At 38.5% G+C, this 72,089-nt stretch overlaps 1 non-coding gene and 2 pseudogenes across 1 annotated transcript; all 3 read right to left on the bottom strand.

Moving 5' to 3' along the window:
* Positions 1-14,664: 14,664 nt before the first annotated feature.
* Positions 14,665-14,968, bottom strand: LOC109263243 (60S ribosomal protein L36a-like; annotated as a pseudogene).
* A 26,100-nt stretch (positions 14,969-41,068) lies between these two features.
* LOC109263277 (40S ribosomal protein S4, X isoform-like) lies at positions 41,069-41,851 on the bottom strand (annotated as a pseudogene).
* Positions 41,852-56,910: 15,059 nt separating this feature from the next.
* LOC128777960 (U6 spliceosomal RNA) lies at positions 56,911-57,017 on the bottom strand. The gene has a single exon (XR_008423248.1). It is a non-coding gene; the product is annotated as a U6 spliceosomal RNA (small nuclear RNA).
* Positions 57,018-72,089: the final 15,072 nt, after the last annotated feature.

The raw sequence follows: 72,089 nt of genomic DNA, 5'->3' as shown, positions 1-72,089 counted from the left end.
TGCTCAAGGGCATTCGTTCTAGCTTGGATTGGACAGTGAGTGCTAACAGTAGAGAGTAGGTTTTCTCTCTGCTAAGTGCACCTTGTTCCCTAACTCTTGGAACAACCTCATTAATCTATTTCCAGTTATTTAAGAGCTTTGAGTGTCCCTGAATACATGTTACTGGGCTCTTGTTCTCCTGTTTTTAAATGTGGTATTGTGCGTTTTGTTAGAATAACAAATAGGGGAAATATGTGCAGTGTATGGATAGGAAGTGGTTTCCTTAGCAACGATTACAATAAGAAAAATATATCAAAGGATGTGGGTTTTCCCCTACTTTCATTACCCCCAATCTAGTCCCTAGCTTATGCTTAATCTTTTCTTTTTTATTGTAAGATAAAACATAGCATCATGTACTCATGATGATCTATTATAATTTGGGGGTAAACCAAGATCTGACATATGCACATAGCAGAGTTGGGCCTTCACTGCTGTTTTGGGGTGCTATATTTAAAGCACATGTGTATACTTGGCTTGTTTCCTCTTTGGAGCTGTTCAGAAATCTGAAGGACCTATAAAAGCTGTTTTCTTTACCTTTCTTGGATTTCTATACCCTTATGCCTATCCCTTCCTAATGTCAATTTGAAACACAAATACCCCAAACCATAGAAACCATCATGTGTAAATATTGAGGCAAATCAGATATTTACTTGAAGTCATAAGGACTAAGAGAGTCTTATAAAGTAATATTTGGCCTCTGGGCTGGGCTACCCTTTTTTTTGTCTTTTTCAGATAAACCCTCTGCACTATGAGCATGCAGTTTCCTCAGTTTTAACTTTTTACTTTTCTGTGATGGAGAGGAGACTCATCTCAACTTGCAAGAATTAGTCTGCTAAGTCTCAATAAAGATACAAGAACATAACTTTCTGGCATGACTTGGCATTGCCTAAGCTTGGAGACTTCTTAATTAGTAAGGAACCAGAAGAGTTCTCAAGGACCTTTTTGTTGAAGTTTAATTCTGGAGATGAAGACTTGGGGATAGTCCCTTCTGTGTAGTTAGTTACTTCAGGGATGGGAGCACGGCAGAGCTAGAAGGCAATATTTCTGGTCTATTCTAGACAGTTGGTCCACAAATTAATATTGATCCTTTTCTTGATGCCTCCCTTCTGAACTATAGGAGAGACAGAAGTCTTGACATAATTTTAATGCCATTTCATCAACCATTATTTTCTATTCAGATGTCATTGCTAATGAACCATGCGTGACTTCCTTCCTTTTAGGAGAGCGAGCTTCCTGCCTCCTTCCCACGCTTCTGTGCAGGAGAAGGGAAGCACACTTGGCCTCAGCTGATCACATGTGTGTGTGTTGGTCCAGATTGCTGAGATGTATGATCTCCTTCCCCAGTTCTGTTCAGAGTGCTGTGTTTTTTAAATAACAGTGAAGCAACTTGTGGCCATAAAGCAGAAAAGGAGAAACAAGTTGGAATTTTTTTCCGAGTTTCTGATGTGGCAAACAAATAGGTCAAGTGAACTAGCAACTCGATCGCAGACTGAAACCATGTGATGAAAGGCCTCTTAGGCTTGGATCTCAGGCACACCCAGCTCTTGGTCCCTGGTGAGAGAGGGCTGGGATGATGGAGAATGGTATTACTTGGTAATGGCAGGCCATGGTTGGAAATGAGAAGACAAATCCCAAGACTGGCTTGAGGGTTCTGGCCAGTTCTTTTCAGCTGAAAGTTACCCCTACTTGACCATGGTTTGCTGGTGTCTCTGAGAGTCTGTAAATTCTATGGAGTTAGCACACACTAGCATTTCCAGTGAAGCCCAGTGGTCTTTAGCATCATATTATCGAGGCATTAAATTCCATGTATGGTAATGTGAACTGAACAAAAGCCCATCCCTGGAGTGTGAAAGAGCAAAATCAACAGGTTGTTTCTCCTTGAATTGTAACTGAAGTTTCTGCCTCTCTGCACTGTGCTTATTCCAGCTCTTAAAAATATCAACACATGAAATAAAAAGAAGGGACTCTATTGGCCACAGTTCTTCTTGGTTGTGTCTCCTACTTCAGTTCTCCTAGGCATTCCCATAGCCTAACAGGAGATGCAGTTGTACAGAAACTAACCAGCAAGGAGGCCTGGCGGGGGGTGGGGGGGGGGAGGGGGGGTTTGAAATAGCTGTGTGAATTTTAATAAGACTTTTAGAAAATAAGAAGTTTCTGCAGTCCACCTGTTCACGTTATAATTCTTCTCTGCTGTTCAACATGTTACTTTCTTTGTTCCCCAACCCTTGCATATAGTCTGAAGTGGAAATCCTTTCCATATTTACTCTGTCTGGGTTCTGTTGCATCTGAGATTGGCAGGTAGTTTGACTTTCATTTTGGGCTATGCCTCAAGGAAAAAAGTCCATGCCTTCTTTCTTTTTCTGTTTATATCTTTTTCCTTCCCCAAGGTATTCTTTTCCTCCTCCTCTGTCCCTCCTCCTTCTCTCTTCTTACATTCTCTAGGTCAGAGTTACCCTTCCCTAGTTATTTTCTCCTTTATCTCAGCTTCTGTCTACCTCACCATCTACTCTGTGGGGAAAATAAAATACTCTGTGAAACAGTAGATAGCTCAATTTCTGATATTCAAGAATCCCATTCCCTGCCCAAATGGACTCTAAAAGGATTCAAATAAAATGTTTCCAGATTAAAGGTGGAGTATAGTTTATCAACATAGACAAGAGAGAAATTTCCCAGACACTGCACCAATTAGTTCCTTTCTGTCTTCAGTATTTGCATGAAGAAGGAATGTTTTAGGGCCATATTTGGGAGGTGCAAGAACCTATAGTAGAGGGGCAAGGATAAGAGGGCCTTTTGTCCCCATCACTGCATTGAAAGGGCTCTTGTTAAGGTCATCTGTGACCTCTGTGTTGCCAAATTCAACAGTCACTTTGGTGTCCTTATCTTATCTGACCTCTCACTAATGTTGTCTCACTTGTCTCCTGCTTTTCTTCCCCCTCCTGGCCACAGCTGCTCAATCTTCCTGGATGAGCCTCCCTTCTCTACTTCAAATGCCAATGCCCCAGGGGCCAGCCCAGACCTTTTCTCTTCTCCATCCAAATTCTCTCCCTGAGGATCTCATATTTACATATCATTTATATTTGGAAGACTTCTAAGTATCAGTCACCAGTCTTAACCTATCTCCAAAGCTACAGACTTCTAACAAGAGATCTAGTCTGGCAGATACCTCCTGACATTTCTTTTTGATACCTCGAAAGAGATTACCTCCACATCTCCTCTTGAATAGGCATCTCAAATTGAACCATGACCAACCAAAACAGATCTCTTTATTCTTACCACCACTCTCCTCCCCAACATATTTTTCTCAGCCTTTCTAGTTCCATTAAGTGGTATCACCATCCATCCAGTTGTTCTGTCAAAAGTCACACTCCCGCTTCTAATCCATCACCATTGAGCTCTGCCTCCAAAATACACAAAAATCCACTCACTTTGCCCAACTCCATGGCTATCACCCTTGTCCATGCCACTCTCTTTCATTGTGTGAGTGACTGCAATCATTTCCGAAGAGGTTTCTCTGTTTCTACTCTTGTCCTTATTGTGCTACTTTCCATACAGTAGTCAGAATAATTTTCAAAAATGTAAATCAGATTGCATGATTCGTCTTCTTAATCACCCCTTGCACTGTCCTGTATGTTTGCTCCCCTGCCCCATAAAACACTCTTCTTTGCATTGTTTAGTAGTTTACTTGCACTTGTAGTCCTGACCTGCTGAAAAGTTTCGACTTCTTTATGCTGTTTTCTTTCTCATAGATAAAATGAGGACAAAAATATTTACGGATCTGAAAATCCTTTAAAGTATTTATTACTGTGCAGGTAAGAAAGCTTCCTAGGTAATCCCCTCCTTTTTTGAAGCTTGGAAGGTGGGATTTCAGGGACCAGTGGTATTATTACTTTCTTATCATTTGACCAGGGGTACTAGAGAGAGTTGGGGAAAACAGTGTGGACTTAGGGAGACAGATGCGGATTAGTGGGAGAATAAAATGGGAAAGTAAAACATGGCAGGAGGGCTTTAAAAGAGGGCACACTGAATAAATTTTTTCATTTATAATTCTGACTATAGTAACATTTTATAAATTGAGTTGCTGTAGAAAAAGGAGTAATAAAATGATATTAATTAGCATCATATTAAAAATTATACTATTTCTCCATGAATTTGTATAATCTTTCTGCAAAGGGCTAGAAGTGTCTTAAAAAGCTCTAATGATATTATGTTATTGGGCAACGTGTCTATAATAGACATTAATTATATGGTATTAAAAAAATCCACAGAGCTTTCTAAAGGTACAATATGCTAATAAGACACCAGAAACCTAATTGCTACTCTAAAAGTTGAGAATTGAAATTAGCTTAATGATAGGAAAAATTTTAATTGGAAAAAAATATTCACAAAACACTTTCTATGATGTAGTTTTTCACTGTAAGGAAAATTAAAAAAAAAATAAAACCAAAATAATTACTCAGACCTTGTTACACAGATAATGCTGTTACACTTCCTCTTTTTCTAAGATATCTCATTGTGTGGCTTTCTGAGCCTTTTATAAGTCAGCCACTAGAGAGCAAACTTCTTCTTTTTATCAGACTGTAGTTTTATCTAGAAAAAAAAAAATACACCACGTATATATTGGCACTCTTATAATACCACATTATCTCAGACTGTAAAATCTGATAATATAGCTTCTGGGTGCCTGAGGCAGTGGGTGTGGGGGATGAAAATAGGGAATTTTAAGGCCGTTTATATTAAAAACACACGAAAGAACAAGATAAGATATTGTAATGTTGAACCACCTTCCTGGAGTGAACATGAAACCTGCTAATGGAGCATCAAGTCTTATGTTTCATCCCGTGTAATAAAATACGATAGACATTGTTTGGTCTGACAGGAGTCTTGGGCCTTCTTATGAGGCGAGGGTCTCTAGAGAGCTCAAAGAAATGATACCCTTTCCAGGTGAAGTGTGGATAAATTACACTGTCAGCCACCTTTACTGCCTTCAGTTGCAGAGGCTTGAGCCAGGCACAAGGAAGCTGCCAGGTGAAGAACATTCTCACCCATTCGGCGAATCCCCACTATTGACGTCAGTTCCAAAGGTCAGTATAGTCCCCAGACATCAATATGCAGGCAGATAAAGGGTGGGATGCAAGGGACAGGGGGGAATTTACTGCACATAGAAACCCCATGTTACCAGGCCCCAGAAGATATTTCTCAGCTAGCTTTTGGGCCAAGACTGAAAGATACTTAAGTGAGCAAAACTGCTTTCTCTGTTGGTAAACTGTTAACAATTGGTCTTTTGCACACAATCTTAGGGACTCATGGCTGAATAAAGTCATTGGAATCAAATTTCACCTCTGTTGTTGGGCCTTGGGATGTTTGAGTATACATAGTCTAGAAGGTGAGCTTTTTGGGTATTTTAAAAAATATTTAAACAGCTATAGGTAGATTATAAAAGATACCCAAGAATGGGGATTTCAAAATCTTCCAAGAGAACATTTTCCTGGGTTTATTGGCTATTTCAGTTAGGAAATTTTTCTTATATTGAGTTGACCCATGTGATATAGGCAATATGTGAACAATTTGTTTGATAAAATGGCAATGTCCCGGGATTCAATCTAATACTTTATTCTACAGGGTCTTCTGTGGAGGGGCCTCACCTCAATGGCCATTTAATAATCAGTCAGCCGTCACTGTGTGCCCACTAAGTGCTCTGTACAGTACCAAGGTAATTCAACAAAGACACACAAGTTGAGTACCTGCTCTGTGCCATGAGCACTGTAGCAAACATTCCGAGCAACCAGATGAGTTCTGTCCTCGCAGACCTTGTGCTTTCATGAGAGAAGCTCACATGAATCACTCACTGCAAGGAGACTCGGGCAGTGTTATGTTCTCTAGAGTTGAAGAGCTGTGGGAAAAGAAAGAGGAGGGATTCCATCCTGACTAGGGGACTCCAGGAACATACTTCCATCAAAGAAGTGGTAACTGAAGTGGACTTGGAGCATGCGTAAGATTGTTCTTACAATTTCTGTCAGATGTCTGCAGCTGTAATTGTTATTATCACTGAGTGGTAAAGTCCCTGAGGGCAGTGGTCTATCTGTAACCACATGGAGCCTGAAAAGAGTGGAGGCTCCATTCCACCTTCCCAAGTCAGTGTGGTGTGGTGGGTGAGAACATTTACCCTGGGGCCAGACTGCCACTTAGTACTGTGTGAGCGTGAGCAATTTATGCAACTCTTCTATGCTTCAGTGTCCTCATCTGGAAAATGTGGGTACATAATAGCACCTATCTATCTATGTTCTCCTCTGGAATCAGACATGACCCAGCATTTCCCCAAGTCTGTGGGGGAGCCCAACAAAATTCTTTTCACTGACACACCAAGGAGCCCCTGAGGAAAAAACTGAGCACAATGAACTTAAGGAAGAGGGAGTCTGGCTGGCAGTTCTGGCTCCACTGAAGCCCCAGGGAATTCGGGGAGTCAAGGAAGAACATCTGTCCCATGGGATGTTTTCCTTTCACCCAGTTCTTTGCACTGATTCTTGCTTGCTCTCTCTCTCTCTTTCTGTGTGTGTGTGTGTGTGTGTGTGTGTGTGTGTGTGTGTGAAAGTTTAGCTTTATAAGCCAATAAATGATATTCTGAAAGAGCTATTTTTACTGAAATCTCTCTAAAACTCCAGGGCTCTGGTGGAATTTCTTTCATAGCCCTCAAGCAGATTGTACCACAGGGCAGAGGTAGGGTAGGTGGAGGCTTTTGTGGATTTCCAGTTCCAGAGGTCACAGGGGAGTAGTGTCAACTCCAGGGCCCCAGGGCTTCCAGCGGGTGGCAGAGATGCCTGGCAGATTCTCACCCAGATGAAGCAGCAGCCTTATCTAATACCACATGGGATTGCTCCTATTTGAGCACATCTGAGGCAGCCCCTGGGAATGCCAGAAATTCTGGGTGGCTGGGAGCTCTTTGTAGAAGAATCCCGCAATAGCAGGCAGGGTGAAATTCAGCAAACAAAACAAAACAAAACAAAACAAAACAAAACAACAGAAAAAAGGTTATGGCCCAGTGCTACCCAATTTGTATCTTTTAGGCTCCTCTGGTCTGGGGCATGTTAGTTACATGTGACTCCTGTTTGCAATTCATCAATTTCCTTAGTGACTGAAGGTCAGAAAAGTTTAAAAAGTTCTCCCCCTGCCTGAGAAAGTAATAGATCTTATTGTGGATAGTAGAAAAAAAAATACAAAATTAGGTTAAAATTACCATTAGGTTATCACGCAGCGATATATTTTTAATTAAAAAAATTTTTTTTAAAAAATTTATTGTTGAGAGACAGAGAGACAGAGCACGAGCAGAGGAAAGGCCCGGGGGGGGGGGGGGGGCGGGCAAAGAGAGAGGGAGACCCAGAATCTGAAGCCGGCTCTAGGCTCTGAGCTGTCAGCACAGAGCCTGAGGCGGGGGCCCAGCCCACTAACCAGGAGATCATGACCTGAGTTGAAGTCGGAAGCTCAACCCACTGAGCCACCCAGGCGCCCTGGGTATATTTTTAATTTGTAAAAACATAGGTTGATGTAGTTCCATTTAGCTTTTATATTAACAGAGGGCATGTATATTTGTAATTGGGTAAATTTATCTAAATAGCTATATATGGCTCTAAAATTTTTAGCAGTTTTAATCCTCCCCCTTCACTTATTGTATGTTGAATATTTTCCTACATTATTACATGCAAACATTCTACAAAATGAAATAGTACTCAGTGACTCAAAAAGAGAACAATCCTTTCTCCACTCAGCTTTATTTGCTTTGCCCTGTCTCAAGAGGAACCATTTTCTGTTATTATATAGCAGCTTCTTGTGATACGTATCTCCGTATTTATTTATTTTTTTGAAAAGGTTTATTTATTTTGAGAGGGGGAGCACAAGTGTGCAAGCAGGGGAGGCACAGAGCAAGAGGGAGAACGAGCATCCCAAGCAGGGTCCATGCTGTCGACAGAGCCATCGCAGGGGGCTTGATCTTATGAACGATGAGATCCTGTCCTGAGCCGAAATCGAGTCAGGCTTAACCCTCCGAGCCACTCAGGTACCCTGCTTATCTCCATATTTAAAACTAATATTATATTTACCTGGAAGGGGAGATACGATGATCTTGAAGGTTGTTTTCTCAGGGCGAGGCTTACCTGTTGCACTCCAAATGTGCTGACCCCTGCAATTTCCCGCGCAATCGGTGGCAGCGGGGCGCTGGTTCCCGCTTTCCCCTATCTTCTCAAGTTTGAGACCTGACTTGACCTCTTCGGGCCTCCATACTTGCTCTCTCTGCGTTTTGCCCCCAGGCTTAGTGGCAAGACAGCCTCCTTGTGTGGGGGGGTTCTCACAGGAAGATTTCACTAAGTGGTGAGAGCGAGTTATATTGAGAAGTTCAGTGTGAGTTCTTAAGCAACTCGAGTTTCTTTTTGCCTGACTTGTCAGCTGAAGAAGACCGTAAGTTTGAACTTTTTTTGCTGTTTTTGTATTTGCGCCTCCGCTTTTTTTCCATCCATATGAAATCGTGGGGAGTACTCAGAGCGAAGAAATGTGTCCAGGCTGGGAATGAGGGGGTGGGGGTGGGGGTGAAAATAAGTTAGAGCAGCAGGTGGATTTGAGGTCAAAGCTCAGGAAGGATGAGGTAGAATCCACACCAGTGGGGCAGATCATGAATTGGGAACCAGAGACCCAAGTTGGCCAGGTGACAGAGGTTGGTAGGAAGAAGTCTGAGACAAAATTAAAAAACAATTAAAAATAAAAAGTTCCTGGGGCACCTGGGTATCTCAGTCGGTTGGGCATCCTACTTTGGCTCAGGTTATGATCTCCACAGCATGTGAGTTCAAGCCCCTCCTTGGGTTCTGTGCTGTCAGCTCAGAGCCTGGAGCCTGCTTCGGATTCTCTCTCTCTCTCTCTCTCTCTCTCTCTCTCTCTCTCTCTCCCCTCCCCCGCTTATGCTCTGTCTTTGTCTCTCAAAAATAAATAAACATTAACAAAATTAAAAAAAAATTCCTAAGATTAATATCCTATTTTCTTCATTTACCAATTTTATACAGATAGTGAGGACTTTTGCTTTCTCTTACCCTCTCTTTCTTGAATCTTCCTGATGTAATTATATTTTAATTTTTAGTTAAACACATAGTGTTTTCATGATAATTATGAGAATATTGTTCACTACCGTTGTAAGTAATGTGCTATGATTATGTTTTCTTTCTTGTGTATTTTTTGTTTTTTTTTTTCTTGGAGTTAATAATTGTCATTTTCATTTGCTTAAGCTTCTTTGAAACACGGTAAGTCTTCCCACCTTCCAGGAGCTCTGTAAAATGGCTGTCTATGCAATTTTCCACATGGTCAAAACTGTCATGTCACTTACCAGTTCCATTTCATTCTGTAAAATTCTTTCTGTGCATCTCTGGCCTCCTACTCTGTTCTGGACTGGTTCTTCCTAGGCTAAGAGCTTCTAGATTTTTTTTTTTTTTTTTTTAATGATGGACTGTTATCAATTTTCAGCACATACTTTTATATTTGTATTGTTTGTTTATAAAGTATATGTTTTCTGTAATAAAGTAGTGTGTACATCATAAAATATGAGAAAAAATAGAAAATACAAGAAGCTAACATAAAAATAAATTTAATACCATCCTTTACATGCCCCCAACAATTGTCTCTCACTCACTGGGGTGTGAGACCTCTGCTCTAGGCTTACTCACAATGTCTTGGAACATTTTTTTGCCATCAGTCTTGGAAATCTTTTTGGCTGTTTCTTGTGCTGGATCTTGTTTCTTGGGTTCCATGTTTCATCCTTCTAAGATCTTTCTCTCATTTGGATGGAGAGCAGCTTGTTGTTGCTTCCTAAGAAAAAGTGCAAGGGAAGTAAATTTCCTGAGTTTTTCTTGTCTAAAAGTGTCTTTCTATAAGAGAATAGAAATACAAGTGACAGGCTGGGAAAAAAAATATTTTCAAAACACTTATCTGATAAAAGACTTTTGTCCAAAATATACAAAGAACTCTCAAAACTCAATAATAAGACAGCAAATAACTCCGTTAAAACATGGGCAGAAGATCTGAACAGATACCTCACCAAGGAAAATATATAGATGTCAAATAAGCAATAAGCATATGGAAAGCTGTTCAAATCATATGTCAACAGGGAATTGCAAATTAAAACAATAATGAGATACCACTACACGCCTATTGGAAAATGGCCAGAATCCAAAATACTGATAACACCACATGCTGTGGAGCAGTCCCTTATTCATTGCTGAAGGGAATGAAAAATGGTACAGCCACTTTGGAAAACAGTTTGGCAGTTTCTCACCAAGTGAAATGCAGTGTACAATCCAGCAATCACGACCGCTGGTATTTACTCAAATGAATTGAAGATTCGTGTCCACACAAAAACCTGCATACGAATATTTACAGCAGCTTTATTCGTACTTGCCAAAACTTGGAAGCAACAAAGATATACTTTCATAGGTGAATGGATAAACAAAGTGTAGAACATCCATACAATGAAATATTATTTAGCAATTAAAACAAGAGCTATCAAGTCATGCAAAGGCATGGAGGAAGCTTGGATGTATAGTGCTGAGTGAAAAGAGCTAGTCTGAAAAGGCTGCGCACTGCATGATTCCAATGATATGACATTCTAGAAAGGCAGAATTTTAGAGATATTTTACTAAAACATCAGTGGCTGACAGGTTTAGGAGGGAGGGACAAAGTGATGAGTAAGTGGAGCACAGGGGATTTTTAGGGCAGTGAAACAACTCTATATGATACTGGAGTGGTGGATACATAACATTATACATTTGTCAAAACCCATAGAAGTGTACAACACAAAGAGTGAACCTTAATTAATGGAAACTATAGGCTTTACTTAAAGTTTCCGTATTCATGCATCAGTTACAACAGATGTACCACATGTACCATAAAATGTTAGTAATAGAGGAAACTGTGTGGTTGGAATCTGGTAGGGAAAAGTGGGGGAAAGGAACATGTGGGAACTCTGTAATTTCTGTTCATTTTTTCCTGTAAAACTAAAGTTTCTCTAAAAAGTAAAGTCCTTTCAGGGTGCCTGGGTGGCTCAGTTGGTGAAGTGTCCAACTCTTGATTTTGGCTCAGGTCATGATCTCATGGTTTGTGGGTCCCAGCCCCACATTGGACTCTGCACTGACAGTGCGGAGCCTGCTTGGGATTCTCTGTCTTCTGTCTCCCGCTCTCTCTGCCCCTCACCTGCTCTCTCTCACTCTATCAAAAATAAACATTAAAAAAAAAGTAATTCTGCTCATTAAAAAAGTCTTTACCCTCAGTGTTGGCAAGTTTGATTAGAGAATTCTAGACTAAAAATAATTGCATTCAGAATTTTTTTGAGACATTGCTCCCCTGCCTTCTAAATTCGGCATCGCTGTTGGAAATCTCCTATCATTTTATGTTATGATCCATAGTGTAATCCGTTCTTCCCCTCATCCCATCCCCCAGAGCTTTTCAAGATCTTCTCTATTGTTAGGGTTTTGAAATTTCATAATGATGCAGGTCTTTTTAAATTTCATTGGCTTGTTAATCTGCAGATTCACGTCCGGTAGTTTTAAGAGCTTATAATTTCTTTGGCAATTTTCCTTCTATTGTTTTCTCTCTTTTCTCCTGTTAATCTGGATTTCTGGAATAATTGTCTGTCTAGTTCTCTAAACCTCTGTTTTTGTTGTTGTTGTTGAGCTCCCTGTTCTCTCCTAGAACTTATTTTCCAACCCTCCAGTTGGATTTGTCATTTTTGCGATAATTTTCTCTTCACTGAAGCTATTAATTATAGTATCTTTGAAATTTTCTTCTGTTTCCTGCATTGTCTCATTTTGGTTCTTGTGTTGGAGGCTTTCCTCAAATGGCTGATAATCATTGTCCATTTATAGCTAAGAATAGGACACTAAAAAGCTGATTGGAAGATCTGCGTGCATGTGCAGGCCTAATTGACTGGTAGATGGTGCTGTGGGCTCCGAGCTTTTTAACTGACCTCCCGGTGACAATAGACAATAGTATGTATTGTCTTTTCAGGTTCATTTCCTCCAGAGAAGGACACTACCATCTTCTGCCTGGGGGTATGAGACTGTCTGCATATGTTTTTAGTTGGCAGTGGAGAAGGCTGGAGTTCCAGCATCCGGACTGCGGATTTTTCCTTGATTCCTCTGTTTTCAGCTTAGTACTGCATCTTTACCCTCCTCTCTGCATGGTTCTTCCTGCTTGGAGACTTTCTGAAGTTCTGCAGATACTGTAGGGTAAAGATGCTCACATTTTCTCCTCTTTGGCCAGTGGGAGCCTCTTCAGGTATACTCCTGAGTCTTTTGGAGAGTCCAGTAGATTTTGATAACATTGTTACTATCTGTCATGACCAGGTGTTCTAGGGTCAACTTCTGTCTTCCTTGTCCCAGAGTTGGAATCAAACATTTCTTTAGGGATCCCTAGTTCCTTTCGTCCAAAATGGTATTTGGAGACAAATTCTTGGTACTAGCATACTCACTGACACTGAAATAATCATTGTGGTGGGACTTTTCAATTGGCAGAGCTTGGAAATACTTATTTTTTTAGGATAAAATTAGGAACTCGTAATGGTATTTCCAATTCAAAATGAGGATGAGGCTTTTACTAAATATATCTAATCTTACATCTGTACTTTCTTTTTTAAAAATACTTATTTATTTTGAGAGAGATCAAGAAAGCATGCACAGGGGAGGGGCAGAGTGAGAGGGAGAGAGAGAATTCCAAGTAGGCTGTGTACTGTCAATGTGGGGCCTGACCCAGGGCTCAAACCCACGAACCCTGAGATCATGACCTGAGCAGAAACCAAGAGCCGGATGCTCAACGAACTGAGCCATCCAGGCACCCCTATACTTTCTTCCTTATACACTGAGAATCATGGCTCTCACTGTCATTGGAATGATAGAATATCATCTCATTGCGCACTTGTTTTCCCCCGTGGTACACACAGAACAATGTCAGAATATTAATATCAGCATTACCACCAACAAAATGATTACTGAATTCAGTTCTTTTGTTTTTAGAATATATTCCACTATGTATGAATAGTCACATTATTGTGCCTTAAAATCACTTGAATTGGTTTCTTTTTGTATGGTTTTGCCACCAACCAAATACACATTTAGGTTCATTTTTTTTAACTTCGAAAAGTGTTTTCTTGAAACCTAATTTTGTTTTTTAATTTGTAAGATATTTACGTGGTCCCAAAGTCAAATCTACAAAACCAGACATACTCAAAGAACTTTAGTCTTCATTCCTTTTCCCTCAACCCCAATCCCATTCTCTTTTATAGGGAACCATTGTTTTCATATTTTTGCCTTTCATTTAAAAACAATAGCCATATATACATATATACATATATATTGTGTGTGTGTGGGGAGGGGAGGCTTTGCAGTCCATTTCACTGGTTCTTCTTGTGCTTTCCTTTGATGACTGCTGTGCAGTTTCTTCTTGCCACCTTTCTCTTCCCTTCTGCCCTTTACCTCATGGTTTGCCTCCTTACCCTCACCTCTCTCTAGCTCTTCATTCTTTCCTTAAATACTTTCAGTCTAATGGCTTCAAGTACTACCTGTTTATAGTGATTGGAGTGGGGCTGTCTCTCTAGACTTCTGGCTTTAACTTCCTGCTGTATCTGCATATGTTTTCATTTGTAGATTTCTCAAGTTCCACACTTCCCAAAGTGCACTTACCATCTCACCTCACCCTTTTGTAGCCTCTCATCTTTTTCTATGGCTCTTCTATTAAGAGCACCTTCAACCATCCAAATGCCCAAGGTATGAACTGTTGATTTTGGCACCTCCATTATTCTCAATTCTCATATTCAGTTGATTTCCAGGGCCTACAGAGTCCCCTTCCAAGTGGTTTCTTTCAAATTCCTCTTCTCACCATTACCACCTCGCTTATGCTCTCATTATCTCTTTTCTCAACCTCATAGAAGTTTTTCAGTTGCTCTTCCTGCATCTAGACACTCTATGTTGCTTTGGTCCTCCATCAATATCAGAGTAAGTTTTCTGAAACTTAGGACATACCATTTTTCCAATTTAAGTCCTTTGATTGCTTCCTGTTGCCTAACTTTCAGTGATTTCTTTTCTGTAATCTGGTTCAAGTCAACCTTTTCACGTTCTCTTTCACATCTCTCCACATGTGCTTTGCTCCATAAGCCACTCTGAGGGCTATGCTTTTAGCCTGAACACATGGCTCACTTGAAAAATTTATTTGTTCTTGTTGTTCCTTCCTTTCTTGAAACATTCTTACTGTCTATGCGTGATGCTAAAACTGTTTATTCTTTAAGGCACAGCTTAAATGTCATCTTCCTGGAAAAGTTAATTGTTCCCAGTTCAGAGTACACTGGACCCTTCTTCCTAAATGAATACAGCATTTACCACTTTGTTTTATATTGAGTTGAATAAAGAGCAGTTTCCCCATGCTAGAATTTAAGTTCCTTGAGGTCAAAGGGCTATTGATTATTTATTTCTTTGCCTTCCACCTTGTACAGTGCCTATTCTTAGTTATTATTTGTTGAATAAATGTATGCCTAATAAGTATTTCTTTTTAACATAACCTTAAGATTTGGTTGTCTTCGTAATATTACAAAATATGAAACTTAGAACTTGATTACTTGGCCTTCTTATCTCCTTCCAGTTCAAAATACTTGTATCTCTTCATAGCCAACATTCTCTTAGAGCTGCAGTTGGGCTCAACACATTGAAGCCTCACCACCACCTTCTCTGTAAGTTTTAGCCTTTTCCTGGAAAATCAGCTTAGTCTACCCACCATAGCTTCTTTGCTTCCTGTCATAATGCCACCTTCCCTCGTCATAAAGAGAATCTTTGCTTCTCTTGTACCGAGTCACTTTGTGGGGTTGGGGCTTGACACACTTCTTGCAGAAAGTCTGGCGGGTTTTAGAAATGTTCTCCATGATTGTGAGAATGCTATCGGCATTGAAAGAAAAACTCAATAAATACTTCTTGAGTTGAATTGGATGTGAATCATTTTATGATGGGTGATCCAAATAGGTGCCACAAAGGGACTATCCATTTAGTGATTGTTGCTTGTTTTATGGAATTTATTCTTGTGATAGTCATTTTATATTTTTTAGCCATCCTTAATTCTTTCCTTCCCCTTTTTCCAACATCCCTGTTGCTAAGTCTCTATCCACTGTATTTTTACAGTCATCCCTCTCTTCCTTCCCATTCCATTGACACTACAGCATCCAAGCCCTTACCATTCTAGGCTTGATAGTTTTTTTTTTTCCTCTAGACCTCTGTGCCATTAACCCATTTTACCTCCAATAAGTAGATAGATACTCTTCTTATGCTTATTTGACTCTATTATTTCCCCATTCAAAAAAAAATCATTGGTAGTGTCTTGATGTATAAAAGGAGAAATCCACATTTCTAAACCTATTCAATGACCCCCTACTACCACATTAGTCTTATTACCAACCCTCTGACTCATCAGTGCAAACTTGTGGTTTTAATTACATCATCCTGCAAACACAGTTTTCATGTTTCCATCTCTCTGTCTTTGTGTAAGTAATTTTCTCTCCTTGAAATGCCCTTCTCTTCTTGGTGCATCTAAGACTGGTATGGTTCCTTGCAGAAGCAGAACAGGATGGACCTATTACCCAATATTCAGTTCCCATCCAAAATTTGATTTGGATGTCAAGCCTGATGATGTTATACATGTACCAAGAGGGGATGAAGGGTTTGTTACTCACACATAGGACTTTCTATGGAGAGCAAGGCAGGCTCCCAAAGTGGTCTGAAATGACTTGAAAGAGTAGGAAAAGGAGACTATGATTAGGGAGTGGGACTGGGATGAGAGCTCCCACATGGGCTGGGGCTCATGTGGTTTGAACTTACTATCAGCACCAAAGAAGGGGGCAATCAGATTTTGTATCAGCCTGCAGAAGGGGTATAGGAGTGATGAGGCTTGAAAGCCGTCGGTAGTCAAACATCAAAGATGGAGTCAGACTCTTTATTACAAAGACCCAATCCAAATCCCACTGAGCTCCCTAATCCTTTGATATCACTCTTCTTATGAATTCCCAGAATTCAGGATCTGCTGCCTCATTCTGTTCTTTAACTTTCCCTGTATTGAACCCATGGAAATAAATTTAATGATTATAGAGTCATACCTACAAGGAATGAATGAAGGTTTTATAGGTCCTGGAGTTTATACAGTTTTTGATGGTGCCCATTTTATGAAAAAGACTACAAAATAGGTACGAGACCTTAGAAGGATTTGTGCTTGTTAGCAGCCCTGAAGCTTCAGCTTCATTAGCTTCGTGGTAAATCTGCCTCTGAATTCCTCTAAAACATTAAAAAATGGATTTAAAAAATTTTTACATGCAGTAAAGTTTACTTTTATTGGTTACAGTTCTTTAAGTGTGTACATATGCATAGATTCTTGTAACCACCATAATAGATAGGGTATTCAGACCCTCCCCGAGCCATGCTTTTATATTTTGTTTCTTCCCTAGACTCTAATGCCTTGCATTTGGTAAGAGTTTGTTGTTGATGATGATAGTGAGAAAATGACACTTTATTTTTCAACAGGAATAGATTCCTAGTGATGAACAGAGCCATTAAACATATTTTCTAATAAGGACTACGTAGGAAAACTTCCATTCAACTAAGTCAGAATTTGAAATTTTAAAAAATGATCACGTTTTGGTTTGAGACCCTCAGGGATGAAATTTATGAGATTCAACTACTTTCTATCCCTTTCTGACATTTGACTTAATTGGCACAGCATTATGCTTTGAAATGTAGATGTTTAATAAATACTTGGTGATTTAAATTAGTGGACTAGCTGAATCAGAAATTACTAAGGCAAGCAGCATTCTTTTTAAAACTACGTGTGAAAACATATTTATTTATTTATTTTCATGTGTATTTATTTTTGAGAGAGAGCGACAGAGTGCAAGTGGGGGAGGGGCAGAGAGAGAGAGGGAGACAGAATCTGAAAGCAGGCTCCAGGCTCTGAGCTGTGAGCACAGAGCCTGATACGGGGCTTGAACCCACAAACTGCGAGATCATAACCTGAGCCCAAGTCAGATGCTCAACTGACTGAGCCACCCAGGTGCCCCATATTTATTTGTTTATGGACACATTTGTTTTTCCTGTTCTTTTATTTTATTTATTATTAATTAATTAATTAATTTTTAAAATGTTTATTTTTGAAAGAGAGACAGAGCATGAGAAGAGAAGGGCAGAGAGGGAGAAACAGAATCTGAAGCAGGCTCCAGACTCTGAGCTGTCAGCACAGAGCCCAACTCAGGGCTCAAAGTCATGAATCTCGAGATCATGACCTGAGTCAAAGTAGGGCACTTAACCAACTGAGCCACCTAGGCGCCCCTTTCCTGTTCTTTTAGAGTTCTAGAAACAAGATCAGTAATCACAGTACTACCAAATAAGATCCTTGAAGGAGGGCTGATTTCTCAAATCTAGAGGAAGCTATGTCTTTTCGAATGAAGCAAACTGAGAGTGGAGAAGGAAAAGTCTTTTGCTGAGACAGCAACTGAAACATGTAATAACTACTTTGTAGTCTAAATGCCCCAGTATCCGAAATGATTCTGTATAGTACAAATCCAATTTTGCCCAAGCTCATCTGCAAGTGATGAATACTTAATTTACTGTTTTGACAGAATTGCTACTACTGGACCCTAAATTTTCACTTAATCTGAAATCGAAAATGCCTTTCCAACAGGGAAGGGAGGAAGTGGAATGCTCTTCTCACTTCCTTAATGACTGATGATGCATTGTTTTCAAATACCACTGTGTACCTGACCTTCGGCAGGAAATAATTGTGGCTCGGTTTGTTCATTGCAGAGCAAAGAAGGGTCATACAACTGGGTGTTTCAGATAAAAGTCCAATTAATCTCAAAATAGTTCTTCACTGAGTAAAGAGAAGCGGCTACGAAGGCACAGGCTTTAGCTCCTGAGCACATCTTCTGTCCCTGTGATTAATTGTATTAACCAAACAGTGTTAATTCAGCCTGAGAGGAAGGTCAGCAGTTCCGTTCCCTTCTGTCTTTCCGCTACTCCCTCAATGTCTACCCATCAGAGTCTTGTCAACAACCAGGTGGTTTGCTTGTTTAGTGAGACTACAAACAGAAGTGCTGGTGAGAATTTCAAGAAAAAGCAGTCCTAGGTGCAGCCAGCAGCCAGCCAGTATAGAGTTCTCTAGAGAACTGAGGACATTTTTATCCCTGTCTCTAGGCCTGGGGATTTGAAACAGTGTGATCATTCCCAGAAGCAGAGCACAGGTTTACAAAATGCCATCCTTCATAATAGTGCCATATTATGTTTTTTAAAGCTGGCTAACAATTGCTTTATTCACCTATCTGTGAAAGATTTATCTACAGAAACCAGACTTTTGGCTGTGGATTATTTCCCATTGTGTCTAAAAATGATAAGACTAGTTATTTCTTGTGTTCAACCCTTGTGGGGAATTAGGTGGCCATCCCTTTACCTCTTTGGTTTCACTCTCCTTAATTCCTGGGCATTTACAGTCATCCAAATTGTGTTTGATTAGCATAAGCGAGATTTCCCACAAGAGTTTCCTAATACATTTCTTCTGCAATGAAGTCCCGGATGGATACAGTAAGCCCCTTTTGTTCATCCGGTATGTCATTCAAACGGATACCAAAAAGAGATGCATAAGATCATTGGCACTTGGTGATTACAAAGGAATGAGTGGGGTTGCAGGATGCAGTTCAGAAACCAGTGCAGTAATGGTAAAGAGAAAGGCAGGTAGAGGCAACGGAGCCCTTGCTACAGCTATCCTTAAGATCCATGCTGTCAGCCTACTGTTTGAGGGCAAAAACTGATAACAAGGGAGTTGTGATATTTTTTAAAGCACCAAGTCTCTGTAAGATTTGATCAAATAAAGGAAGACTTTATTGCAGCATTAAAGAGAATCTCTTGGATATCTAACGACAGGAACTGCAGGGTGAAGGCAATTCTCTTTCAAGAGCTACATGGCCCTTTCCCCGATGGTGTCTTTGCATTTTGTGATTTTTTTTTTTTTCTTTTTGGCTGAGAGCTGCACATTTTTCTGGAACTTTATCTGTGTTATCTGTGGAATCTTTTGAGACCTCTGTTGCACTTGAGACTAACAACTCAGGAACTCTAGGAATTATAGTCTCTGCTTGAAGTTTTTCAGACTACACTAGCATGAATTTGGACCACAAGCCATGTGAGCACTGACTTATGGCTATGAACACTCACGGTAGATTGTTTAACCATCCAGTCAGCACTAAGATCAAGAGAGACATGGTCCTCGCTGCCACCTTCCGTAGAACAGGGTCTATGTGTTGCTCATCTGTACACTGAAGGTGTAGTCTTCTGGGCTTCTAGCACTATGTGAGGGGGTCTTCATTTAGACTGTCCACTTTAGATGGGTCCCCAGCCTTGTGCAGCCCTCAAGGCAGAAGCTCAAATGCAAGGATTGGCAGAAACTTTCAGGGTGAAAGCCAGCTTTGGTATTCACTTAACCAAACAGGGTCCCTGCTCTGATTGCATTTTTGGGATCTATAGAAAACTTTATTTTATGCCAGCTCATTGATGCGGTTTAAAGCATTAAGAAATTTAGCTGATACTTTAGTTGTCTTGGTCGGGGAGTTGTTTGATAGATCAAGAATTAATCTCACAGTGTCTCCACTTCCCTATGGATATCTCTCAGTGTTCTTTTTTCTATTTGATCAGCTTATTCGGTTTATTCAAAGTTTTTAGTCTTCCAGAATTCCAATGTCCTGTGATTTGGACAGCTAAGGCTTCTTTTGTTCTGACATTACTTCAGTTTCTTCTCTTATTGTTATTTGGCCTGTCACTCCAATTCCCAAATGAAAACTAAGAGAAGATCTAATTTTCAAGTTGAACCATTGAGGTTCCTTGGTCATAGGAACCTCTTGACCCTCATTGGGTCAGAATGTATGCTGGGTTCAGTTAGGTGTGGTCAGGGTGTGTGTACTGGGGTGCGGGAGTGGTAGGGCCATGTGTTATAAAACATGGCCATTGTTTCTTAATAAGGCTGTGGGCACATGGTTTCCCATTGAAGATGCTGTGGGAAGAAACTATAAAACATTTCTAGTACAAAAACCTATAAGAACAATACTCCCTCCTTCTCTGCCTTAAAAACAAAAGATGGGCTATCAGACAGAGATGGTTTCTATCAAGTTCTTCTTTAAAGTGAGACGGGTGACGATTGTGAGGTGACAACATGATAGTCAAAGTGGAATCCTGCATGAGGACTTGTATCAGTGCCATTGCCCTTAAAATGAACTCTGTGTTAATGACTTTTGAAAGACCATGAAATTATTGCAGATACACATGAGAATCAAAATAGATTCACCAAAAACAGCGAGGAACCGTATTAGCAACTTTTATTAAGAAGTCTTTTTTAAGTATTACCGAAGTCCAAGAGCTCTTTTAAGATGCACATTTGTATTTCTACATTAGTACAATAATTGGATAAAATAAGGTATGGCACTGACCCCACCTCTCCCTTCAGCTACTGCCACTTTACAGCTAAACTTGTTGAAGCAGTACCTTCACTTTTCTACCTCTTGTTTTCTCCTTAGTCCACTCTAATCTGTAGCCCAATCCTTCATTGCACAGAAACTTCATGGGAAAAGAATCTAGTCCGTTTCATTCACTACTATCTCTCCAGCAGTAAGGACAGTGCCTAACCCACACTAGGTTCTCAGGAGGTATTTGTTAAAGAAATGAATGACTGCAATGGAATATTAGCCACTCATTAAAATGATGATATTTATGAAGAGTTTTTAATGATTTTAGGAGAACACTTTGACAAAAGCCTTAACAGGCAAAAGGATAGAAAATTATATATTTAATATAATCTCAGCTATTAAAATGCATGGAAAAAAAAGACTGGAAGGAAATATGTTAAAACGTTAACAGTGGTTCTCTGGAGTGGGATTATAGATGATGGTTACTTTCTTTTTGTCTGTATTTTACTGTTCTATCAATGTTGAATAATAGGTAGTTTTTATAATTAAACAAAAACTAAATCCAAGCAACAACATAAAGGATAGGTTGTAGTATTTTAATGTACCTTAATTTCAGGATCAAATAGCTACTTTTATTATTGATAGAAGCTAATGGACCGAGTGAGATTGCATTTGATAAGTATGGGTTAATTGTTCAGATGATAAGCATTTTTTGTTACCCTCTCATTTTAATTGTTTCAGCCTCATCCTTCCAACAGCAGACATTTATCGAGTGGTAACTATGTGTGGCACATGCATTATCTCATTTAACCATCACACAAACCCTCTGAGGGAGATATTATTATTCCCAATCTTCGATGAGAAAACTGAGGCATAGGATGTATATATGGAACTTGCCCAGGATTGTACTGCTAGTAAATGGTCCAGACCAAGTGCAGTTCTTAATCAGTGCTCTTGGAACCATGGCTTTTATCAATTAGAACTCTCCAGAGTAGTTTATCCCATGTTCAGAAGCACGATACAAACTATACCCAGAAACCTGCTGTTGCAGAAATTTTCGGAGGCTGCTGCACATTTTCACTGTAGTTAGCAGAAGTGAAAAAGGAGTTCATGGTTGGCTTGGATCAGGCTGGGTATGGGGCTAAAATGAGAAGTACCTAGTGAAAATAATTTGGAGAGTCGTCATTGCTGAGAAATGTATGAAAACAAAGTATGTTCCAGCTCAAAAGTGTACTGAAAAAGTTTGCATTGCACACCAATAAATGGTAACCACATGGGCTGAACTGAGCCAGGATACCACATGTGGGTTACTGGGCTGTCCAGATATGTGGGAGGACAGGTAGCATCACAGCAGTAGCCATGGCCCTTCGCTTCAACAGCCTCTGGGCATACCATCAGAAAAGAATAGAACTTTTTTCCCTCCAATTGATAAAGTTACATGCACATGGTAAAAAAAAAAGGTACAAAAGAGAATGCAATAAAATAAAACATCATTCCCTACCCACAACTCTCATTTCCTCTTCCCAGAGGCAACCATTGTTACCAATTTCTTGAGTGTTCTTCCAGAAATATTTATGCACAAAAGTAAATATTTCGTATTTGTGTATGTGCTGTTTGAAACACACAAATGGTATCAAATTACACCCACCTCCCTTTTCTCTCCTTAATACATCTTGGCAGAGCTACCAAAAATAGTTATGCACAAGGCACTTGGCTGAGGGGAGAGGGGAGGCTAAAATTCAATAAACTGGGTTCAATGGCAGGAGGCCGGGTCTGCCTGGAGAGGGGGTGCTTTTCTTGATTTGCACAAAGGTGCCATCTTGGGCTCCATATCAGCACATACAGGTTTATTTGATTCCTTTTCACCATTGCAGAGCATTTTGTTGTAGTGGATGAACAGTACTTTATCTAGTTTCTTTTTGGTGGATATTTGGGTTCTTTCTGATCTTTTGCTCTTAGAAAAAAAATGCTGTTACAAATTTCCTTATCTAAACATTTTCATACACCTGTGTGAGCACATTGAAGAAGTTTGGATATGCCACTTTTGAGATTCTGAAACATTCGATTTCAAACGAGAAACAAAATATATTGATTAAAAAAATCCTCAATTCTAGAAGTATTTCTTCTTTAATTTTTGTAAACAATATTTTAAGTTTTCATTCATTATCAGCCTTGATAATTGACTTCCAGCTGCCACAGGGAATGCTTGCTTTCTTCTCTAATCATCCACAGCAGGTTCCTTTCCTCTCTTAAGCTATCCTCACCACTCCCAGAATTATCCTTGTCAGCAGGGTCCAGGACTGGAGTAGTGCTCTTCATTGGTCTCGGGGAGGTTCTCTTTCACTGAAGTTTAGAAGAATCAAAATTCCTCCCCTGATTTCCACAGGAGGGTATACTTGATTCTCACGTCTCTGAGGACTTCAGCTTTCCTGCTATTAATATCAACAAATCTGACTTTTTAAAGTACAGACAGTATAAGGCTGAGGTGAAGGGATTTATGAGACAGAATTTTTATTCTTAGAGGCAGTGTTAAGTAGTAAACAGGGAAGGGTCTTTAGAGCCAACAGAATAGGAACTAGAAGCCTAGATCTGTCATGCTTGATAATGGAAGTATATAAAGCAATTTGCACAGAGCCAATAATCAGTAACTAAAATTAATATTGATGATGATAATGGGGATGAAGGGGATGACTACAGCGAGGTAGTATGTGTACATGAATAAGGAAACAAATATGCCCTGGGGACTGTGCTGGGTGTTCTGTAGAAATTAAATGTTGGTCACCCTGTAGAGCAAGCATCATACCTCCATTTTAAAGACATGGCCAAAGAGGTGAAAAGGATCCAAGGATCTGCAGCTGCTAAGGAGTAGGGCTAGTATATAAGCTACACTCTTCCACATTCAAACTAGTGTTCCTTTCTTAGGTATGTATAATAAAAAAGATTTTAGCCATATTTTAATGGTATTCTGAGCAGTGAGTTATATAGGTTCATTCTTTCTGCTTTCTGAAGACCATTTCTTTTCAACCAATCTGCATATAGTATTTGAATGTTAGGAGTAGCTTTGAATTTCAGTAAAAATACAAAGATGGTTTGTTAGGATGACAGGTTTACTCACAAGGTTTAGTTATCTGAAGAAGTGCTTGTGAAGAAACCTTTGATCTGCAATTCCAAAAAATGTATTGTCGTGATGAAGTGCTTTGCTGATCTTCAATGTAGCCTTGAATATTTTACTGTCTTTTATTTATTTTTCTCAGTATGTACTTCAGCCCTAAAGAAACTTTTCTATTTTCTTTATCCTCTGTAGTCATCTTTCCACCTATGAAACATCGGGTCCTTAATTCCTTTCTCCATTGCTAAGCTGGAATCTAGACAGCTTATTTCTCTTATCTCTTTCTAACTCCATGGTGGTAGATTTTCCTGTTTCTTATCTCCTTTTTGAGAAACAGGACTTGTAGGCTACTTTTAGGGTAGGAGGGAAGAAGATAAAGCAGTCTTGGAAATGCAGCCGTTAAGGTTTGCCTCTTGGGAAAGCTGCATTACAGGCAGCTGCATACTTAACAGTGGCCTTTCCTCCGACCTGGATCATTGGTTATCCTGTCCTTGTAATGTCTGAGGGAATCACTTGGGCAATGCTGCTATTCAAAACATGTTCTTATTTACTCTTTCTGAACAGTATCCTCTGCTCACATGGATCTACCCCATGTTGATTGGGCTAAAGAATGAACATTTAATCTTTCCGTGCTTACTATTGTGAAAGTTTAACTTTCAGTGCAATTTGATGCCATTTAAGCTCTGTGTGAAAGTCATTTACATCCATCCAAGGAACATTTACAGAGTTCCTACTAAATGTGCATGATTGGGTGAGGTGGGTCTGGTGGATACAGCAATGGTATTAGCCTATTTTGGGCAGGGCTGCCAGATAAAATAGAGGGTGCTCAGTTAAATTTGAATTTCAGATATAAAACAATATTTTTAAAAACAAATAATTTTTAAGTATAAGTATGTCCCATGCAAAATTTGGGATATACTTATATTAAAAAAATATTTGCTATTGTTAAAACAGAGATAACAGGCCTCAAATGGAGTCATTGGTGCTAAGCCCACATCACCAAACTGAGACTTAATACCTAACCTAATTTCAGTTTCAGCCTCTCCCAGAAATGTAATCTTAACCAGTCAATCTGGAATTACGTGATCAGCACTAGTGAGGTAATTCATCTAATGGCCCCTTGCTATCCCTTAAAGAAAGGTAACCTTGCCTGAAACAATCCAGTCTTTGCTTGTTCTGTCCCCTCTGCCTATAAAAATATTTCATTTTGTACAGCACTTAGAGCTCCTTTTTCTCTGCTAGATGGGATACTGCCCAATTCATGAGTCATTGAATAAAACCAATAAGATCTTTAAAATTTATTCTGCTGAATTTTGTTTTATAACACTGTTTATCTGAAATTTAAATTTAACTGATATCCTGTATTTTAACTCGTTAAACCTAACCTTAGTTGTGGGAGACTAACCTATAAATACTGACACGACAGTGGGGTAAATGCTATGGTAGAGGCTCTAAATATTTCAGCTGTTACCTCTGTGGTGTTCTCAGAGAAGAAAGTCTGGCAGGGAATAAAGGGGCAGCCGGACAAAAGGGTATGTCTCCAGTCTGATGGGTCAAAGAGCTAGGGTTGTCACGTCCTGTGTTTGAGAGATAGGGAAAATCCAACAATTTTGTGAAGACATTGTACAATACAATATGTAGACGAATTAGAATCCTTTCTGTTCCAGCTCCCCCTCCCAGTGACAGTCCTTAAGAAAACCATTGGTGTTGACATTTTAGGTGCCTACTGGGTCGTGTTTTATTTAGCAGTTTAGCTTCCCTGTCCTTCTGCCTGTAGCTATCAAAAGGATGGTGAACAAGTACTTATTTGTTCAATAAGTACAGTGCTAAAAATACTGTATTCTGGTAATCTAGGTAAGATGGGGAAAGGGCATGGGACGTATTGTACAAAACAGATTCCTGCTCATGATCAGTCTGGTTGTGTGTGTGTGTGTGTGTGTGTGTGTGTGTGAGTGTGTGAACAGGGAGTGTGGGGTAGAAGTGGGGGTTGAGGCTGGGAGAACCACGAACAAAATACTAAAGAGCCAGTTATTTCAAGCAATGTTGAAAAGAATCAAAGTACATTATAAGCAAAGACCTGGAATTTTTTGGGCAGGATTTAGCCTTGATACTTAAGTATTAAGGCAGTGAAGTAGGTTTCATCCAGCAAAGTTTCTTGGAGAAGATAAGTTTGAGTTTGGTCTTAGAGGTCTGGAATTTGAGTGGGTGTAAAGGAGGAAAAAGGCACAGCTCACAGGAAGAATAACATATTCAACCAGCACATTTTAATATACTCTGTACAGGTGTGTGTGTGTGTGTGTGTGTGTGTGTGTGTGTGTGTGTGTTGGGAGGATCAATGGAGCTGGTTGCATGAAGGTGGGAGTGTGAGGAGGTCCAAGATGACTCCCAGACATGGAAGTAGAAAGGTTATTTGTTAACTGACTAGGTTTCAGACTCAAGGAGAAAACTAAAGGAATTCATTTTACCAAACAGGAAAACTGATAAATGGAGATTTCTGGGGCATGTTGGTAAAAGTAGGGCAAAGCTGTGGTTTGAGATAATATCTTGGATAATTCAAGAGCTGTCCCACTTTTAATTGAATTACTCAGGAATTCAGAAAATTGCTTCGCAGAAGTTGTGTTCTTACAATCATATTCTGCCAGAGGCTTCCAGCAGGTGGTATATTAGCAAAAATATTTACATAGAAGAAGATAAAGACTCATTTTATTTTCTTCCTAATCCATGTTATACCTTAACTGCTTTATGGAAAAATCCTTTTTGCTTGGCCATCTTTCTTGCATGGAAACACAGATGATGACCATTGGAAAATTTAACTGCAGTCTTCTGCCACAGCAGGAAAATACGTTATTTGTTAGGCCGGGTGTTTTATTAAAGATTTCTGCAGAGGCTGAATATCTTTATCTAAAATTCACAGAAAAGCCTCAGGCCAAGATCCTAAAAAATGAGCATTATTTACTTGGAATCTTCTTAGTTCACTGTCTCTTGCCCCTTTTCTTTCTCTCTCTTTTCTTGTCTTGCTAATTGTTTTAGTGCGGTTCTGTATAGTTACAATAATTCCTACCAATCTACTTTTAACCATCCTTAATTCAATACAGAAAGAGAAATTGATTTTTTTCCTCTTTATGAAAATCAGGAAGGGGAGGAGATTTACCTCTGAATATTCTTTTTCCTGAATTAAGAGGGAACAATAGTCCAGAGTTCTCAGGAGTAGATAATGTGGAAAATCCAGACTCAAAGGAATGTTTCAATGGAGGTGCTTTTTCTGCACATTTATTTCCCTTCGTGTAGGTTATCTTTATTGTGAAACCACAGTCCTTGAAAAGATCTCCAGAGGATGTCTAGGAATGGCTTGCTGCCTCAGGCAGGCACAGACCATAAGTGTGGTGTGAAGGTGGATTCTGGGCCTGAACAACCATTACAAGAAGGTCTTTATATTTCATAAATTTAAAAAGTTGTGTTAGAGATGGCCTGCTAACTTTTATAGTCAACATTTATAGCCAGTTACTAAATCACCCTTAAAAGCTCATCACAGATCCATTTTTTAGAGATGTCTCTTATCCAACAGGGTGCTTGTTTTAACCACATTCCCCTTTCACACTTAAAACACATGAAAACATACATCTACTTTTCCAAAGGTTTGCATCTCTGTTAAATTGCACACACCATATAGCATTTTTTTGGTAGCCTTAGTGTTTAATACTAAACTTGTGTTTACATAGGCAAAGTGCATGTGAAATTGTAACCACTGCCTGTTAATTCAAGCTTAAAAGCACTTTATTTCACAAATGCAAATAACTAAGTAGAAATAGTTTTGGGGGGGGTGTATTACCCAAGTAACTTCTTTAAATCTTCTTTTTTCATAAGGGAATATATTTGACCCTTGAAAAACACAGGTGTTAGGGATATGACCCCCAACACAGTTGAAAATCTGTGTAAGTTTTGATGCCCCCCAAACTTACCAATAACACAGTCAACTAACACATAGTTTGTATGTTATATGTATTATATGTATGTGTGTATTATTTTTATAATAAAGTAAGCTAAAGAATAGAAAATGTCATCGAGGAAATCATAAGGAAAGGGAAAATACATTTACAACGCTGTACTGTACTTATAAAAAAAATCTGCATGTAAGTGCAGCCACACAGTTCAGACTCATGCTGTTCAGGGTCACCCGTAGTTCCCTGTGTCCAGTGTGATGATAGAAAAAAATGATGAAGTTGGCCTCCAATATCTTTAGCTTCTTCTCTTCTTGAGAGTCTCTTCTTTTTTGTTGTTTGTTTGTTTATTATTTATTTTAATTCACATCCAAGTTAATTAGCATATAGTGTAATAATGATTTCAGGAGTAGAATCCAGTGATTCATCCCCTACATAAAACACCCAGTGCTCATCCCAACAGGTGTCTTCCTTAATGCCCCTTGCCCATTTAGCCCTTCCCCCTCACCCCTCCAGCAACCCTCAGTTTGTTCTCTATATTTAAGTCTCTTATGTTTTGTCTCCCTCCCTGTTTTTGTATTATTTTTGCTTCTCTTCCCTTATGTTCATCTGTTTTGTATCTTACATTCCACATATAAGTGAAGTCATATGATATTTTTCTTTCTCTGACTGACTAATTTAGCTTAGCATAATACATTGTAGTTCCATCCATGTTGCGAATGGCAAGATTTTATTCTCTTTGATCACCTAGTAATACTCCATTGCATATATATACCACTTCTTTATCCATTCATCTGAGACTCTTCTGCTTTCAAGTGTCCAGTGTCCCAGGGTCTTCTGTATTTCACTTTTCAAATTAGTGCCTGGAAAGCATCCTGACAGCAATTACTTACTTTGTAGTGTGAATCAGGTGAAAATCAATGAACTGCTTTAAGGGGCTATTGCCATTTCAAGCCTTTCTGATTGGAGAATGTTTGGGTATTTCTGGTGCCTCTGAGCAAGTGAGGGAAATGCTCTGGGAGCTGAGGAGGGGGGGTCCTTGTAACCCCATCCCACAAGTAGCCTTGCTTTCTCTTTTCTTTTCCTCTACCCTAGGTAAGGGAAGGAGAACTATTATGCAGTCCTATTTACTAGCTCTAAGAATCTCCAAGCTCTTTCTTGTTCTGTAACAACAATCTGTGTGTGCATATGTGTAATAGATGACAGGCGCACTTCACATATGTTAATGCGGCTGATCACAATGATGATCCATGGGGGAATAATTATTATCACGCTGTGTACAGACGAGGAAACTGAGACATGAAAAGGTTAAGTAACTTGTCTGAGAGCTACCCAGTGGGTAGAGCTACCAAGTAGGTGGAGCCAGGTTCAATCTGTACACTTTGCATAGCTGCCCACTAGTAGCTAACTAGTCGGATGCCTTTAGTTTTTGCTCACAGGTGTTATTTTTATTATGTTGCATGGTTTATACTGTTTGTTAAAATGTTTTTTTTTTTTTTTTTTTTTTTTTTTACCCAAACTAAATATCATCTTTTGGTGAGTAGCTGGTCTTGGTGTCATTGATTGAATTTTTCTCATACAGAAGCCCACGTTTTATTAACAGAAACATGTGACATATTTAATTTTAGCTTCTCAGAAAAGGCATTTAGTATCCCACTAATGCTTAGTTTGTGGCCCATAATGACCTCTTCTGTCAAATCTATACTTGGTACCTATGGTTTTACTTTATATTTCCAAACCTTGTGTAGTAGACTTTGTGGACATTATGGTAATGGAATTTTGTGTGTGTGTATGTGTGAAAGACACCAAAGGAGTAGTCGTTTGTCCTTTTACCGAAACAAAGATTCGAATTTCAAAGATTGTAAGGCTGGTGCCTGTCCTGGCTTAGTATCATATCCCAGTGGTGCTTTATTTTTCTCTGAAATGGTATTAGCAAATTTGGGAATTTGAGACGTTCTCAGCAATCATTTCTCACTAAGGTCAGAAGACATTGTACAGAAATCACAGGTTTTAGGTGTATCCTGTTTTTGATGGACTATTTTTCTAGTGGTTTCTTTACAGTTGCTTTTTTGTTATTGTTTTATTCTAAGTAAACTTTTATGGGAGTAAAACATTAAAAAATTTTTTTACAATGTTTTTTGAAGTTTATTTATTTATTTTGAGAGAGAAGGTGGGGGAGGGGCAGAAAGAGAGGGAGAGAGAATCCCAAGCAGGCTCCATGCCGTCAGCACCAAGCCATTGCAGGCCTCCACCCCATGAATTGTGAGATCAGGACCTGAGTGGAAATCAAGAGTCGGATGCTCAACTGACTGAGCCACCCAGGCACCCCACCAACATTTCACATTCTCAGTCTTTTTTGTTTTAACCATTCTGGTAGTACATAGTGATATCATATATGGTTTTAACCTGTGCTTATGATGACTGTCATAAAATTAAGCATTTCTTCTTTTTATGACAGTTGCTTTTAATTAGAATTTCGTGACTTTTAAGCAGCTCCACTCAACTTTGTCTCACCTGAAGGACTAAGGTGCATACTTTTAGTTGCAGCTTTCATTGTGATGATATGCTATGGTGCCTGGGTGCATACTAAGCCACTATAAATATGTTTTGGGTCTGACCTTTGACCAGTTAGGTGCTAAAGCATATCTCGATAGGAAATTGCTAAGAATATCATGTAGAGTGGAATTGAATTTCTTGAGGAAATTACCTCTAATTCTGCCTCTTTTATCTGTACACCTCGTAGATCAACGTGCTGGCTCTTGATGTGGCCCCAGGTGTCTGTGTGTTAATCCCATTGAGTGATATGTATAACTTTCTCCCCAAAAGGAGCTACTCTAATAACATATTTTCTAGGGAACTTTGAACTCATTCTAAAATGACACATTGGAACCACTTTGGACTTTGGGAACTACATGTTCATACCTGCAGAGTTGCCTTTTCTTAAAAAGTGTATTTGTGATACTTTATATTTAGCATATCTCTTCTTAAAAATATTGGTTTTAATGTATTTTTATTACTTGCAAGTTTAGACTTCTCTTCAAGTTTTGTTTTTAGATTTTTTTTATCACACAGTCATGTTTCAACCCCCAGGAGAAAACAACAAATTGAAAAACTCAATATCCTCCTACCAGGTAGCTTTTTGGACGTCTGGGATTTGAAAGGGTGCTTCACTTTGATTAGAAGTGTGTTCTTGTATTCTCTATTAACCAAGCATTAGATAATTATTAGGAACATATTCTAGGGGTGAGTGAGCTTTCCAGGGGTGGCTGATTCATTTTGGGATCCCTGCTGAGATGGTCATTAAGAAATGCCAGCCAGTGAGGAACTGCGTGTCTGCTCTGTTTGGCATTGAATCAAGACCATTTTATTTCTCTTGAATCAAAAAACGCAACACACACACACACACACACACACACACACACACACACACACATCAAAACAGTGATAATGAAGAGATGTGTCTGCCTGCAAAGTAGTCTAGGCTTGAATAAATTGCTGCTCAGGAAACACCAGTCCCAAGAAGCCGTCTCCATCCACCTTCTAATTCTCTTGATCCATCTTGGTTCCAAAGTAGACGACAAGTTTGCTGTTGGAGTTTTTTTGATCTCTTGTCATTAACTTACACCTGTGGTTAATTTTGATTGTCCTGCTGGTTGGGGTACTTATGCTCCTCCGTGTTGTCACATGCTTGTCAGAGGTATGCAAAAACACGGCAGTTAGTGATGTTTTTCACTGTGTATTCAGAGATCTAAGACTTCTTGGGTAAATAATTCTCAAGCAACAGTCACCTTTTGTGAGATGAATAAATATGGCAATTTAGATGTTTATGAGCTACTGTAAATCTTTTCTGCATTGTGCTTTGGAAAAAATGTTTTCCTTCCCATAGCTCGTAAATACTTGGAAATAATTGATTTTAGATGATTAAACATAGCTTGTCCAACTTACTTATTGGGAGAGTGTCATCTCAAATTACATTTTTTGATTACAAAGAAATGAAACAAAATTTACATTTTGAAGTAATTTGTCATTAGCCAAGACAATAATCTGCTTGGATTTCTTTTTTTTTCTTTCTTTCTCTATAGACCACATTGGAAGTTTCCACTTAGAAATTTATACATTGTTCACTCTCATAGGAGTGAATCAGTAGGCAGAAGGTAAGAAGACAAGTTAGCTTTCCTTGACAGTGTCTCTCAGTTACTACAGGGAGGGAGGTGGTGGGGAGAGGAGAAGCTGGCTAAATCATTGCATCTTTTTAAAAAAGCGTTTACTTATTTATTTTGAGAGAGAGTATGGGTGCACGTGCTGTCAGTGTCAGCATAGAGCCTGACTTGGGGCTCGATTTTATGAACTGCAAGATCATGATCTGAGCCAAAATCAAGAGTCAGATGCTTAACCGACTGAGCCACCCAGGTGCCCCAATCATGGCAGCTTGATAGTGGATCTTAAATTCGACATGATACATAACATAACATGATACATAACTTGACATGATACATAAAATATAATTTGTGTATCCCACTGTCAGAGATTCTGACTCCGTAGGTCTGAGGAGGGCCTTAGAAATCTCTATTTTTTAGCAAGCACCCTGCTAACTCTAATGTGCATGATCCAAATCCACACGACGTGAAATACTGATCTACGGGCTCTTATTAGAACATGATGTAAGGTTCCTGACACAGGTGAGAAGATGAGCCATTATGAACTATATTTTTATAATTGAGAGAGAGAAAAAAAACTGCCTCTTTAGATACAAAGTCCTAAACTGGGTGTGTTAGGCTGGGTTCCCTAACAGCAGAGCCTGTGACTGGCATTTAGGTGTGTGTAAGTTACTGGAGTGGTCTCAGGAACAAGAGAGTAAGGGACATAGGATAGGGCTAGGCAAGGAGCTAAGCAGGGCTGTGGTCTCAGTTAGAGACCTGCTTTTAACCTGATTTCATGAAGAGCTGCATGCATGAATTGTCCTGCCTTGAGGAAAGGAGGCCTGCCTTTTGTATCTCACGTCAGTCAGTCGCCGGTTACAAGCTGCCCCAGGATGGATGAGTGATATAATCTCCTGGATAAGTCCTGTTCTGCAGAGGGCCATTCTCCTGGGAGGAAACCTCTGGGGCTGATTAGTCACCCACACTTATGGCAACTGGGGATGCCAGGTAAAAGGGATCCAAGAGGGCACCATCAGCATCCATTATGTTAAGAGTCACAATGTGGCTCCTATTCTTGGTCACCCTGGCCACTCTGGCTGTCGTATGTTACTTTATAAGCTTTCTGCTCTTAAAGATGCTTTTTTATAATTGTAAGGGGAAACATAGGTGGCAAACATACTTGGCTTTTTGTTTTTTAATATTTTCCTTCCTGTGCTTAAGGAAGGATTGTCATCCTGCAGCAAAGTGTAGAAAATATGGCAACCTCCTTTGTCAATTTTGTTTCCTATTCTCAATAAGAGAAACAATGACTCCAAATATTGAATTATAGATCCTCCGGCTGTAGTGAAATCTTAATGTGTTTTACTCAAAACTTCATTTGCAGATGATTCTGTCTCATGCTTCTTGTAATGATATTGCTTGTGGGGGATGTTCCCTTGTTTAGGACTTTCACCAAGAAATATGATGTTCTGGAAATTATTGAACTGGTTGTCATTGGTTACTTGGCTTTATTAAATAAAACAGCCTCTTCTAAACTATGTTCTGCACAGCACTAGTACCTTTTGTACTGTGTTCTATAGAAAATAAGTTCTATGGTCAAATAATTTTAGAAGTGCTCTATGTACTGTGTTCCCCTCTAGGAGATGCACAAAGCATTTTGGCCAATTGAAGGCTTTAAATATCCAGTGGGAAGGAAAACTGCTTACCTGTGTTTAACCTATTGTTTCTCAAACCTGTTTGCTCATGGAGGAGCCATTGTCATGGCTGCCTCCTTCTTTTTCATTTTTTCAGAATACATGTTACCATCTTACAGAACGAATCCTCCATAGAACACAGTTTGGGGAACGCCGAAATAAAATATTCCTTGTCGTGTATTATCAGTGTGTTGGTAAGCAGCAAAGAACTGGTTGCACTCCTACGTTTTGTAAAACCAGCTGCAACACCTGATCTGCATGCAAGGCGAGTGCAAAGCAGATTTGGGGGTCAGAGTAGTCTCTGGAGAAACAGGACAGGTTATTTGTTTTCCATACTGAAGGGGCCATAAAAACAGTAACACATTTAATGAAGCCTCACCATGGATATATTACTCTCCATAAAACATTTTATTTAGCCTAACCTACAATTACTTAATGGACAGCGAGTTTCACAAACAGCTAGTCCCCAGCCTCAAATGTTTATTAAGCGTCTCTTCTTTTGGACCGGCTTTGCCAGGGAGAGTCATGCAAGATTAAAAAGATAGAATATTAAAAATTCAGCCAGACACACCAAGACTGCCCTGATGATAACAACCATGGTGTAATGTTTCTGAATTCATACGGGTTCCCATGTTCTCAGTAAAAAATACCCTGCCATTTCCCAACGCTCTTTCATTAAAAAATTATTTGGATTGTCATGCGTATGTGGCATTTCCTTTTTGCATAAGACGGGCCCTCTGTGAGTTGTATTTTCCTAAGGAATTTTGAAGTGTAAAAGACAGAAGTGAATGAATATTTATTTCCAGGAAAAAAGTGTGAATCCTTACATTTTGTATAACACTTTGCAGTTTACAGAGAACTTCCCTCCTCACTCAACTATCACTTTCATTCTTACAAAAATCCTATAAGAATGGCAGTATTACAGGCACCACAGAAGTGGCCAAGATCTCTTGGAAGGCTGGCCAGAGCAGCCTTACAGAATTCAGCTTTAGTTGACATTCATGTTGACCATTGTCCTAAGCAATAGCCCCTCCTGGGTTTGTTTTCTTGCAACATAAGGAATTCTAGAAGGAAACCATGCAAGACTTTTTCTCATTTGCTCTGATTTCCTTCATGCTTAATTATGCTTAACCAGCTTATCATCTAGACTCAGCCACAAACTTACCATTTCCTATCCATTGCTTAGTGATAGTCACATCTTGGATCATGAGAGGTGGTGAGATTCTGGAGTACATGTGTGAGTTATGTGGTGTAGAATGTATAAGTTGGTGGAGGATGAAGTAGTCAGAGGTCATATTTAGACAGAGTCCTGTATTCTCTGATGAGGAATGTGGATTTTCTCTAGTTGGGAGCTGGAAGAGTCTAGGATCTTGGATGCCTTGGGCAGGGTAGAAGAGAATCTGATAACACAGATACCAGTGAGGAGGCTGATACATGGATAAAGTACACATGATGAGGGTCTGAGAAATGGATATGGCTGAGGCAATGGAGAATATTCCTAAGGTAGAATTGACTGGTCTGGATGGTAAGGGAGATACAGGAACTAAGGGTATATGTGAGATATCTAGTATGAGTGGACTTTAATGCTATTATCAGAGAAAAGAATGTGGGGGAGAGAACTGGGTTGGTAGGGTAGGGGTGGGGAAGAGTATAAAAGATAGAAGTCATTTTAAGACTTGGTAAGTTTGAAATGAAATATTTAGAAAGGAGTTTGAAATATCAGTCCAAATTATAGAGAAAGGAAACAAAACCTGAGATTTAGATCTAGAATTCAACAATGGATAAAGCCCTATGCATAAAGCAGAGCATCCAGAAAGAGCGTGGTGCTAGTCAGCCCACACAACTCAGGTATGTTAGAAATGTCATATGTTTTTATCATTCATAAGTCAACTTCACTTCATACTGAGCACCTCTTCCTTTAGTCTCGGGGAAATCTTAATTTCATTTATTTGAGTTTCCCTTCCTCTGCCAAGGCATTAGGATGCAGAGTGATTATCTGGTCCTTGGTTGTCTCTCCAGGTAGGTTCCTGCCACGACTGCCATCCTCCCTACCAGATCCCTTTTTCTCTGCTATGGCTATGCCTTGTGATGTTGCCTGGAGTTTTGTCTGTCTAGCCTAAACTCTACCTAGGCCTTCCACTTGGAGTTTTGATGTCAACATTATGGGGGCATAGGGAAGCATGGCTGCTCTGGGACCCTTTGGTATCTCTCTTCCTTCATTCTTTTACCCTAGGGATATCTTCCTAGGGCAGAGAGGAAAGGGAGGATGAATCCCCCTCCTTATTGCTTCTCACACTCTCTCCCATCTTCTCCCCAAATCACTGAGTTCCATTAAAGGCTTAAACAGGTTTTTTTTTGTTTGTTTGTTTTGTTTTGTTTTGGGGGAGGGGGGGAGGTGGGGTGGGAAAGCCAGAAGGACTTGCTGGCTATTTCTGTTTTTGGCCCTGATGCATACCTTCTGGAAGTCATGGCATATCGAGACTGCTACCAGTCTGAAATGGAGGAAAGCAACAAACAAATACAGAGAGGAAAAACATTTAATCTGAAAATACCATCTAGCCATAGTGTTAAAGTACAAGGAAAAAACAAGCAGGCCTGTGGGCTCCAGAGTGATAAGCCAAGACAGAACAGAAAGATGGCATGCAGGGAATACGCCAGAAAGCTTCTAGAGGATGCAACAAAACACCACTCTCAGTATGCCAAGACAAGGTACTACCCCAGCTGTGATGAGAACTAGATATTCCAGAGGAGGGCAAGTAGGTTCAGAGCCCAGGGTTTTAAAGTATGTTTATGGCCCAGCCTGTGGTTGGGAAGAAGCATCAATCAAGTTGGGTTCAAATGAAGCTGCCTTCATCTTGTGTGTAATTATGTGATGCCACATACAGTGTTCTCATCCCTTTCTCTGTTTCTCTGATGGTTTCCTTCCCTGGACTACAAGTTCTTTGGGGACAGGGCAATGCACTTTACATTCTTATATCCCCAGCCCTTAGCAAAAATGTCTGTCACATTGTGGATTCCTTATTTAGATTTAATGAATGACTAAGAGCCAAAGTTTTCTAAGAGGGTCAGTGTTTTATATGTCCAGCAATAGGGCTGAAATAATCCAGGGTTTCAGATGAATTTCCTTCTAATGTTGTGTTTGACAAAAGCAGGAGATCTGGGTTCTGTGCTGTAGGTCTAGTAAATTGGTTTCCTTATTTCCAGTGAGAAGGATGGTTAACACTATTGGCAGTTGTTTGTTTAGGTTCAGTGGAGTAAAAGATAGGGGTTAGACATGGCTATTTTTACCCCCTCATTTGTACGCTAATGTAGACATTGAGGTCATAATGTATTTAAGAAAAATGTTCCATTATGGATGCAATTCAGAAACAAGTCAATTCATCACAGATCTATATACTCTATGCACACAGTACTGAGAGAAATTGGCATACAAAGAGAAGAGGGACAAATACACAGGTCTTGTTTTTGTAAAAATCTTCCATGTAGTAGAGAGGATAGGCAGGAAAGAAATAGCTATAATTCAAGAAGAAATTTTTAAAAAAGCAAGTGTTGACAAAATAAAGAAATGGAAAAGATAGTGTTTACATTCAAATAAAATCATAGATTATGTAGCATTTCCCAATGCTTAGGTATCCCAAATAAGAGTTATTTCAGTGAATCTTGCAAAGTAGAAAGACAATTTTTGTAGTATACTTACCTTTACAAAAAAAAAATCTTCATAGCACAAACCAATACAATTTAAGGGAAGGGTCTAGATTACACCAGTGGCTTATTTCTCAGCAAAGAAGAAAGGTGTAAGGAGGGCAGAGAAGATTATTGAAGAGCCAAGACTCACTGTTTCCGTTTATGGAGAAGTGTATGATTTTTGCCAAGGAATTACATACAGCAGACTGACTCCTTTTTTAGCTTCTAAATCAAAGTTGGAGAGGTACATGGTTTGGAACCATTTCAGTGGTGTTTGAAGTTGCTCAGGGACCCTTAGGTGAAAGGTGGTGTGTAAATCCAAATAAATATTCTTGTTGTTTCATTATTGTTGTGAAGAGTTATGTTGTCAGGAATACAGGCTGTTGGGATCAGATTGGGAGCAAGGAGGGGCTCTGTAGTCAACTAAAGATTGTATTTCACAGCTGTAAGCACCCAAAAGAGCTTCTGGCAGAGGATCGTCAACTGTAAATTTACAGCCTGCATAGGCATTCAAGCTTTGTTTTAAAAAAATCCCCTGAAAATGTGTTATTTTAAATGTCTGGCTTCTATTAGACTCTTATTTATATATTTTTAGCATGTAGCGGGGGTGGGGAAGGGGCTGAAAAAGAAGGAGAGGAGGCTATCAAAAACACTTTGAAGGACCTCTAAATTTTTCTTTATTTTTTACCCCCTAACAAGTTAGCTCCTTTTCACGTTTCTTATTTAACTAGCCATTTGAGTTGAAACACTAGTGAAGTCATATTTATTGAGTTCCAGCATATTTATTGAGCTAGGGCTGGTGCTTTGGGACTAAGGTTGATCTTTGCTTTTCTGGAATCTCTCTCTAGCTGGAGGAAAAGGATAAACCTATGAAAAACAATAGGGGGCTTTCCTTAGGAGAGGATATATCATTGAATAATGGGATGTGTGGTTTGGGTATATGGGCTGGAGAGGGCAGGTTAAGGGCTCAAATGAGGTCTCTGAGAGGTCCTGCTGTTAGAGAAATGGAAATAATCCTCCAGGGGAAAATTCCCCTTATCCATTGTAACAGAACCATCAGAGGAAGGGAGGAGGCACAGAAATGCTGCTTTGTCTCCCAGGAGGTGATGGGAGCTTCCTCCTTGGTACCCAAGCCTCAAGAGCATGCCTTGACTTTGACTCCTCAAGGTGACGATGTGTCCAGGGGCCAAGATGAAGGATCTGGCCATGGAGAAAAGCAGACACTAAAGCTGGGAGCTCATTTCACCTGGGTCCCTTGTTCTTCCTAAGCTGTGGAACTCAAACCTGGAGCTGGCAGCCGTGGACTCGCCCACTGGTCACGGCCCCTTTCTTAGACTTAGTGGAGATGTCTGAGGTGTGGCAGCACATGAGTGGTGTCCTGGGAGTTTCTGGGAGGTGTGGGAAGTTGCTTAGCATGATATTCTCTCTGATCGGTGTCTGGGAAGACTGCCCGTGGCAAGAGCACTCCAAGCTGGTCAGGTGAAACTCTGTGCCAAAGTCAGAGGCCTGAGCCGGCACATTTGTACCTCATTCTGGAAGATTTGCTTTTCCAAGTCACCAGCCCACAAGGGCAACAGGGCTACACAAATAGAAAGATACTGAACTTGCTGGTGTTACTCCATCTGCTCACACAGCCCATTGGGTGACTGCAAAATGCCCCAAGGGGATTTTGAGAGTCCTCAGGAAGTACTCACATGTGCCTCCTAAGATCAGTCAGCAGTCACTCAGTTTACACATTTCAGACTCCTGCCCTGCTCTAATTAGTCTCTGAAGGCATGTCCATGTCTTCTAGCACACCTCAGTCTCCCTCTGGACACTGCTCCGATGTCCTGGAGCGCTCAAGGTGTCCAGTGGGGGAAGGGTCTGTGCCCAGGGGATTTCCCCCCTTTCAGGACACATTTCTGTTAGAGGGATTTCAAGACAGAGCATTCTTTGGGCTGAGTGCTCCTACATAGTTCTTAGTGAATTAGTTCTTGTGTTTTTTGCTTATTACAATTGGCCCTTGTACAATGTGGGGGTTAAGGGCACTGGTTCCCGCACCTCCCCTTCAGGGCAGTTGAATATCTGTGTTTAACTCTTGATTCCCCTAAAACTTAGTTACTAATAGCCTGCTATTGACCAAAAGCTTCACTGATAGCCTTGTCAATTAACACGTTTTTGTATGTTATATATATTATATACTGTGTTCTTACAGCAGAGTAAGTTATAGAGAAGAAAATGTTATTGAGAAAATCATAAGGAAGAGAAAATACATTTATAGTACTGTATTTATTGACAAACATCCACGTATTAGTGCACTTGTGTGGTTCAAACCTGTGTTGTTCAAACAGTCAACTGTACTTCCCTTTTCCGTAGCCCTCAGGCAGGGGTTCAGTGGGGATTTGGGGCAAAAATAGTTCTAAAGGGCAGCCTGTGTGCTATGCACGAGGAAGGCTCTCCTTGCCTTCTGAGCTCAGACTAAGGCTCTGCCGTTGGGTCCAGTTGACTCTGTCTGGCTCTGTCTTCGTTGGGATACCCTACTCAGGAGGCTCCTCACCCCCTCATCCACCTAGTTCACAAGTCTGTCCCTTTGAGAAGAATAGCTGGGAACACACTTATCTTTCTAAGAGAGAGAGAGAACCAAGGCTACCTTTATTTTTGAAAATTATTTAAAAATTAATTCAATTAAAGTTATATGTGCATTAAGGCTTAAAATGAAAAATTATAGTCATCTACTCATATCCCATTCAATCCCAAATCCTAATCCCAGATGTGACCACTGTCAAATCTAGCTAAATATTTTTATGTCACACAATTTGTGTATGTGTGTATATATATATATATATGTATATATATATATATAAAATTTCATTTATTTTATATATTTATTTTATTTTTTAGAGAAGTATAATTGACACATAACATTATGTTAATTTCCGATGTACAACATACTGATTTGATATTTGTATATATTATGAAATGATCACCACAATAAGTCTAGTTACCACCTGTCACCATACTAAGTAACAAAATTTTTTTTCTTGTAATGAGAACTTTTAAGATTTACTCTTTTGGTAACTTTCAAGTATGCACTACAATATTATTGACTATAGTCATCATGCTGTATATTACATCCCCATGACTATTTATTTTATAATTAGAAGTTTGTACCTCTTTTTTTTAAAAAAATGTTTTAATGTTTATTTTATTTTTGAGACAGAGAGAGAGACAGAGTGTGAGCAGGGGAGGGGCAGAGAGAGAGGGAGACACAGAATCCAAAGCAGGCTCCAGGCTCTGAGCTATCAGCACAGAGCCTGACACAGGGCTCGAACCCACAAACTGTGAGATCATGGCCTGAGCCAAAGTCGGACGCTTAACCGACTGAGCCACACAGGCACCCCTGTACCTCTTTTTTTTAGAAGTTTGTACCTCTTGACCCCTTTCACCCATTTTGCTTACCTGTTACTTCCCCTCCCTTCTAGCAACCACTGTTCTGTTCTCTGTATCTATGTGCTTTGTTTTGTTTTGTTTTTCTTATTTGTTCATTTGTTTGTTTTTAGATTCTGCATATAAGTGAAATCATATTGTCTTTCTCTTCTGATTTACTTCACTTAGCATAATTCCTTCAGGGTCCACGCATGTTGTTAAAATGGCAAGATTTAATTCTTTATGGCTGAGTAGTATTCTATTTGTGTGTGTGTGTGTATTATATCTTTATCCATTCATCCATCAATGGACACTTAGGTTGTTGGGCACAATATCTTGGCTGATGTAAATAATACTGCAGTGCTGTTATCCTTGCTAACACTTGCTATTTGTCTTTTTGGTAATAGCCATTCTAACAGGTGTGAGGCTATATCTCATTGTGGTTTTGATTTGCATTTCCCTGATGATTACTGATATTGAGCATCTTTTCTTTTTTTTTGGTGCTGTATTTTTTTTTTTTATTATTTTTTATTAAGTATAAAGACTTCCAATCACATCACCTAGAGATCATTTTACCCACTGCTCTGTTTAGCCACCAGTCTGTTGTTTCTTTCTTCATCAGAGGTGAGGCAGATATCTTTTCCGTGGAGAAGAGAAATTCATGGTTTATTGCCTTTGCCAATAACAAAAAGCTGGGTGACAAAGCTGTTGCCATTGACGTCTTTCACATGAACTACATCAAGAGAACCAGAGTATCCCTCTCTGTTGGTGATCACACCAATTCTTCCCAGGTTAGCACCTCCAGTCACTATACACAGATTATCGGTATCAAACTTGATGAAATCAGTACTCTTTCTAGTCTCCAGATCAGTCTGAATGGTGTTATTCACCTTGATGAGGGGATCAGGATAATGGATGGAACGAACATCATGATGGATCACCAGATGAGGGATTCCTTTTGTCCCCACAAAGATCTTTCTTACTTTGCACAACTTATACTAGGCCTCCCCAGGTGTGATCTGATAAACAACAGAGACCCTTGGTATTATAGATCAGATGGAAATTCTTCCCAGTTATGTCAATGCTGATGCCATCCATAAAAACAGCAGGGTATGTTATATCAGTTCGAACCTGGACATCAATCTTAATAAAATACTGCATACAGGTCTTCTTTACTTCATCTCTGTTAGGGTACACTTAAGTCTGTTTCTTAGGAAAATGATGGGAGAGAGACATTCTTTCAGCTTATGGGGACCAGTAGTTGGATAAAGGACAAACACATTGGTCGATTTATCCAGTATCCAATGCTTTGGAGCTGCTACATGCTTCAGATGCTTTTTGGGACTATGAGCCATGGCTGTACTAGGCATGAAAAGAGACTCTTGGGCATCTTTTCATGTATCTGTTGGCCACTGTATGTCTTCTTTTGAAAAATGTCTATTCATATCCCCTACTCATTTTTTAATGAAAATTGTTATTTTGCCGTTGAGTTGTATGAGTTCTTTACATAATTTGAATATTAATCCCTTATTGGATTTGCAAATATTTTTTCCCATTTGGTATGTTGCCTTTTTATTTTGTTGATGGTTTCCTTTGCTGTGCAGAAGCTTTTTAGTTTGATGTAGTCCCATTTGTTCGTTTTTGCTTTTGGAGTCAGATCCAAAAAATCATTGCCAAGACCATTGACCATGTTTTCCTTTAGGAGTTTTTTGGTTTCAGATTTTACTTTAAAGTTTTTAATTCACTTTGAATTAATGTTTGTGTGTAATCTCAGTATTTTAGTTTCATTCTTTTCAATGAAAAGTTTTCAGTTTTTCCAACACCATTTATTAAAAAGACTATCTTTTTCCCCATTGTATATTCTTCCCTCCTTTGTCATAGATTAATTGACCATTCATATTTATTTCTGGGCTCTCTATTCTATTGCATTGATCTATGTGCCCGTTTTCATGCCAGTACCATACTGTTTTGATTTCTATAGCTTTGTAGTATAGTTTGAAATCAGGAAGCATGGAATTATTGAATCACTATGTTGTATATCCAAACTAATTTAACACTGTGTTAACTAACTGGAATTAAAATAAAAACTTAAAAGTTCCCCCCCAAAATTCAGGGAGCATGATGCCTCCTGCTGTGTATTTCTTTCTCAAGGTTGCTTTGACTATTCAGGATCTTATGTGGTTCCATAGAGATTTCAGGATCGTTTGTTCTATTTCTGTGAAAAATGCCATTGGAATTTTGATAGAGATTGCATTGAATCTGTAGGTTGCTTTTGGTAGTACAAATATTTAAACAATATTAATCCTTCTGATCCATGAGCACAGAATATCTTTCCTTTGTATTTTCTTCAGTTTCTTTCATCAATTTCTTATAGTTTTCATTGTAAAGCTCTTTTACCTCTTTGGTTATATTTGTTCCTAGATATTTTGTATTTTCTGATGCAGTTATTAGTGTGATTGTTTACTTAATTACTCTTCATGATAGTTCATTGTTAGTGTATAACAATGCAACAGATTTCTGTATATTGATTTTGTATCTTGTAACTTCACTGAGTGTTTTAATTAGTTCTAACAGTTTTTGGGTGGAGTCTTTAGGATTTTCTGTATATAAAATCATGTCAGAGGCAAATAGTGACAGTTTTACTTCTTTCCGATTTGGGTGCCTTTTTTTTTTTTCTTGACTGAATTGCTCTGGCTAGGACTTTCAATATTATGTTGAATATAAGCAGCAAAAATGGGCATCCTTGTCCCTGGTCTTAGAAGAAAAGTTTTCAATTTTTCACTGTTGAGTATGATGTTGAGTATGAGGGGTGGTTTATCAGAAATAACCTTTATGATCTTAAGGTGCATTTCCTCTATACCCACTTGGTTCAGAATTTTTATCATAATTTAATGTTGGATTTTGTCACGCACTTTTTCTGCATCAATTGAGATGATCATTTGATTTTCATCATTCATGTTGTTAATGTGATACATATGTCACACAATTTTGATTTAATAGTTTTGGACATCGTCTCCTAATTTTTTGTCACAGTGACGAGGGCCTATTCTCACACACACATCCACAACTCCTATTCCTCCCCCCCCGCCCAAATGGTAGTGTCACAAATTTTGCTTGAATCAGTCATCTGTGCTTAAGTGTATTATGATGGTGGACATGCTGTTCACTGCCAAGCCCAGTAATACACTACAGTTATGCCTCTTATTTTGTACAGTCTTTTTGGAATTAATACTTACCACTACATTTGTTTCATTTCTTTGGGCCTATTGTAATTTTCCTCCAAATGCTCTAATGTCTCTATCACACACACCTATCAATATTTTCCATAGGCACAAATAAATCGATTTCATCTTTTCCCCTTAAAACTGTTCTTCCTGTTGCGTTTCATCCTTCTACTCCAATCCAGATGTGTTGCTTTGTTTTTCAATCCCATTTGCAGCTCCTTTGGGATGGATTCCTGTGTTGGTTTTTTGTTTTTGTTTCTCCAATAGCTTCCTTTCTTGGTTTGCTAGAATGTGCACTCCAGCAGCTTCCAAAGAAATAGTATGAAGAAAGTAAAATTCTTCAATTTCTGAAATGTCTGAATGTCTGAAATTGTCTTTATTTTATGCTCAAACTGGACTGATAGTTTGAGTATAGGATTTTATTTTCTCTCAAAATTATGAAGTTGTTGCTGCATTTTCTTCTACCATACATAATTACTAATGAGAAATCTGCTGCCATTCTGATTCATAATTCTTTTTGTGTGAACTGTTTTTCTCTATGGAAGCTTAAAATAATGTTCTTTTTCTTGCTGAGACTTTTAAATTTCACAGCAATGTGCTTCGGTGTTTTTTTTTAATTGTGATTGACCTTTTTAATCTAAAGATTAAATTATACATTTAATCCTTAGTCTTGGAGAATTTTTCTTATGAGAAAAGTATGTCTTTCCTCCCCACTGTTCTTTCTAGAACTCCTCTTCATTAGATACAGGGCTCTCAAATTGGTCCTCTGATTTTCTTACCTTTTCTTACCATTTATCTGTCTCTTTATCTATTTGTTCTTTTTTTTTTTTTTTTTTACTTCCTCACCTCACCTTATTTCCCAGGTTTGTCATTCCTGCTGTTATGTTTTTAATTTCTAGGGACTCTTTATATTTTTCTGATTCCCTACCCCCAACCCAAACACACATTTTTATATCTTTTTGTGGCAGTCTGATCTTGTTTCAAGGATTGAACATCTTTGCTTATTTTTCTGAAAATAGGATTCATAGTTTCTCTGTCTATTGTCAGTGTTTCCTGTATTCCCTCTGCCTGTTTTGATTCCTCTCACATTGGAAGCCTTCCTCAAATGTCTGGTTATCCTAGTCTGTCCATTTATATTTCAAGTGAGAGCTCTAATTAAGGAGCTTAAGGAGATTGGAAGCTCTCTGTGTGTTGGGTTGTGTGTGGTGAGGGGAAAGGGTTGTGCAGGGTGCCAGAGGGAAAGTCAGCTTTGACACTAGGAACCTAACACCAGTTTTTCCCTCCACCAGTATCTGATTTTTTTTTAAATTTGGTTTTGTTGTTCTTTGGGGTTTTTGTTTGTTTGCTTTTGGGTTTATTTGTTTGTTTGTTTGTTTGTTTGTTGACTATTCAGTTTCTCCAGAGAAACATTCTTTCATTTCCAGCCTGGGGGGTTAAACATAGTTCCTGATTTTTGGAAACAGAGCTGGGAAAAGAAACTAAAGAGTCCCACCCTTCACAGTGTGGCATGTTACTTTATTACTTCATTTTTCTTCATGTCTATCTATCCTCAACCCCCAACACATAAGGTGATGACCGCTGAAACTTGGGTTCAGTATCTTCAGAAAAGAATTCTCTGGACTCTGTGTGGAGCATAGGTAGTAGTATAGAGGAGGATATAGTTGGCTGGTTATATTGGGTGGGAGAATGATACGGGATTCAAACCAGGTTGTATGTGGATTTGGCACCATGTCTTTTTTTCTGCCCTGACATACCCTCCGGTCTCTTCTGATAACTTGTGCCCCATGTCCCAGACTTACTGTTGTCCTGAATATGAGGCGATCTCATTTCTTTTCAGAATTTTCCTCTGTAGCAGCTTAGCTGTCCTTTCCTCCTCCTTGTGAATCAAAACCACACTTCCATCCTTTTACTGGTTTTCAACTATTTATTGAAATCTTTTCTCTCCTGGCATCTCTTCAACTGGTCATTTTCTTTTGTGGGCTAAAGTCTTTTAAATTCCTATCTTGTCATTTGGTGGAATTAGGACACCGTCCTACGCATGCATCAGTGTGTCATGTTTAATCTGCTGTACTGCCTTTTGAAGACCTCTTCTGACTTGCATTCTGTTAAGAATCCTAGTTCCTGCTCACTTCTGAACTAACTGTGTAAAACCTCCAGTAAAGCACTTAAACTCTCTGGGATTTAGTTTCCTACTTGTAAAGACAACAGTTAAAAACCTGTAAACAGCAAGGCAAGTATCTGTTTTGTCAATTTTGTGTTATTGTGTGGCTGAAATGAGATTTGGTATGTGAGAGTGTTCTGCAAAAGACGAAAGTGGATGAAAATTAAAAAAAAAATCATAAGTAAAACTAACAAACGGAGGGAACCTCTTTTTACCAATGGCAAAGAGCTCCTCCCTCTCATTTATCCTGGCTTCCCCTATGTTGATATGGATGGATGGTAACCTTCTTACTTGTTTTGATCCAAATTCCTTTTCTCTAACTTCAGCATAGCTCAGCTTAACATGATTTCTGGTTTTATCCTCTCCATCATCTTTGAATATCTTGAGGAAGGTATAGGAAGTTTCTAGTGTTCTTTGGTCTCAGTTTGGGCTCTCTCTTAAAATTTTTCTATTTAATTGCAAATTTATGTTCCACCACTGTAAATCCATGTCCTCCTACGTTGTCTGTCGGGTTATATTACTTGTATAAATCAAGGAAAATAGAAATGTGTCATAATTTTATAACATAAATTGCAACTTGCTGGAATCCATGGTATTATGAGGCTATATCTTCACAATGGATTATTGTGAGGATGAAATAGATAATATGAGGAAATGCTTTGCAAAATATAAAGGGCTACAACAGAGCATAGCTATTTCTCTGGGCCTCAGTTTGCTCATCTGCAAGATGAGTTGTTCTGCAATGGGAGTTAAGCTCACTACAGCGCATTTCTCCCACTGATTACAACTAAAAACTCAGGATAGAATTTAAAACTTAGCTCCCTGAGGATTCTGAAAAGCCTATGTATAGTTTAATTAAGTAGTTAACCACATAATGTGTTTAGAGAGGGACACCAAATGCTTTGCAGCTCTGCTGACCTGACCTATAGGTTTTCTGTCCAGTGACCAAAAACCCAATGTGGCAGTTAACTTCCAGGTGAGTGTTATATATAAAGAAACAAAATGCCAATACTCCTGGGAAGGTTAACCTCCCAGGACTCCTCTATTAGTACTTCATTATAATTTAGTTCAGCAGAGGGGACTTGAATCCTGTGAACAAGTCCAGATACGAGCACTGTATGTCCATTGAAGCAAGCACCAGAATATGATACTGATCCTGTTTATGCTTCTAAGTGGGAAATGCAGTAAGATTGAAACATTCTAGAAATGATAGTCTTCAATAACAAGTTGGTGATGTAGCTCCATCAAGGAGACCATTTCCTGCTTAAAATAAAAAAAACTGTTTTCTTTGGTTTTGTCTGTGAAAAGAGAATTTGAAGAATGCTAGCACTTTCATACTTTGGATAAGAATTAAAATATTATTATAATAATATCTAGTAATATTAGTTTATGTTTTTGTAAATCCAAATGGTTGGATGCCCTTTCTACATTAAAATAATTACAGTATTAATCAATATTTCTGATCTTTGTCTCAGGTCAGAAAATGTTGGGGTGGCTTTTATGACTAATTATACCCATTAACTAGAGGCTTGTTTCCATGTTTGTGTTTTAAAAAGTAAGTAAGAGATAATCCAACATTCAAAAATCAAAGCAATCCACCACATCAACAATCTAAAGAAGGAAAATGATGCAATCATATCAGTTGATATAGAAAAGGGTTTTGACAAAATCCAACACCCATCATGACAAACTGTCAGCAAATTAAGAATTGAAGGTAACTTCCTCAACTTGATAAAGAACATCTATAAGATATCTCTAGCATGAAGCAATGTGGGTGGGTTGGCAGTGTTTTTTTCACCAGGGGAATAGTGCCTTGGCATTGTGATGGCAGGGGTGGGGAGAGGGAAAGAACTGAACATTGTTTGGGGGAAGACACTGAAAATGGAGAGCAGAGTATTGAGATGGTGATGATGAGTGTTTGGTCAGTCATACCATATTCATGATTTTGCCAGGAGCCACCCTTGCATAGCAAGATTGTGGTATTGCTGTTGCCTTCTACTCCGTAGACATAGCTGTACCTAGACATGAAGAAATCATGCCAATAAACACAAGAAGTGGAGGGCCATGAAATCTCCTAGGTCTGTTTAATTTTCCATTTTCAGGATCGATTTGGCCCAAGAATTCTGCCTGTGTTGTCAGAATTCATAAACACCAACTTAAAGATAGTAGGATTACCTATTCAGTGTGTGATGCCGAGACCAGCAGATATTGGCTTAAAGTGTTCAGTTACAATATGTCTTCCTACAATAAGGACTTCCACAGTTAAGTCCTTCCCCTTTTATGGTTTCTGATACAGAAGCTATTGGATTGGGCTTGAGGGATGTTTCCAACTCAGTCAGAAGCTCCACTCACTTGACAACACCCTTGGAGATGAGAATAACACTTTAAACCTTATTTTCCTTCTTTGGTGTGGTTCCCATACTGGATTCAAAGTACTGCTGTGTGATGACTTACAGCAAAAGATGCTTCATAAAAATCAATTATAATATGTTTTACAGCAGGTTAGACTCTTTTAATGTATCTTGTTTGTAGCATTGCATCAAGGACATTAGTAGAATTTTAGATCTGCCAAAATATAAGCATAAGAACTATTGGTGGGGCAAAATTTCCTTGTCTTGAAATCAATTATATTACAAGAGGAAAGAATAGAACACTTTTTCATGCTAGCTCCAAATCCAAGAAAAAGGAGTCCCAACTTTACATATTCTTTGCGATCTCTCAACATGACTAGGTTTTGGTTTTATTTATACTCCAGAAGTCACTATGAAGATTTTGTCTTTAATATCCCTAGGATGAGGGTCAGCTGCAATAAGTTGGAGCTAGGCTTCCAGCTTATGTTTCCAGGATGGAGAGCAAATTTACTTTCTTCTTTGCTATTATTTTATGTAAGGCAACCTTTAAAAATATGTTAGTCTTCCTTTGGCTGCTGAAAAGACAAGTACATAAATCAGAAACTGAACTTGCTACCAAAAAGCATATTTGAACAAGAAAGAATATGGAAACCACTGATTTAAATCTGATACTCTCTCACAAACACACCAGATGTTTTATATACCAAATTATCCCTTGGTGCTGAAATCTAGATCTTCTGACATCCAAATATTGCTATCGCAAGTGTTGAAATATTCTTAAGTTTAACATGTGTAAGGAAACCAAACCTTTCTGCAGATAAAACTATGCAATTTCAAACCGTCCAAAGAACTGTGATTTATTTCAAGGATTGAAAATGTGTGGTATGGCATAAAAAACACATGACATAAGATGTTTAGCTTATACTTAATATGTTTATTTTCAGAGATTCACCACCATTAATCCATGACAGGTGTAGGGTCTATGATTTGAAACAATTATCTCTCAAGCCATTCATATCACTACTTAAGAGATGGCTTCATTCTTCCCTAGTTACCATATGTCCTAACCATGCAAATGAGAAGGAGAAGAACATCTGGTCGACCATTGTTGTCTCGCCTGTCATGCAAGACACGTGGTATTGCATGTGCCCCTTATCGGGTTCCTTTGGGACATCAGCACAGTGGATGATTTCATATTTTATACAGCTGGTGCATTTAGGACATACCATCAATCTTAGTTCGGTAGCATCCTTACACCTTTGGGTTTTTCTTGGGCTTTTGGTGACGAATTCCATTTTTGGATTATGCAAACATCTCTTTTGGAGCTTCAAGTGAGAGTAGCATATTTATGTAACAGCATCTGTGTATAATTTGACAGTTTATGGGTAGAAATGTGGCCTAGGAAGAGACAGTTCTCTGGAAATCCTGCTTTAGGATATCTATGTTTTGGTGTTAATACCGACTTTATTTTGGCTGCCTTGGGAAAAATTCACTAAGCTCTGTATATCTTTATTTAATACCCTGTAAAATACAAAGTAGCCATCAAATGATCATTCTGCCATTGTATTAATCACTGGATGGAGGCTATCATACCCATGCATGCCATTATATACAAAACACATCACCTTTTTTCTAGGGTGCATGTTTGAATGATAATTATTTTAAAAAGCATGATTTGAGAATCACAGAATTAGTTTGGTAACATATTTATACTATGCTGCCTCTATTTTGGTCAATTTGGTCACATCCCAGGGCTCTGACAGCAAACCTAAGTATCGTGAGGTTATAGTTTCTTGGGATCACTGACCCATTCTTTGCCACTGCTAAATGCATCCTCTGAAGGAGTATTTATTCAGGTGAGGAAGCCTTAGTTTCAATCTAATAAAAGCACACAGGTTGCCATGACACAATCAATACCCCTGCACTTACATATTTTTTTATTTTTCTGAACTGAGGACAATTTTATTGCTCATTTTTTTCTAAGCCTGCGTGTTTCCTGAACTATGCTCAAGTAGAATTGTTTTTACAATATGAGGAATAACTAAATTGGGAACTTTAGTTTCAGATGCAGTACAGATACAAATATGGGTTTGTATGGATATATATGGAAAGCAAAAGGTTCAGTTAAAAACTAGCAATAATCTAGATCTTCAGAGCATGTTGAAATAATAGCCAAAAAAATACAGCATGCATTTTCTTTGTTATCTTTTTCCCATTAATATTCACATGATGGAAAAAAAAAGGGGGGTTTTCTTTTTTTTTCTCCTGCATAATCAAGTCTTTAAGAAGCTGTGAGAGCTGGCCTGTATTTTTTTTTTTTTTTTAGCCTCTGAATGCCAGCCGGCACACTGGGGGCAGTTAAATAATAAATAATAACAAATACTGGGTTTATTGACTCCTGAACCCTGGAATCAATCAATTAATCATGATATTATGGCAAGTTCAAAGGGATAAAAATTCTAAAACTGACTGTAAGATGCAAATGGCTAAATCCCCCAGTAGAAATAATTGCAAACTATTTTGATCAAATATAAAATGATGACCAATTTTGCCCTTTAGGGCCCAGTAACTTAAGTTTATTTAAATGCTATAAAGTACATCCTCTCAGGATCTAATGATTTCCTAAACATCACTTGTTAAGATAAAGCATCACAATCTAATCACTCTAAAGACTAAAACCACAGATTCAGAGTAGTGAGCCCCACCTAATTTTAAAGGACAATTTCCCTGAAAAATGTCCCCTTGCCACAGATGATTTGGATATTTCAGTACGTCTTAACCAGGCCAATTTCTTCTGTTTGCATTGAAATTAACTTTCCTTTTTCCAACTTTAGGTACTAAAGTAAGAGATTTTACGTGAACTTTTTACCAGTCTACAAGAAACAATGTAGATGGTACTAAGAAAAAAGTGAATCACCCGAGGGAGAAAGAAGCCTTAGGTCAGAACTTGCAATATACGGTAATAACACTCAGCCATAATAATGTGCACAAAGGTCTCCCCATGGCCACAGGACCTTGTAATAATAACTGGTAGAAGTTTATGCTGGCTGTTATGGATTTGCTTTCTGTTTTCACTCACCCGTTGAGTAGTGTACCAGATGTGTAGTTAATACTCAGGGGAGATTTCCCCAAGTAAAGAGAACCCTCCTGAGTTTTGCCAGGGGGTGTGGTCTTTCCAATAGGCCGCTCAGAACATGGTAGGAACCATACCAATAGAGTTTCTTTTGGATAATTGAGATGCTACCTTCAGGAAATGTATTGTCCTTAAGATTCTAGTGTTGCCTGGTAGTAAATAAGGACATCTGGAAAGTCTGTTTTCAAGGCTTCAGATAGTATTCAGGTTTGAGATCTGGACCTTGTTTTCTAGGATTGTATCTTTTTAAGAGTCAGATTGAATTCATTCAATCATTCAGCAAACATTTGTTGAACATCTAATGTGTGCTAGATGTTGCAGATTCAAATAAGAATAGGATTTGATCACCATACTAATGAATTCATTGAATCATCTCTTAGAGTTGAGTGGTAATTTCACATGCATTATCTTCTTTAATCAAATGACCATTCTCAGAGGGATGTACCATATTTTAAGATATGATAGTGTAGCTCAGTGAGTTGATAGGGTTTGCTTAAATTTCCTTAGTATTAAAATGTGGATTTAACAGAATTCTCTAGCTTCTTGGTCTTGTGCTATTTCTTCTACATCATAGCATATATTCCCCCTCTAAGTCTTGGTTTCATTTCCATAACTTAAGGCAGAGGAACTGTTTTATCAAATCTTCCTTTTCCTATACACATTCTATGTTTTATGCACAACCAGAATTTGGATACAAGGAATTAGACAAGACTTCAATTTTAGTGACTCATCAACCTCTTTCAAACGCCTTGGGACTTTTGTAAACCAGTTGGCACAATACCTTCCCAGTCCTGGACAAATCCAAATCCTCAAGTCTGATGGTGATTTTAGCCCTAAGAGCCTCTTGGTGTTAGTCTTCTATGACCTACAGAAGAGTAATTGGAGGTGGGTCTGGTTCTGAGCATCCTTCTTCCCCTCCTTTTGTAGTCTGCCCCTTCCCCACAATGATTGGATGGTTACTCAATAGTGTTTGCTAGGGGTAGGGATCTCCTACCCCTTCTGTTTCTAAGCCATTAATATCCCAGCTCTCTTCCTTGTGTGTCTCTCATAAACCATCTCAAAATGCTAGGAGAATAGGATCTCCTGGGATGACACCATCTAATCTCTTGTTATGTGTTGAACTGTATCCTTTCAAAACTTTACATGTTAAAGTCCTAACCCCCAATACCTCAGGATGTGACCTTCTTTGGAAAATGGTCAGTGCAATTGTAATTGGTTAAGTTAGGATGAGGTTATACTGGAGTAGGATGTGTCCCTAATTTAATATTATGGTGTCCTTATAAAAGGGGGAAATTTGGACACATATATACCCCCAGGGAGTGAAAATGAAGGCAGAGATCAAGGTTAGGCATCAGAAGCCAATGAATGCCAGAGATTACCAGCAAACATAAGAAGCTAGGAGAGAGGCATGGAACATACCTTCCTTTATAGACTCAGAATGAACTAGTCTTACTGACACTTTGATTTCTGATGCCTGGCTTCCAGAACTGTGAGACATTAAATTTCTGTTGTTGAAGATACCCAGTTTCTGGTACATTGTTATGGCAGCCCCAGCAAAGTAACATACCCCTTATATAATAGAACTGGCTTGCAGATGAAGGTTTTCTCCTTGGCCCAGGATGATATCTCCCTTAATTTTCACTATTAATAGAAGAATACCCACTCATACCATTCTACATGGGGCTATCAGTCTTCCTCAAAGGACCAAATAATTCCACCAGTTGTTCAAAGCCTGTGCACATGACCTGGGGCGCTAGTCATCACTTCTCATTTGTTTTCCTAAGGGCCTACGCACAGTGTGCACTGAAAACTTTGTTCTACTCTTTGACTCCACAGGCCTTTGGCTACTTGAATATCTAATAGTAATTCTGCAATTCTGAGTGTGCTTCTCATTATAAGAGAAAAAAACAAGGCCATGCTTTCATTTGCAAAATCTCTTACTATTTGAGATGCTACTTGCCTCCCCGCTAAAAAATACCAATGAGTGTTTTCCATTTCCTTCCCAAACTGAACTTAAGGCTCTCTCCCTCCATACCTAATTAAAATGTCCTTTCATCCTTTCATACATCAAACATTTATCAAAGACCAACCACATGTTGTCAGTATAAAGAAATAAACTGTTGACTTGACCTTGCAGACCTCAAAGTCTAGTAGGATAAATGCTCAGTCTGGTGTGAGAGTCAGACATGGAAAGAATTGTTCTGTAACAAGCCCATGGTGGAGTGATTACCAGATGAAACCAGAGGCAAAACTGGTTGAATGTCCTTGGGAGAAAAGTTTTGGCAGTCTTCACAGAGGAAGTAACTTTCGAAGAATGAGAAAGATGATGGCAATTGGAAAGGCAGAATAGGGGCACAGGTTGGGGAAGGGATCCCGGGTAGAGGTGACAAAAGTAGAAGTCTCCAGAACTTGGAAAAACCTGGCTCTATTTTTTTTTTTAATTTTTTAACGTTTATTCATTTTTTTGATGGAGAGAGACAGAGCATGAGTGGGGGAGGGGCGGAGAGAGAGGGAGATACAGAATCTGCAGCAGGCTCCAGGCTCTGAACTGACAGCACAGAGCCCAATGTGGGGCTTGAACTCATGGGCCATGAGATCATGAACTGAGCTGAAGTCGGACGCTTAACCAACTGAGCCACCCAGGTACCCCAAACCTGGCTCTATTTGACTAGAGTGTATATAAGATACACATGCATATATAGGTTTGGCAGGAGATGGGGCTCAAAAGTGAAGTTGGGGCTCAAAAGTGGATGGTTTTCCACACTTTGAGTGGGAGAAGTGTGGTTAGATTTTTTTTAATGATCACTCTGGTGGCAGAGTGACACATGATCTAGGGCACAGACTGGAAGCAGGAGGCCAGTGGTGAGGCTGTATTTTTTGAATAAAAAAAATTATAACGTGTTTCAACAAATATTAATGTAGTTGTGAACCCAGCAGGACAGGATATTTAACCTCAGAGTTATTTAGAAAGATTTTCTGTGGCTGTATCTAGGGGTTACATAGGAAAGAGAGATTGAAATTGTAAACCAGGGCAGTGCCAGTTGGAATGGAGAGAAAGGGATACATTTATGAGTTAAAAAGGACTGAATAAGTGACATATTTAATATGGAAGTGAAGAAGAAACAGGACTCAAAAGTGGCAGCATCCAGATATTTTATTTGTCCATAAAGATAATGGCAGATGGAGATACTAAGAAGAAATGGTGATGACTTTCCTGAGAATGCTAATGGATTCAGTTTTAGAAATACTGGGTTTGACATACTCATAGAAGATATCTAGGGAGAGAGAACTATAGGCATTTGAAAATATTGGACAGGAGCTCAGAATGGATAGTTAAGAAATTATTATAATAATAACAACAAAATAATGTCAACATTTTATTGAACTCTCATGATATGCCAGATACCTGCTCAGCCCCTGTGTGTATTATTTCATTTAGTTCCTTGAACAATGCTATGAAGTATTATCTTCTTTTTATAGATGACAAACTTAAGATCACAAAGCTAGTAGATAACAGAATTGGGATTTCTGCCTGAGTCTATGTGATCTCAAAGCCAGTGTTCTCAACCCTTCCCTTCTACTACCATCACTGCATGCATGTCCGTGAAGCTGTCAGCTAGGTAAGGTCATGCAATGCCTGTCCTTGGAAGGGAATCCATAAATGTCTGCTAAATAACTGAATGAGGCTTTGGATGCCACCTGGCTAGGTAGCAGGAAGAAAAGGGCTGCAGAGCTGATTGAAAGACACCAACAAACAATAGGCACCACTGGTGAAGACACTTTGTCAGCTGCTACTCCATGGAGTAGAAGACATAATAGCCTTCTCCGTTGGAGGAATAAGTTTCCCTGGTCCTTCTATCTCATAGAAGCCCCCCCCCCCCCCCAAAAATGGTTCTTCCACCTAACTAGGATGAACATCCCTTTGAACACCATGTCCTCCAAGATGCCCTGTATGATTCTCATGAAGTCCTGTATACTGCCTTACCCCTCTTCACCTCCAGTTGCCCAGGAGATCTGCTGAGATTCTGCTATGACATTTCTGCATAGAAGACAAAGAATCAAGGCCACTAAAATCCAAAGGAAACTGAAAGCAAGAATGAAAATCTTAAAGTAGCACTTTTCATGGCATTAATCAAAATTTACATACCAAGAAGACTGGAAGAATTTGAAGTTTCAATCTGATACTGAGACTTACAGGGCCCTCAGTCCTCTGAACAAGTTCCTGTGGTTCTGCCAGGAGAAAACCTTACTTTTTAAAGTCATTTGTTTCAAATTGAATAATGTCAAGCCTGAAGATATTCACATAAATGAATATGAGACTACCTTTCTGATTTTTGTGTTTTGATGAGTCTGATGTTAAGAATGTGCCTTGACTCTTATGTGGATCCTGAGAAACTTAACAGAAACCCATGGGGGAGGGGAAGAAAAAAAAAAGAGGTTAGAGTGGGAGAGAGCCAAAGCATAAGAGACTCTTAAAAACCGAGAACAAACTGAAGGTTGATGGGGGGTGGGAGGGAGGGGAGGGTAGGTGATGGGCATTGAAGAGGGTATCTTTTGGGATGAGCACTGGGTGTTGTATGGAAACCAATTTGACAATAAATTTCATATATTCAAAAAAAAAGAATGTGTCTTGAATATAAATTGACTTGTATTGATTAATATTGATTTTTACAATTGACTCACTTTCAGGGAAGAGGGATTGATAGGAGGCCTCGTGAAAATTCAGATTCATATAATTAAAGTTTGCTTAGAAATGAAAGCTGAAGTTGGGGCGCCTGGGTGTCTCAGTCGGTTGGGTGTCTGACTTCGGCTCAGGTCATGATCTCGTGTTGTGAGTTCAAGCCCTGCATTGGGCTCTGTGCTGACAGCTCAGAGCCTGGAGCCTGCTTCAGATTCTGTCTCCTCTCTCTCTGCTCCTCCCCCACTCACTCTCTGTCTCTCTCTGTCTCTCAAAAATGAATAAACATTAAAAAAACAACAGCACACACACACAAAAGAAATGAAAGCTAAAGTTCTGAAACTTTGTGACCTATAGCTTTGATATAGGTGCAATTATCACTTTCTTTTCTGGACCTTACATTTCAACAGGCTGATCTTTTATAAGAAATGTATTCACTGAAGCAGTAGAAACTACAGCACTGACAGGTCACTTTGACTGAATATGTGTTTTTATTTTAATTTAATAAGTAAATCAGGAGCCCCGGGTAGCTCAGTCAGTTAAGCGTCTGACTCTTGATTTTGGCTCACAGTTCATGGGACGTGGGATCCAGCCCTGTGTTGGGCTCTGTGCTGTCAGAGATTCTCTCTCTCCCCCTCTTTCTGCCCCTCCCCTCCAATAAATAAATAAATAAACTTAAAAAATAAATAAATTAAGGTCGGATTTCTTGCTGTTAGCAATGTTTACCTCCCTACAATAATGGCTGTAATATGTTATGTGTGAGATCTTGTACTTCTTTTAGAAAAAGGGTATTCTTTTTTCCCTCACTTTTAAAAGGTAAAGTTTATTAGATCATGATGTTGTCTGAATTTATCACCTTTGTCAGAAGAAAAATGTGGAAGCTTCACGAATTTGCATGTCATCCTTGCACAGGGGCCATGCTGATCTTCTCTGCATCACTCCAATTTTAGTATATGTGCTGCTGAAGCGAGCACAAGGATATTCCCTTTGGAAAGCCTCATTAAAAATATATATTTTTTTCCTGATTTTCATACTCATTTCATGACTAAAATAGAACTTTAGGGGTGCCTGGGTGGCTCAGTCGGTTAAGCGGCCGACTTCGGCTCAGGTCATAATCTCACGGTCTGTGAGTTCGAGCCCCGTGTCGGGCTATGTGCTAACAGCTCAGAGCCTGGAGCCTGTTTTGGATTCTGTGTCTCCCTCTCTCTGACCCTCTCCTGTTCATGCTCTGTCTCTCCCTGTCTCAAAAATAAATAAAATGTTAAAAAAAAATTAAAAAAAAAGAACTTTATAACTCAATAATTGCAAACAACTTTTAACTGTAATTATGAATATTATCTCTTAGTTCCACAGATGATTAATCTTACCTTAAATCATATTTACCTGGAATTTTAAAAATTAGTGTTTTATAGGCCTTATGATCCTAAAAGCATCGGTGTACATGTACAGATTACATATACAGTATAGCAGAATTTCACTGAATAAATAGTTATTTGAGCCTGTAAGGTTCAGGTATTTATGACCCTTAATCTCTTAGAAACAGTTATTTATATGGTCATTAGAATAATTCACTTACTTTTGGTGAAAATAACTGGACACTCTGAGATAATTTTGTGATCTAGGATATTGGTTCTCAAATTTCAGTGTGTGTATCAGTCAGGGTCCAGGTTGGAGATGGAAACAACACAGTAATTAAAACAGAAAAAGCTTAATTAAAGAATTATTAGCTAGCAATGGGGCATAACTACTAAGGAGTAAAAAGAACTCTAAAGAAAACAAGAATGGCAAATATAGGGAGTAGTCACTAACTCTAGGGTTTAGGTAAGGCACATACACGGGGAATTAACACATTTGCAAGAGGGTTCTCTCTCCCCCATTAAGAGTCAGACCTCTTTGGAGAGTATGTAACTGGTTTACACCCAGAGGTTTACTGGGTGGCTGAGAAGATCACTGAGGTGCCACAGGCTGAATGAGTGGAGCCAGTGTTTCATTTGAGAGCATCTGCAAAGACCTTGAAGTGGCTTAAGAACTAACAGCCATTTAAATATTAGAATGCTTATGGGGTGCCTGGGTGGCTCAGTCGGTTAAGCATCCGACTTCAGCTCAGGTCATGATCTTGCGGTCCGTGAGTTCAAGCCCCGCATAGGGTTCTGTGCTGACAGCTCAGAGCCTGGAGCCTGTTTCAGATTCTGTGTCTCCCTCTCTCTGACCCTCCCCCGTTCATGCTCTGTCTCTCTCTGTCTCAAAAATAAATAAACATTAAAAAAAAATTAAAAAAAATAAATATTAGAATGCTTATAGTGCTTCACTAACTCCTAGGCTTTTTTTGAAGCTTCTATAGATATTGAAATAAGAAAAAATGTCATACATTTGTGCAAAACATTATGCAGATTGTTTCCTGTATGTTTTCTCATTCAAAACCCACAGGTCCATACACTTTGATATGCCCTCCCCTACCATTTCCTAAGGATTAAGGCCAAATTCCTCAGAATGATTCATGCTTTCAATGCATAAATCTAACATATTTCTCTAGACTCATTTCTCATCACTTCCTACGCTCCATTCCTAAAAGTTATAATGGATGCTTTTTAAATCTCCATTTAACCTCCTTATTGGATTTATAATATTCCCTAGTGTTTCTATGAAACACATGAAACTGATGTTTATAGCCTACAAAACACACCTGGCTTGCAGGACAGTCTCTAGTATGCCCTAAACTTCTGCTTCTGCCAGTTGGAGTTGTGTACTCATAAAGCATCAGATGATTGTATATGTGTGCTCCCAGATCTGTTTGTTTCAGTTAAATTTATCATTATAATCATATAATTAAAGTGAATATAAAGCATTATAATATTAGTGCAAAAAGAGAAGTGCATATTAAGAAATAATATTGAGAATTTCTGCTTCCAGCAAGCTGGCAGATGAAACAGTTAGAAAATTCTCTAATAGCTTCTATACATCTGGATAAAATACAATAAAAATCCTTAGAAATGTTAACTGTGTTTATGAGAAAATGGAAACCTACAGTTCCCCCTAAAGAAGAAACTGTAAATCAAAGAAGTATGAGTCTGAGCTGATGCTTAGTCTTCCCTGGAGGTTGGAGCAGGAGGGTTTTAATGTCTGCAATAGAAAATGAGGCTAGTGTTGTATAGGCAGAGTTTGAAATAAAACCCTTGTATGAAACCTGGATTTTGAAAGCCTGTACCCTCTGTGTAAAAGTGGACTGTTGGGTTCTGTACTGATGGTGCAGAGCCTGCTTAGGATTCTCTCTTTCTTTCTCTGCTCCTCCCCTGCTTGCAAGCCTGTGTGCGTGTGCTCTCTCAAAATAAATAAATAAACTTAAAAAAATAAAATAAGTGCATTTTTCCAGGAACTCCCTATTGTTAAAGTATTAACAATACTTTAGGTCAAAAACAATACTAGAGGTCAAAAAACCTTAGTTTGACAATAGGTAGGTCTCCAGTATTCTGTGAGTCTTCTTTAGCATATGAAAATCCCTTTGGAAACTTCCTTTTGTCTTCATCTCCCCCAACTCCCAAGTATATAATCAGTCTCTCCTCACAGTCCCAGGGCAGCTCTTCAGGCCCATGGATCCTGTCCCTATGCTTTAATAAAATGACCTTTTTACACCAGAAAAAGAAAAAAAGAAAAGAAAATAATTAAAAATGTAAAAGTAAGCATTAAAATCATAGAAAGTAAGATACAATGAAGAGACCAGACATATTTGCAAATAAATCAAATAGAACTCCTAGTAATAACTACTATAGTCATTGAAATAAAAACCCCAATGTGTGAGTTGTAAAGGGAATGCTTAGCACAGTGCAGTCTATTTCAAATGTGTGCCAGTACAGGTGTGTTAGCTAGCAAGCCCCCAAGTGGCAACTTCTGCCTTCTTCTGCCCTTTTCCTGTTCCTCATATGCTATGAATACAACAGAGGTATACAGATAATTTCAAATAGAATATGTTACTAAGGTTTTAAAGCTTAGTCCGTTAGCCCTTGGTAACCAGACATCAAAAGATGTATTTTAGTTGAGTCCAGCAGTATTGAAAAACCTATAGAGATACATGCTCAAATCGGTTGAACCATGACTGGGATCGCTGTGTTGCTAAGACTTTAATTGATAAATATAGTGATAGTGGGGAGTTTGACCTGCTGTGTCCAACCTAGCTTCACAATTTAGAGAAAAGATGGAAGATCTGGGTGCTACATCTCATCTTTTTGGAATACTGTTGTTTGGACAAGTTTTTGAGAAAGTACCTCAGCTGTTTTATGTTGGCATTTGAGAGGTTTTTGTACAATGCACTGTTTAAGCAATTGGTTTTTTCTTCAGAGGGTGTACAGGATTCCTTTCAAAAAGTTTACCATAAGTCTATAGCACTGGATAAAGCACCAAGTCTTTACTTGTCATTCTCAAATACAGTGGCTGAGAAGTTGAATGTAAATAACAGAGTTAGCTACAGTAGCTAGATAAGAAACTTCAAATGAAAAATATAAAAGAGAAATTTTTAAATTTTGAGGATAAAATGAGAAAGTCCAGCATAGTTCTAATAAGAGTTGCAGAAAGAAAGGAGGGAGAATAGTGAAGAGGCAATACATAAGGATATAATGGCTGAGAATTTTAAAAATTGATATAAGAACATGACTAATGAGTCAGAAGCACAGTGAGTACAAGACAGAATAAAAATACAAATAAATTCACAACCATATAATTGTAATGAAACTATAACAACGAGAAAATGGAGATTTTATAAGCAACCAGAGAAAAAAGTCAGCTTACAAAAGGAATGACCATTAAACAGACAGCTGAATTTTTTAAATTTATTTTAAAAAATTTTAAAAATATTTATTTATCTTTGAGAGAGAGAGAAAGAGAGAGAGAGAGAGTGGGGGAAGAGCAGAGAGAGAGGGAGACAGAATCTGAAGCAGGCTCCAGGCTCTGAGCTGTCAACACAGAGCTGCATGTGGGGCTTGAACTCATGAACCATGAGATCATGACCTAAGCTGAAGTTGGATGCTTAACTGTCTGAGCCACCCAGCTGCCCCTGGATGGCTGAATTTTCAATGTGAACAACTGAAGTCTGAAGCCTGTAGAGTGATTACATAAAAAATACTGAAAGTATATAATTGTTGTCTAGAATTACCAGACATTTTCAGAACATGATGAAGTGAACCTAGCAATCATAGAGCCTCACTACAAGAACTAATAAAGGTTAAATTTTAGTAGGAAGGAAATTTAACCCAAAGGAAAGAGTGGGAAATAAAAAGCAATGAGGATCCAAGAAATTGGTAAAATATTAATAAAGCCAAAGAAGTATTAATGATATAAAACTATAATAATGTTGAAAATAAATGGAGGGAGGGAGAGTTAAAAATCAAGGTGGAATTTAAAAACTAGGCAAAAATAACATGTAAGATTAAAAAAGATATCAGAGATAAAATAGTCTAAGTTCCTTTATTTGGGAGTGCTGAAGGTATGTTGATTAATTCTATAATTTGGTAAGCCCAATATACATTAAAATATGAATAATCATTAAAAATAGCAATAGATGATATAGGTTCCAAAGTAATATAAAGAATAAAACAACCAATGCAACAGAAATTAAGAAAGTAAAAAAAAAAAAAAAAAAAAGGAAGTACATCAAAAGCTTGCTTAATAGAAATTTCAAAATAATAGAATAGAAATAAATAGAAATATTTCAATATTACAACAAATGTAAATGAACTAATTTAGTAGCTAAAAGCAGAGAATCTTTGATGAGATCTTTAAAAATGTAGCTCTGTAATATTTAAGAGACTCACCTAAAACTTGACACATAAGGGCTAAAATTAAAAGCTAGAAAATGTATTTTAGGTCAGACTAAGTACAAGAAAATTAATACAAGTGTGTTAGTAACAAGTACTCTTTAAGAATTAAGAACATTATTCTTTAGTTATTAAGAATTAAGAGCATTGTTACATGAAAAGAAAGAATATCTCACTAGGAAAATAGGTCAATTTGTATGTACCCAACATCATTAAGAAGAGGGTGAGATCCCCAACTCATTTTTTGAGAGGCTAGTATAGTTTTGATAGTAAAATTGAAAAAAGAAAATATGTGAATAGGAATTTATAGGTTATGCTCACTTATGAACAAGATGAGTATAAAATATTTAAAAAATAATCAAATATAGGAATATTCAATATATAAAAATTTTACTACAATATTAAGGGAGAACAACCATTTAATATCTCACAATTTGCAAAAAAAAATTTGGGAAACTATCAACACTCATTTATAATAAAATCTCTTAGCAAACTAGAGTAGAACAAAATTTCTTTAATCAAATAAAATGAACAAAATGTGTATGAATATCATACTTAGAAGTATATTAGGTAAGAAAAAGATAAATATATCCTCTATTCTTGTTCATATTCAGCATTCTATTAGAAGTCCTAGACAGCATAATATGAGGAAAAAGAAGATTGGCATTTGGAATTGTTTGTAGTGTCTATATAGAAAATGAAAGCCTTGACAAATGATTACAATTAATCAATAGGGAAAATAATACTGCTTGATTTATCAACAATATCAAAATATTAAAGTGATCTCTTTGCCCCAGCAGGAAATAATTCGAAAATATAATAAAAAATATTATTTGTAATTGTAAGAAAGACTCTAAGGTACACTAAACATACCTATGATAAAGTTTAATTTATAAATTAGGCACATTAAGAGATTAACAACAACAATGATAAAACAGAAAAATTTCAACAATACACTGTAATAAAAGTTATGTGAATATGCTCTCTCTCTCTCAATATCTTATACTGAACTTACCTTTCTTTTTCTTGTGATGATATGAAATGATAAAACACCTATGTAATGAAATGAAGTGATGTGAATGATGTAGGCATGGCATAGCATTAGGCTACTATTGACCTTCTGTCAGTATGTCAGAAGGAAGATCATCTGCATCAGCATGGCAATTGACCATGGATAACTGAAACCATTGAAAGTGAAGCTGTGGATAAGGGGGGGTTGTGGGGATTACTATAGCATGTAATTCACAGAGGGTGAAACCTTACTGGCCAATAAACATGTAAGAAATGTCCAATCTCTAAATATCTGAGAAACTTAAAACAATGATATACCATTATGTTATTAGTAAGATTAGTAAAATTAAGAAGTCTGATAACTCCCAAGTGTTAGTGAGGTTATGGGAACATTGCTGGCGGGACCATAAATAGGACAGCTACTTTGAAGAACTATTTGGTAATATTAAGTAAAACTGAAAATGCACAGACTCTATGGCCCACTTCTAGGAATTCACTAGGGTTACCACATGGCAGAAAACATGGAGTTGTGCACTGTGCAATCTTATATATCATAGAGCAAGTCACAAATGTACACAAAGAGACAATTCTAAAAAGTTGGAGGAAGTTGGGACTCATTAGAAATTGCCCTGTTCTCACACAGTTTCAAGAATCTGAAACTGGAAATTTTATTATTTTATTTATTTACTATTATTATTATTTTAATGTTAATTTATTTTTGAGAAAGAGAGAGACAGAGTGCGAGTAGGGGAGGGGCAGAGAGAGAGGGAGACACAGAATCCGAAGCAGGCTCCAGGCTCTGAGCTGTCAGCACAGAGCCTGATGCAGGGCTCGAACTCACGAACCCAGGAGATCATGACCTGAGCGAAAGTTGGATGCTCAACTGACTGAGCCACCCAGGCACCCCTGAAACTGGACATTTTAGACATATTTTGATATTTATATAAGAAATACAATGTATGAATTATCAAAAGACATGTACTGAAAAAAATTTGCTCTATATCAAAAGACTGAGGAATAAATATACCTTGATATGTTTATATAAGTATGTAAAGTTCTGAGCAAAACAAAATGCAATTCTTTTTTGTTTTATAAAATGTTTGCATTCCTAGAATATAAAAAAATATTTCTGGATAAATGAATGGTGCCCAAAACAAAAGAAAACAAAACGTATCCTTTGTGGTTTGTATGTAAAACTGAGTTAGCATAAGGCTCAGAAAATTTTAAACAGGTTTGTTAGTCTTAAATGCCTGTCATGACATTAGATATTTGAAAGTCATGTGAGAAGTGGGACAATTCTTGGTGTAGAGAACTGACCCTGGGTGAGGATGGTTAGCTTTCCTGACATCTACCCACTAAACAGTCAGTTGTGCCCCAGTCACAGAGACAATAAGGCTGCTAAGGGATAAGCTCCACTGTTCAGTCTAGACCCAGCTGGAACATTTTCTCCTTTCTGGAGAGCTCTTTATTATTAGTTTCTCTGTGCCTCCATAGTGTACATGACCTCTATTACATTTATCCCATTGCACAGCATGAGCTTTTTACATATCTGTTCTCTCCTCCAAATCATGGCTACCCATGGGATCATATGTTATTTATACACCCAGAAGTACTCAATAAATGTTTGTTGTACAAAAAATAATGTAATCAAATCTAGCCTTTTAGGATTGAGTTCCTTTCTTTTTTCTTTTAAGTCTATTTATTTATTTTGAGAGACAGAGAGTGCATGTGCGTGAGTGGGAGAGAGAGAGAGAGGGAGAGAGAGAATCTCAAGTAGGCTCCTCATTGTCAGTGCTGAGCCTGACTTGAGGCTTGGTCTCACAAACCGTGAGATCGTGACCTGAGCCAAAATCAAGAGTCTGCCGCTCAAGCGAGTGAGACACCCAGGCGCCCCTAGGTTTGAGTTTCTAATATGTGACTGGACTGCTTGCTGCTTGTCTTTTATTCCTCCCTTCCAATGGAAAGCTTTTATCTATAGAAGCCTAAAAAAGGAGCTGTTTAGCAGAAGTCATCTTCAGTTTTCTAAAAATGTCTGTTGTGTGTTTATGGCACCTCAGATCAGTCCTTATTCACTGAATGTGTTTACAGAGAAAATAGAGTAAAGAGGGTCATAGCTCTTGTTAGAGAAATATATAAATATATCTGGCCAACACTTAAGAAGTACTGGAAAGAGTATTTTACATGCATTCTTCACTCTGTAGGGCAGACACCCTTATTTTTCCCCCTTCTTTTGGCTTTACCTTTTTTAAGCAACTCTCATTTGGTCAGCTCTATCCAACATTGTTATAAAGACAAACCCTGTGGATCTAGGTAAGACTTCACATTCTAAGGTACATGGATTGATGGGATGGTCTTTCTAGCTGAAATACAGATTTGTCACAGTCTTTAAATCATAAGTGGCATTAATTGAACCTAAGAAGAAATCAAGGGGATTCATGAACACATTTATAAATTTTCTTCTTTCTGCATTTTAATTATACTGGCATTTTAATTGCATTGTAATTGCACTTTAATTGCATGTATTTGTATAAATTAAAAAATAATTAGAGCTCTGCAGCACTATGGGAAACTAATTTATGCATATAGACCTTTAAAGATGTACATGTAGAGAATTATTTCATAATTCTTACCATGTTAGACACTTTAAAATTGTCCTTGCTGCAAAGGTCTATAGCTATCTAAATTGATTAGACTTCCCTGTTCTTTCTGTGAGTAAGAAAGCAAGACAGAACTGGAGCTTCAATGGAGGGCAGTTCTTGGTTTTATGGGACTCCCAGCTTGGAAAGTCCTTTAAATATTAAATATATATATATATACATATATATATATATATACACACACACACACACATATATACATATATATATATACACACATATATATACATATATGTACATACATATATATACATATATATGTGTGTGTATATATATGTGTGTGTATATATATGAAAGCATTATTGATAGATAGATAGATAGATAGATAGATAGATAGATAGATAGATAGAAATATAATTTTTTCCCCTAGGTTAGCCTTGAGAAGTTTCTGTGATCTGACCACATGTGGGTGGTAAAGACAGAGGATGAGTCGCTAAATTAGGGCAACAGAATCAATGAATTTTTAATAATATTCCTGACACAACTTATCATGGCAAAGCATATGCATGATGTAGGGGCCATTCATTCAACAAGCATTTACTGAATGCCTACTGGGTATCTGGCATTACCGAGTAATGGCCCCACCCCATTGTATAGGTCATTTACCCAAAAGCAATTTGAATTTTCCAGCCTTCACTTTTATCTCCTTACTCAATGTCTTAGCTATCACTGGAAAGCTGAGTGTTACACAGTCATGGCAAATTGTGAATTGGGCCCTCCTATATCCTCCTTTTCTACCTCAGAATATGCCCCTCTCTTCATGTACCTAGTATCTCAGAGAATTATTTTATTTTATTTTATTTTATTTTATTTTATTTTATTTTATTTTATTTTATTTTAATTTTAAGAGAGAGAGCATGAATCGGGGAGAGGGGGTAGAGGGAGAGAGAGAGAATCCTAAACAGGCTTCTTGTTCAGTGGGGAGCCTGATGTGGGACTCAATCCCACAACTGTGAGTTCAAGACCTGAGCCAAAATAAAGAGCTAGATGCTTAACTGACTGAGCCACCTAGGTGCCCTGAGAATTCTTTGTGGTAGGTTTATTCCTTAAAATTTGCATTTTAATTTCTTATTGGAAAGGAAAAAACTAAGAAACTTAGTAACTAAGATTGAGATAATGGCCCCAAATGCTTTTGCAAGCAAGAGGATCCAGTATAAGTAATGTCCTGTCCTCTCATATCTCAGGGTCTGTACTTGAGCTATTCTGTCTGCCCTTCTGGGTGATCCTCCTCCTACACACAGAATTCATTCTATCCCTCTCAAGAAAAATTCCTGCTTGCTCCATGTGGAATTATTCCTTTTGTTCTTAAGGTACATTCTGTTTGTTCTTATAGCATATTCTGCACTCTTCTCTTCTGTAACACTTAGGTTAGAGTTATATTCTGTCAGTTCCTGGAGGTCAGGGATGGTGTCTTATGTATTTTTTGTCCACCATGGAACCCAATGTGAGGCTTTGTCTCTGACAGATATAACCTGAGTCTGGAATTCAAAAGGCAAATATGTGTGTGTGTGTGTGTGTGTGTGTGTGTGTGTGTGTGTGTGTGTGTGTGAACTATAAGCCTCTATTGAAATCTTCTAGGGTCTTTTATTTCTTAGGGGAATTTGTAGGCTCTGCTTTGGGCTGTGGCCGGGTTCCCCACCCTTGTTCTTTTGTGGGTCTGGTCTTTAGAAAAGGAAACTCTTCAACTCTTAAAACATTTTGCAGCTAGATGGTGTTCCAGGCCTTGGAAACATGCCCCTCTTTAAAGGATATATGATGTGGAGAGCAATGGAGGGGAGTTATATCTCCTTTGCACAGTATCCTTTGTTGTGTCCTGGAGAAAAGAAAATCCAGACAGGAGTATTTCCCATTCAATCCAGGTAATGCTTATCACAAGAATCTTCTGTCCCTTGCAAACACCTAGTCAGTGTAGGGTGACTGCAGACTCCTGCCCCCTTGGACTGAACGTTATTCAGGTCTAGACACTATCCCTGAAGTCCAGGAATGATAGCACTTATCTTTGGCCTAGCCAAAGTCAGGATAATGCTAGATGCTATTACAAATGGATCCCACAATGTATAATATCTCAAACACAATAGTTTATTTCTTGCTTAGATAGTAGTCCAAAGTTGTGATTTTTTGTTGGTGGATGTTTCCTTCATGAAATGATTCTGGTCCAGGCTTCTTCCATCCTGTGGCTCTGTCAGTGCATAGGGGTTGACATCTACATCCAGCCAGGGGAATGGGGGAAGGTGTGAAGGTACAATAATTGCTTAAAAGCCTTGAAAGTGATGCACATCATTTCTGTTCACATTATATTGTTTCTAGCAGCGAGAGAACTGAGAAAGTAGTCCTTGACTGGGCAGCTACTCTCCAGAGACAACTCATAACTCTGTACCATAGAAGGAAAATTCTGAATTTGGGGTACAGTTAACTTCCAAGGTTGCTCTGCTGCTTTTCTAGGGCGAACACTATTTTTTCCAACGGCCCAGATGCCCAACTTACATCAAAGGGTTGTCTGCTGCTCACTGCCACGTGGTCATCTTATTACCATTGAACCACTGAAGCAATTCCTACTTCCCATCAGGTATTGGCAAGTGTCCTAAATGTACTTCTGTCTCAGTCTCCATCTGTCTTGGGCAGAGGGGAAGAAAGCTGGCCTCTCTAATAGGTACTTAGCAGGACTTGGTGATGCAGTTCTCACCCTTATACCAGGCATTGCTCATCTCTCCCCTTCTCATGAGGGGCACAGCACAGCATAGTCTTGCATGACTTGGATAGTGGGATGGGACACTTTCTAATGAATTTCACCTAAGCTCATGGTGCCTAATTTAAAACAGTTGCTTTGGCAGATGACCTCTGTCTGCCTCCAATTATAGCTCACAGCTGTGGACCTCTTTGTTCCAGTTTTCTTAAGGAGACTACCTTAGCCCTGGGCATGTGTGAAAATGGTCCTGGGCCCCTGGACCTGATCTATCCATGTCTTTTCTTTTTAGGCATCCTCTTTCACAACTGCTGGACTTCACAACTTATGGCCTGTCTTGGAGCTAGAAAGATATTTAATTGAATTGAATTTCAGAGTTTTCTTGAGAAAGGGGAGGTGTTATGTATTACAGAAAATACTTCATAAGAATTTTACTGAGCAAATACTATGTCCTATGTGGTGTGAAAAGAGCTATGAGAAATTTGAAGAAGCGTAAAATATGGTCTCTGCTTCTGAGGATTTTCTAAGTTAGTTAGCAAGAACTGCTAATCACCCAGAAAACAGAAAACTAGTGTAGTGAGTAACAAGGTACTAATTTTAGGCTACCACCTAGATAGAAGTCGAATTGAGGGGAGGCATCTTTATTAAGTATCCTTTCTGACAGTCTTCCTTGCCATCCTTCATTTGATAAAGTACAAAAATAAGGCTATCTTTTGTTTAACATACCCAATGTGATAAAAAAAAAAGAAAGTTTTAACTGTTGTTATTTTATTCTTCAACTTTCAGGAGTGTTCATTTTTTCCAACTCCAAGAAAGTGTACCCAAATTTAGTTTGCACTTCTAAAATTTGGGGGGACTAGAAATATTTATTTATTTAATTCTTGCTCATAGTAAAAATACAAACAACACTAATGAGTTTATGGTGAAAAAGAAGTTTCTCCTTTACCCTGTACTTCAGACCTCCTTGGAGGCAACCATGATTATTACCTACCCCTATGCTTCTAGAGGTATTCTGTGAGTGTAGATGCTGAATATCTCATTCTTCCTTTCCTCCCAACTTCTTCCTCTCCATTTGCTAGATTGGTAGTTCTCGTTTTACTGTGCAAAATAAACACCTGCGAACTTCTTAGAAATGCAGATTTCTTGCCTGCCCTCCCCCCCAAGAGACTCAGCGGGGCTGGATGAATTCAAGAAATTTGCATGTGTGACTAAGTGATTCTGAAGCAGGTGATGCCTGCACTTACTTTGACATACTATTTTAGAAAATAATTAGGGTCTCACTGCACTGGGACCTGTGATCAAGTCTCAGCCTGCTGTGGTAGATTTTATCTATTCCTATCATAATGCCATCCTCCTTTTTCCAGTCTTTGACCTTTACTGGCGTTACCCTTCCTTTGGTCACCATGGTGATGCTCAGAGGTCTTCCACGTGTAATTAGCCCAAGGATGTGGATTTGTCCCATTGCCTCTCACCGACTACCTCACGGCTGAGTTGCAGAGTGTCATTAGCTGGACTGAGAAAACTCCATTTGTTTTCTTTCTTCTTCTAGTAATATAATTGCAGTTAACAGCAGTTTTCTTGTATCTCTGAGGAATAAGTAACACTCACAAAATCATAGACTTTTGAGAGACAGCAGTAACATAGATATTGTTTCCACACAACTTGTAGATGAGGAACCTGAGACCCAGAGAGATTAAGAAACATAATCAAGGTCACAAAATTAATGGCAGAGCTTACCAGAAACCTGGGTCACTAATTCTGAATCTGGAGCTCTTTTCTCATCTTCGTGGCAGCTAAAACCTCAGGGTCCCTGAAAGGCTTTCAAAAGTTCCTGTTCCCCGGTCTGCCTACCACTTTGAAATATGTCCTTCTGTTACCTGTCCACCCCTCCACCCCAACCCCCATGGGTCACACTAGCCCTGGTTGGTTGTCTTGCTCAGGATAATGATAGTGTGAATTACTTCTGAGCTCTTGGATATGGCAAAATTTCATCTACTTGAACTCAGGTCACCAAATGCAAAGCAATTGTGAATGGAAAGGGTTGTGGTTACTTTAAGTTTCTGTGGGAATGCAGGAGCTCACAATTCTTATTCTCAGCTTCCTCAGACAAAGACCCAAGGATCAGTCCTTATTATTTTTCAGAGGTTGGGGGAGGGTTGAGGTCATGAAAAGGTTGCTTGGTTTACAGTCTCAACCTGTCTCCCTCCTCCTATTGACAAGGCATCAGGATGGTTTATAGATTGTCACCTCCCTTTAAGGCCTGTTTGCTAATGTTCTGAGACATTTATCCAATCTCAAGAAACTCAAGGGACCCGATTTTGACTTTGAATTATATATTATCCATATTTGCAATGGAATGGGCAATTTTAATGGAAAAATCTCATCAATCAGGCCAGGGATTAAGAAAGGCTTTAATTTGTATATTTGTTGAAATCATCTATATTGATGTAAAATTTTTATAGTTCTATGAATTTAACAATATTTTAACTTGAATGTGATTAACACTCTCCCACCTCCACATGTGTCCTTCCATTTTTTTTAACCTTTGTGAAATAGTAACTTACTGTACCATACCTTTGATAATGTCCCCAGAGTTTAGCCAAGAGAAATATCAGACTGTCCTTGGAGAACATGGCTGTCTTGATGAGAACAGAAGGATTCCCGGAAAAAGGTCTCAGTTCCTGAAATAAATTACAGTAACTTCAGAAAGGAAATTATCTATTGAAAGAAACGTTTACTAGACTAGTGACTTTTCCCACATTTTTGTAATTTACAAACTATATTCAGGAAAAGGAAATTAACTGGAGGTTTTGGATACAAATGGTGAGAAATGGGAATTAGCATTTGCAAGCCTTTAAATACATATAATATTGTATTTATGTAATTAGAGCTGGTGGTGAATCACTCTAATACCTTAACTGATTAAGTTGCAGTCTTTCAAACAGGTATTTACATTAAGCCTGAAGATAGGTACAGGCATGAAAGCAATAGTATTTTTTTTAATCTATTGTAACCTGCAGCCAGTAAATTAGTCTCTCTCTAGCTGTAGGATAAGGAATGATGCTATTTTGATTATGTGCATTATTCTTGGAATTCTGCTTCCCTGGGTAAAGGTTGTCAAAGGTTGTATTAGCCATGCATTGAGGCAGGGACCGCGTATCCAGGCACACACTCAAGGTACAAGCCATGCTATACATATCTGCTCTCATTACCCCATGTATCAGTGCTTATAATTTTTAAGTACCAAAATTGTCCATTGCTGTTTTTGGCCCACTCACTTTCTTTTGAGAATGATGGTTATTATTCTGACATTTTGTTTCATATATATTTCCTCCTGCCCTTGAAATCCAAATAGGTGTTAGTTTTCTATCCATATATTTTCATACCTACTGCACCATTGGGCTGGGCTCATTTACATTTAGTTGTCTTGGGAGGGTTAATGATTTTATTTTCAAAAGGTCAACTGCTGACACACAACCTATAAAATAGTTAGCTGTCCAGAGTTCTTTCCACTCATTCCTCAAATACTCAGTTTTTTTTTTTAAATTCACTACTGAAAATCAGTTGCCTCTAGGAATTTCAATATTACATTACAGCATAACAAACTATCCAATATCACTAATGGCCTATTTAGGAATGAAATGCTTTTCTTTTGGTTTTAAGCAATTTCTAATTTTGACGGGGATCAGGCACCATCTACAAGGAGGAGTTAATAGCTCCCTGAAGGGACACATCACTAGCCAGGTCGTAAAAATCATGCATGGCTTGCTCGTTCAGCCATAAGGCAAGAGGAAAACAAATACATCTATTTTCCCCCAGCATTACATTTGTGGTCTGAAGATGCTTGGAAAATTACAGTCATTATATTATTATTGTTATTTTTTTACAATA

Source organism: Panthera pardus, unplaced genomic scaffold (genome assembly GCF_024362965.1).
Source record: "Panthera pardus isolate Hobbes unplaced genomic scaffold, ASM2436296v1 HiC_scaffold_17, whole genome shotgun sequence".
Lineage (NCBI taxonomy): Eukaryota > Metazoa > Chordata > Mammalia > Carnivora > Felidae > Panthera > Panthera pardus.
Note: the sequence above shows the minus strand (reverse complement) of the source record. Positions and strands in the feature narration are given on the sequence as shown.